Below are 60,948 nucleotides of genomic sequence, written 5' to 3' on the forward strand. Positions count from 1 at the left end.
TAAATAAGTCATTTGAGATGTCATCAGTGATGTCACTGACCATGTCATGAATGATGTAATATATCACATCATCAGCAGTGGATTGCGGGCGCGTGAGATGTAGTTAGTACAACTAACTATATCGGAGGAAGTTCAATGGTTTTGTTCGAGTGAAATGTCCAGCTAACTATAACACCCCTAAAACCTATTGTTTTTTCAGTGAATATCAAAGGTTTTTTAAATGCTAATTCCTAACTATATCAGGCCTGAAACCTACGTTTTTTTCAGTGAAATTCAAAGGATTTGTAAATGACAATTTTTAATGTATTAATTGTTATACTGATTTTTTTTATACTGATTTACTACATATTTTTAACTATTTATTTTTAGATATTTTTTTAACAACAGATTTTATTGTCACTCGCACAATAAGCGCAGGGCTCTGTACCCCAGAGACCACTGCATCATCAGGTTGTACAGTAGCATGAAGGCCAATGACAGTTTTGTTTTTGTTATTGTTAACATTATAAAAGAAAAACGAACACAATTTTGGGTATACAATACCATTCCGGATGCCCATTTCAAACACCCCCAACTCCCCCCCCCCGAGTTGCTCAATTCCCACTGAAGACTGCCCAGATATTTTTTTTATTACATTATAATTACATTATACATTACAATACAAAATATACTTTCTCAGAATGAATTACTATAGTTTAAATACTTTGCAAATAGGCAATACCCTTTTAAGTACAGTAGTTACAGTTGTTGCAATGGGCAACACAATTTCAAACACAATGCAATATTGAGCTCAATGTGAATTTCTAGTCAAATGCAATTAGTTACTTTATGGATTACTTTTCTAGCCATAGGACTGGATCCTAGATTCAGTCCTTGGACATCTCCTGTAAACAGTTGAGTAAAAGCGTTTTGGTTACAGTAGTTATTTTTAAGGAATATTATTGTATTTTAAAAGTTGACACTTAGAACATTTTTCACATAGAATCACCAATGTTATCCTATGGCAGAAAATTCACTTAGCAGGTAAGTAGTGTTATCGTTACTCTTTCTTACTCAGTGGTGGATCCTGGATCCAGCACTGGCCAACCTCCTGTAAACAGTTGAAAGAATGTGTTTAAGTCATACAGACGATTTTAGGAATATTTTTAGTTTGTGAAAATAGACACTTAGAAACTTTTCTGGTGAAAACTACACAATGGATTCCTATGGAAGGAAATACAAGTTACTGGTAAGTACGCTTAGAATTACTTTTCAGAGTCAGTGCTGGTCTAAAAGATTCAGCCCTGGGTTCTCTCCTGATAACAGGTGAGTAAATCGGAATTCGTAGTTCGGCTGATTTTAGAGGAATATTTGTACGTTTCAAAAATGGACACTTAGAAACTTTTCTTGTGAAAACCACACAATGGATTCCTATGGAAGGAAATACAAGTTGCTGGTAAGTACGCTTAGAATTACTTTTCTGGGTCAGTGCTGGGCTAAAAGATGCAGCATTAAATTCTCTCCTGATAACAGGTGAGTAAATCGGAATTTGTAGTTCAGCTGATTTTAGAGGAATATTTGTACGTTTCAAAAATGGACACAAACATTTCTGCTGAAAACCACACAATGGATTCCTATGGAAGGAAATACAAGTTACTGGTAAGTACGCTTAGAATTTTAGAATTACTTTTCAGGGTCAGTGCTGGGCTAAAAGATGCAGCACTGGGTTCTCTCCTGATAACAGGTGAGTAAATCATAATTCGTAGTTCGGCTGATTTTAGAGGAATATTTGTACGTTTCAAAAATGGACACTTAGAAACATTTCTGGTAAAAACCACACAATGGATATCTATGGAAGGAAATACAAGTTACTGATAAGTACGCTTAGAATTACTTTTCAGGGTCAGTGCTGGGCTAAAAGATGCAGCACTGAGTTCTCTCCTGATAACAGGTGAGCAAATCGGAATTCGTAGTTCGGCTGATTTTAGAGGAATATTTGTACGTTTCAAAAATGGACACTTCGAAACTTTTCTGGTGAAAACCACACAATGGATTCCTATGGAAGAAAATACAAGTTACTGGTAAGTACGCTTAGAATTACTTTTCAGAGTCAGTGCTGGGCTAAAAGATGCAGCCCTTGGTCCTCTCACGACAACTGGTGAGTAAATCGGAATTCGTAGTTCAGCTGATTTTAGAGGAATATTTGTACATTTAAAAATTGGACACTTAGAAACTTTTCTTGTGAAAACCACACAATGGATTACTATGGAAGGAAATACAAGTTACTGGTAAGTACGCTTAGAATTACTTTTCAGGGTCAGTGCTGGGCTAAAAGATGCAGCACTGGTTTCTCTCCTGATAACAGGTGAGTAAATGAGAATTTGTAGTTCGGCTGATTTTAGAGGAATATTTGTACGTTTCAAAAATGGACACAAACATTTCTGCTGAAAACCACACAATGGATTCCTATGGAAGGAAATACAAGTTACTGGTAAGTACGCTTAGAATTTTAGAATTACTTTTCAGGGTCAGTGCTGGGCTATAAGATGCAGCACTGGGTTCTCTCCTGATAACAGTTGAGTAAATCATAATTCGTAGTTCGGCTGATTTTAGAGGAATATTTGTATGTTTCAAAAATGGACACTTAGAAACTTTTCTGGTGAAAACCACACAATGGATTCCTATGGAAGAAAATACAAGTTACTGGTAAGTACGCTTAGAATTACTTTTCAGAGTCAGTGCTGGGCTAAAAGATGCAGCCCTTGGTCCTCTCACGACAACAGGTGAGTAAATCGGAATTCGTAGTTCAGCTGATTTTAGAGGAATATTTGTACATTTCAAAATTAGACACTTAGAAACTTTTCTTGTGAAAACCACACAATGGATTCCTATGGAAGGAAATACAAGTTACTGGTAAGTACGCTTAGAATTACTTTTCAGGGTCAGTGCTGGGCTAAAAGATGCAGCACTGGTTTCTCTCCTGATAACAGGTGAGTAAATGAGAATTTGTAGTTCGGCTGATTTTAGAGGAATATTTGTACGTTTCAAAAATGGACACAAACATTTCTGCTCAAAACCACACAATGGATTCCTATGGAAGGAAATACAAGTTACTGGTAAGTACGCTTAGAATTTTAGAATTACTTTTCAGGGTCAGTGCTGGGCTATAAGATGCAGCACTGGGTTCTCTCCTGATAACAGTTGAGTAAATCATAATTCGTAGTTCGGCTGATTTTAGAGGAATATTTGTACGTTTCAAAAATGGACACTTAGAAACATTTCTGGTGAAAACCACACAATGGATATCTATGGAAGGAAATACAAGTTACTGATAAGTAGGCTTAGAATTACTTTTCAGGGTCAGTGCTGGGCTAAAAGATGCAGCCCTGGGTTCTCTCATGATAACAGGTGAGTAAATCGGAATTCGTAGTTCGGCTGATTTTAGAGGAATAATTGTACGTTTCAAAAATGGACACTTCGAAACTTTTCTGCTGAAAACGACACAATGGATTCCTATCAAAGGAAATGCAAGTTACTGGTAAGTACGCTTAGAAGTACTTTTCAGGGTCAGTGCTGAGCTAAAAGATGCAGCACTGGGTTCTCTCCTGATAACAGATGAGTAAATCATAATTCGTAGTTCGGCTGATTTTAGAGGAATATTTGTACGTTTCAAAAATGGACACTTAGAAACATTTCTGGTGAAAACCAAACAATGAATTCCTATGGAAGGAAATACAAGTTACTGATAAGTACGCTTAGAATTACTTTTCAGGGCCAGTGCTGGGCTAAAAGATGCAGCACTGGGTTCTCTCCTGATAACAGGTGAGTAAATCGGAATTCGTAGTTCGGCTGATTTTAGAGGAATATTTGTACGTTTCAAAAATGGACACAAACATTTCTGGTGAAAACCACACAATGGATTCCTATGGAAGGAAATACAAGTTACTGGTAAGTACGCTTAGAATTACTTTTCAGGGTCAATGCTGGGCTAAAAGATGCAGCACTGGGTTCTCTCCTGATAACAGGTGAGTAAATCATAATTCGTAGTTCGGCTGATTTTAGAGGAATATTTGTACGCTTCAAAAATGGACACTTAAAAACTTTTCTGGTGAAAACCACACAATGGATTCCTATGGAAGGAAATACAAGTTACTGGTAAGTACGCTTAGACTTACTTTTCAGGGTCAGTGCTGGGCTAAAAGATGCAGCACTGGGTTCTCTCCCGATAACAGGTGAGTAAATCGGAATTCATAGTTCGGCTGATTTTAGAGGAAAATTTGTGCGTTTCAAAAATGGACACAAACATTTCTGCTGAAAACCACACAATGGATTCCTATGGAAGGAAATACAAGTTACTGGTAAGTACGCTTAGAATTTTAGAATTACTTTTCAGGGTCAGTGCTGGGCTAAAAGATGCAGCACTGGGTTCTCTCCTGATAACAGGTGAGTAAATCATAATTCGTAGTTATGCAGATTTTAGAGGAATATTTGTACGTTTCAAAAATGGACACTTAGAAACATTTCTGGTGAAAACCACACAATGGATATCTATGGACGGAAATACAAGTTACTGATAGGTACGCTTAGAATTACTTTTCAGGGTCAGTGCTGGGCTAAAAGATGCAGCACTGAGTTCTCTCCTGATAACAGGTGAGTAAATCGGAATTCGTAGTCCAGCTGATTTTAGAGGAATATTTGTACGTTTCAAAAATGGACACTTCGAAACTTTTCTGGTGAAAACCACACAATGGATTCCTATCAAAGGAAATGCAAGTTACTGATAAGTACGCTTAGAAATACTTTTCAGGGTCAGTGCTCGGCTAAAAGATGCAGCCCTGGGTTCTCTCATGATAACAGGTGAGTAAATCGGAATTCGTAGTTCGGCTGATTTTAGAGGAATATTTGTACGTTTCAAAAATGGACACTTAGAAACATTTCTGGTGAAAACCACACAATGAATTCCTATGGAAGGAAATACAAGTTACTGATAAGTACGCTTAGAATTACTTTTCAGGGCCAATGCTGGGCTAAAAGATGCAGCACTGGGTTCTCTCCTGATAACAGGTGAGTAAATCGGAATTCGTAGTTCGGCTGATTTTAGAGGAATATTTGTACGTTTCAAAAATGGACACAAACATTTCTGGTGAAAACAACACAATGGATTCCTATGGAAGGAAATACAAGTTACTGGTAAGTACGCTTAGAATTACTTTTCAGGGTCAATGCTGGGCTAAAAGATGCAGCACTGGGTTCTCTCCTGATAACAGGTGAGTAAATCATAATTCGTAGTTCGGCTGTTTTTAGAGGAATATTTGTACGTTTCAAAAATGGACACTTCGAAACTTTTCTGCTGAAAACGACACAATGGATTCCTATCAAAGGAAATGCAAGTTACTGGTAAGTACGCTTAGAAGTACTTTTCAGGGTCAGTGCTGAGCTAAAAGATGCAGCACTGGGTTCTCTCCTGATAACAGATGAGTAAATCATAATTCGTAGTTCGGCTGATTTTAGAGGAATATTTGTACGTTTCAAAAATGGACACTTAGAAACATTTCTGGTGAAAACCAAACAATGAATTCCTATGGAAGGAAATACAAGTTACTGATAAGTACGCTTAGAATTACTTTTCAGGGCCAGTGCTGGGCTAAAAGATGCAGCACTGGGTTCTCTCCTGATAACAGGTGAGTAAATCGGAATTCGTAGTTCGGCTGATTTTAGAGGAATATTTGTACGTTTCAAAAATGGACACAAACATTTCTGGTGAAAACCACACAATGGATTCCTATGGAAGGAAATACAAGTTACTGGTAAGTACGCTTAGAATTACTTTTCAGGGTCAATGCTGGGCTAAAAGATGCAGCACTGGGTTCTCTCCTGATAACAGGTGAGTAAATCATAATTCGTAGTTCGGCTGATTTTAGAGGAATATTTGTACGCTTCAAAAATGGACACTTAAAAACTTTTCTGGTGAAAACCACACAATGGATTCCTATGGAAGGAAATACAAGTTACTGGTAAGTACGCTTAGACTTACTTTTCAGGGTCAGTGCTGGGCTAAAAGATGCAGCACTGGGTTCTCTCCCGATAACAGGTGAGTAAATCGGAATTCATAGTTCGGCTGATTTTAGAGGAAAATTTGTGCGTTTCAAAAATGGACACAAACATTTCTGCTGAAAACCACACAATGGATTCCTATGGAAGGAAATACAAGTTACTGGTAAGTACGCTTAGAATTTTAGAATTACTTTTCAGGGTCAGTGCTGGGCTAAAAGATGCAGCACTGGGTTCTCTCCTGATAACAGGTGAGTAAATCATAATTCGTAGTTATGCAGATTTTAGAGGAATATTTGTACGTTTCAAAAATGGACACTTAGAAACATTTCTGGTGAAAACCACACAATGGATATCTATGGACGGAAATACAAGTTACTGATAGGTACGCTTAGAATTACTTTTCAGGGTCAGTGCTGGGCTAAAAGATGCAGCACTGAGTTCTCTCCTGATAACAGGTGAGTAAATCGGAATTCGTAGTCCAGCTGATTTTAGAGGAATATTTGTACGTTTCAAAAATGGACACTTCGAAACTTTTCTGGTGAAAACCACACAATGGATTCCTATCAAAGGAAATGCAAGTTACTGATAAGTACGCTTAGAAATACTTTTCAGGGTCAGTGCTCGGCTAAAAGATGCAGCCCTGGGTTCTCTCATGATAACAGGTGAGTAAATCGGAATTCGTAGTTCGGCTGATTTTAGAGGAATATTTGTACGTTTCAAAAATGGACACTTAGAAACATTTCTGGTGAAAACCACACAATGAATTCCTATGGAAGGAAATACAAGTTACTGATAAGTACGCTTAGAATTACTTTTCAGGGCCAATGCTGGGCTAAAAGATGCAGCACTGGGTTCTCTCCTGATAACAGGTGAGTAAATCGGAATTCGTAGTTCGGCTGATTTTAGAGGAATATTTGTACGTTTCAAAAATGGACACAAACATTTCTGGTGAAAACAACACAATGGATTCCTATGGAAGGAAATACAAGTTACTGGTAAGTACGCTTAGAATTACTTTTCAGGGTCAATGCTGGGCTAAAAGATGCAGCACTGGGTTCTCTCCTGATAACAGGTGAGTAAATCATAATTCGTAGTTCGGCTGTTTTTAGAGGAATATTTGTACGTTTCAAAAATGTACACTTAGAAACTTTTCTGGTGAAAACCACACAATGGAAAGTACGCTTAGACTTACTTTTCAGTGTCAGTGCTGGGCTAAAAGATGCAGCACTGGGTTCTCTCCCGATAACAGGTGAGTAAATCGGAATTCATAGTTCGGCTGATTTTAGAGGAATATTTGTGCGTTTCAAAAATGGACACAAACATTTCTGCTGAAAACCACACAATGGATTCCTATGGAAGGAAATACAAGTTACTGGTAAGTACGCTTAGAATTTTAGAATTACTTTTCAGGGTCAGTGCTGGGCTAAAAGATGCAGCACTGGGTTCTCTCCTGATAACAGGTGAGTAAATCATAATTCGTAGTTCGGCTGATTTTAGAGGAATATTTGTATGTTTCAAAAATGGACACTTCGAAACTTTTCTGCTGAAAACGACACAATGGATTCCTATCAAAGGAAATGCAAGTTACTGGTAAGTACGCTTAGAAGTACTTTTCAGGGTCAGTGCTGAGCTAAAAGATGCAGCACTGGGTTCTCTCCTGATAACAGGTGAGTAAATCATAATTCGTAGTTCGGCTGATTTTAGAGGAATATTTGTACGTTTCAAAAATGGACACTTAGAAACTTTTCTGGTGAAAACCACACAATGGATTCCTATGGAAGGAAATACAAGTTACTGGTAAGTACGCTTAGACTTACTTTTCAGGGTCAGTGCTGGGCTAAAAGATGCAGCACTGGGTTCTCTCCCGATAACAGGTGAGTAAATCGGAATTCATAGTTCGGCTGATTTTAGAGGAATATTTGTACGTTTCAAAAATGGACAAAAACATTTCTGCTGAAAACCACACAATGGATTCCTATGGAAGGAAATACAAGTTACTGGTAAGTACGCTTAGAATTTTAGAATTACTTTTCAGGGTCAGTGCTGGGCTAAAAGATGCAGCACTGGGTTCTCTCCTGATAACAGGTGAGTAAATCATAATTCGTAGTTCGGCAGATTTTAGAGGAATATTTGTACGTTTCAAAAATGGACACAAACATTTCTGGTGAAAACAACACAATGGATTCCTATGGAAGGAAATACAAGTTACTGGTAAGTACGCTTAGAATTACTTTTCAGGGTCAATGCTGGGCTAAAAGATGCAGCACTGGGTTCTCTCCTGATAACAGGTGAGTAAATCATAATTCGTAGTTCGGCTGTTTTTAGAGGAATATTTGTACGTTTCAAAAATGGACACTTCGAAACTTTTCTGCTGAAAACGACACAATGGATTCCTATCAAAGGAAATGCAAGTTACTGGTAAGTACGCTTAGAAGTACTTTTCAGGGTCAGTGCTGAGCTAAAAGATGCAGCACTGGGTTCTCTCCTGATAACAGATGAGTAAATCATAATTCGTAGTTCGGCTGATTTTAGAGGAATATTTGTACGTTTCAAAAATGGACACTTAGAAACATTTCTGGTGAAAACCAAACAATGAATTCCTATGGAAGGAAATACAAGTTACTGATAAGTACGCTTAGAATTACTTTTCAGGGCCAGTGCTGGGCTAAAAGATGCAGCACTGGGTTCTCTCCTGATAACAGGTGAGTAAATCGGAATTCGTAGTTCGGCTGATTTTAGAGGAATATTTGTACGTTTCAAAAATGGACACAAACATTTCTGGTGAAAACCACACAATGGATTCCTATGGAAGGAAATACAAGTTACTGGTAAGTACGCTTAGAATTACTTTTCAGGGTCAATGCTGGGCTAAAAGATGCAGCACTGGGTTCTCTCCTGATAACAGGTGAGTAAATCATAATTCGTAGTTCGGCTGATTTTAGAGGAATATTTGTACGCTTCAAAAATGGACACTTAAAAACTTTTCTGGTGAAAACCACACAATGGATTCCTATGGAAGGAAATACAAGTTACTGGTAAGTACGCTTAGACTTACTTTTCAGGGTCAGTGCTGGGCTAAAAGATGCAGCACTGGGTTCTCTCCCGATAACAGGTGAGTAAATCGGAATTCATAGTTCGGCTGATTTTAGAGGAAAATTTGTGCGTTTCAAAAATGGACACAAACATTTCTGCTGAAAACCACACAATGGATTCCTATGGAAGGAAATACAAGTTACTGGTAAGTACGCTTAGAATTTTAGAATTACTTTTCAGGGTCAGTGCTGGGCTAAAAGATGCAGCACTGGGTTCTCTCCTGATAACAGGTGAGTAAATCATAATTCGTAGTTATGCAGATTTTAGAGGAATATTTGTACGTTTCAAAAATGGACACTTAGAAACATTTCTGGTGAAAACCACACAATGGATATCTATGGACGGAAATACAAGTTACTGATAGGTACGCTTAGAATTACTTTTCAGGGTCAGTGCTGGGCTAAAAGATGCAGCACTGAGTTCTCTCCTGATAACAGGTGAGTAAATCGGAATTCGTAGTCCAGCTGATTTTAGAGGAATATTTGTACGTTTCAAAAATGGACACTTCGAAACTTTTCTGGTGAAAACCACACAATGGATTCCTATCAAAGGAAATGCAAGTTACTGATAAGTACGCTTAGAAATACTTTTCAGGGTCAGTGCTCGGCTAAAAGATGCAGCCCTGGGTTCTCTCATGATAACAGGTGAGTAAATCGGAATTCGTAGTTCGGCTGATTTTAGAGGAATATTTGTACGTTTCAAAAATGGACACTTAGAAACATTTCTGGTGAAAACCACACAATGAATTCCTATGGAAGGAAATACAAGTTACTGATAAGTACGCTTAGAATTACTTTTCAGGGCCAATGCTGGGCTAAAAGATGCAGCACTGGGTTCTCTCCTGATAACAGGTGAGTAAATCGGAATTCGTAGTTCGGCTGATTTTAGAGGAATATTTGTACGTTTCAAAAATGGACACAAACATTTCTGGTGAAAACAACACAATGGATTCCTATGGAAGGAAATACAAGTTACTGGTAAGTACGCTTAGAATTACTTTTCAGGGTCAATGCTGGGCTAAAAGATGCAGCACTGGGTTCTCTCCTGATAACAGGTGAGTAAATCATAATTCGTAGTTCGGCTGTTTTTAGAGGAATATTTGTACGTTTCAAAAATGTACACTTAGAAACTTTTCTGGTGAAAACCACACAATGGAAAGTACGCTTAGACTTACTTTTCAGTGTCAGTGCTGGGCTAAAAGATGCAGCACTGGGTTCTCTCCCGATAACAGGTGAGTAAATCGGAATTCATAGTTCGGCTGATTTTAGAGGAATATTTGTGCGTTTCAAAAATGGACACAAACATTTCTGCTGAAAACCACACAATGGATTCCTATGGAAGGAAATACAAGTTACTGGTAAGTACGCTTAGAATTTTAGAATTACTTTTCAGGGTCAGTGCTGGGCTAAAAGATGCAGCACTGGGTTCTCTCCTGATAACAGGTGAGTAAATCATAATTCGTAGTTCGGCTGATTTTAGAGGAATATTTGTATGTTTCAAAAATGGACACTTCGAAACTTTTCTGCTGAAAACGACACAATGGATTCCTATCAAAGGAAATGCAAGTTACTGGTAAGTACGCTTAGAAGTACTTTTCAGGGTCAGTGCTGAGCTAAAAGATGCAGCACTGGGTTCTCTCCTGATAACAGGTGAGTAAATCATAATTCGTAGTTCGGCTGATTTTAGAGGAATATTTGTACGTTTCAAAAATGGACACTTAGAAACTTTTCTGGTGAAAACCACACAATGGATTCCTATGGAAGGAAATACAAGTTACTGGTAAGTACGCTTAGACTTACTTTTCAGGGTCAGTGCTGGGCTAAAAGATGCAGCACTGGGTTCTCTCCCGATAACAGGTGAGTAAATCGGAATTCATAGTTCGGCTGATTTTAGAGGAATATTTGTACGTTTCAAAAATGGACAAAAACATTTCTGCTGAAAACCACACAATGGATTCCTATGGAAGGAAATACAAGTTACTGGTAAGTACGCTTAGAATTTTAGAATTACTTTTCAGGGTCAGTGCTGGGCTAAAAGATGCAGCACTGGGTTCTCTCCTGATAACAGGTGAGTAAATCATAATTCGTAGTTCGGCAGATTTTAGAGGAATATTTGTACGTTTCAAAAATGGACACTTGGAAACATTTCTGGTGAAAACCACACAATGGATATCTATGGAAGGAAATACAAGTTACTGATAAGTATGCTTAGAATTACTTTTCAGGGTCAGTGCTGGGCTTAAAGATGAAGCACTGAGTTCTCTCCTGATAACAGGTGAGTAAATCAGAATTCGTAGTTCGGCTGATTTTAGAGGAATATTTGTACGTTTCAAAAATGGACACTTCGAAACTTTTCTGGTGAAAACCACACAATGGATTCCTATGGAAGGAAATACAAGTTACTGATAAGTACGCTTAGAATTACTTTTCAGGGTCAGTGCTGGGCTAAACGATGCAGCCCTGGGTTCTCTCATGATAACAGGTGAGTAAATCGGAATTCGTAGTTCGGCTGATTTTAGAGGAATATTTGTACGTTTCAAAAATAGACACTTCGAAACTTTTCTGCTGAAAACGACACAATGGATTCCTATCAAAGGAAATGCAAGTTACTGGTAAGTACGCTTAGAAGTACTTTTCAGGGTCAGTGCTGAGCTAAAAGATGCAGCACTGGGTTCTCTCCTGATACAGGTGAGTAAATCATAATTCGTAGTTCAGCTGATTTTAGAGGAATATTTGTACGTTTCAAAAATGGACACTTAGAAACATTTCTGGTGAAAACCAAACAATGAATTCCTATGGAACGACATACAAGTTACTGATAAGTACGCTTAGAATTACTTTTCAGGGCCAGTGCTGGGCTAAAAGATGCAGCACTGGGTTCTCTCCTGATAACAGGTGAGTAAATCGGAATTCGTAGTTCGGTTGATTTTAGAGGAATATTTGTACGTTTCAAAAATGGACACAAACATTTCTCGTGAAAACCACACAATGGATTCCTATGGAAGGAAATACAAGTTACTGGTAAGTACGCTTAGACTTACTTTTCAGGGTCAGTGCTGGGCTAAAAGATGCAGCACTGGGTTCTCTCCCGATAACAGGTGAGTAAATCGGAATTCATAGATCGGCTGATTTTAGAGGAATATTTATGCGTTTCAAAAATGGACACAAACATTTCTGCTGAAAACCACACAATGGATTCCTATGGAAGGAAATTTAAGTTACTGGTAAGTACGCTTAGAATTTTAGAATTACTTTTCAGGGTCACTGCTGGGCTAAAAGATGCAGCACTGGGTTCTCTCCTGATAACAGGTGAGTAAATCATAATTCGTAGTTTGGCAGATTTTAGAGGAATATTTGTACGTTTCAAAAATGGACACTGAAACATTTCTGGTGAAAACCACACAATGGATATCTATGGAAGGAAATACAAGTTACTGATAGGTACGCTTAGAATTACTTTTCAGGTTCAGTGCTGGGCTAAAAGATGCAGCACTGAGTTCTCTCCTGATAACAGGTGAGTAAATCGGAATTCGTAGTTCAGCTGATTTTAGAGGAATATTTGTACGTTTCAAAAATGGACACTTCAAAACTTTTCTGGTGAAAACCACACAATGGATTCCTATCAAAGGAAATGCAAGTTACTGATAAGTACACTTAGAATTACTTTTCAGGGTCAGTGCTGGGCTAAAAGATGCAGCCCTGGGTTCTCTCATGATAACAGGTGAGTAAATCGGAATTCGTAGTTCGGCTGATTTTAGAGGAATATTTGTACGTTTCAAAAATGGACACTTAGAAACAGTTCTGGTGAAAACCACGCAATGAATTCCTATGGAAGGAAATACAAGTTACTGATAAGTACGCTTAGAATTACTTTTCAGGGCCAATGCTGGGCTAAAAGATGCAGCACTGGGTTCTCTCCTGATAACAGGTGAGTAAATCGGAATTCGTAGTTCGGCTGATTTTAGAGGAATATTTGTACGTTTCAAAAATGGACACAAACATTTTTGGTGAAAACCACACAATGGATTCCTATGGAAGGAAATACAAGTTACTGGTAAGTACGCTTAGAATTACTTTTCAGGGTCAATGCTGGGCTAAAAGATGCAGCACTGGGTTCTCTCCTGATAACAGGTGAGTAAATCATAATTCGTAGTTCGGCTGATTTTAGAGGAATATTTGTACGTTTCAAAAATGGACACTTCGAAACTTTTCTGCTGAAAATGACACAATGGATTCCTATAAAAGGAAATGCAAGTTACTGGTAAGTACGCTTAGAAGTACTTTTCAGGGTCAGTGCTGAGCTAAAAGATGCAGCACTGGGTTCTCTCCTGATAACAGGTGAGTAAATCATAATTCGTAGTTCGGCTGATTTTAGAGGAATATTTGTACGTTTCAAAAATGGACACAAACATTTCTGGTGAAAACCACACAATGGATACCTATGGAAGGAAATACAAGTTACTGGTAAGTACGCTTAGAATTACTTTTCAGGGTCAATGCTGGGCTAAAAGATGCAGCACTGGGTTCTCTCCTGATAACAGGTGAGTAAATCATAATTCGTAGTTCGGCTGATTTTAGAGGAATATTTGTACGTTTCAAAAATGGACACTTCGAAACTTTTCTGCTGAAAATGACACAATGGATTCCTATAAAAGGAAATGCAAGTTACTGGTAAGTACGCTTAGAAGTACTTTTCAGGGTCAGTGCTGAGCTAAAAGATGCAGCACTGGGTTCTCTCCTGATAACAGGTGAGTAAATCATAATTCGTAGTTCGGCTGATTTTAGAGGAATATTTGTACGTTTCAAAAATGGACACAAACATTTCTGGTGAAAACCACACAATGGATTCCTATGGAAGGAAATACAAGTTACTGGTAAGTACGCTTAGAATTACTTTTCAGGGTCAATGCTGGGCTAAAAGATGCAGCACTGGGTTCTCTCCTGATAACAGGTGAGTAAATCATAATTCGTAGTTCGGCTGTTTTTAGAGGAATATTTGTACGTTTCAAAAATGTACACTTAGAAACTTTTCTGGTGAAAACCACACAATGGAAAGTACGCTTAGACTTACTTTTCAGTGTCAGTGCTGGGCTAAAAGATGCAGCACTGGGTTCTCTCCCGATAACAGGTGAGTAAATCGGAATTCATAGTTCGGCTGATTTTAGAGGAATATTTGTGCGTTTCAAAAATGGACACAAACATTTCTGCTGAAAACCACACAATGGATTCCTATGGAAGGAAATACAAGTTACTGGTAAGTACGCTTAGAATTTTAGAATTACTTTTCAGGGTCAGTGCTGGGCTAAAAGATGCAGCACTGGGTTCTCTCCTGATAACAGGTGAGTAAATCATAATTCATAGTTCGGCTGATTTTAGAGGAATATTTGTGCGTTTCAAAAATGGACACAAACATTTCTGCTGAAAACCACACAATGGATTCCTATGGAAGGAAATACAAGTTACTGGTAAGTACGCTTAGAATTTTAGAATTACTTTTCAGGGTCAGTGCTGGGCTAAAAGATGCAGCACTGGGTTCTCTCCTGATAACAGGTGAGTAAATCATAATTCGTAGTTTGGCAGATCTTAGAGGAATATTTGTACGTTTCAAAAATGGACACTTAGAAACATTTCTGGTGAAAACCACACAATGGATATCTATGGAAGGAAATACAAGTTACTGATAGGTACGCTTAGAATTACTTTTCAGGGTCAGTGCTTGGCTAAAAGATGCAGCACTGAGTTCTCTCCTGATAACAGGTGAGTAAATCGGAATTCGTAGTTCAGCTGATTTTAGAGGAATATTTGTACATTTAAAAAATGGACACTTCAAAACTTTTCTGGTGAAAACCACACAATGGATTCCTATCAAAGGAAATGCAAGTTTATTTATTTAGAAAGTTTTATGGAGCGCGAACAAGATTCTTGCGGATATCAGAGCGCTTTACATAACAGCTGGATGTAAGTAGAACAATACAAAATATGCAGGTAAACAATCATGAAAAAAAAGAAAGAAAAAAAAAAGCATAGTTGGTGCACATAAAGTAGGAGGATTAAAGATTGGTGCTGTCTATTATAACAGGAAACAGGAGAACTCAGGTCTGAGGAGAAAGAGCTCATGTAAATTTAGCCATGAGAAAAGCTTTGACTTCTTTTTTGAAAGCGGCGTAGGAGGCGTTCCGTCTGGTTGCGGGGGGCAGAGCGTTCCAAATTCTGGGCGCCATCCCCGAGAAGGATCGATTATAAGTTTTCTTTTTGTTGAACCTTTGGGGTTTCAGTAAAAGATTTTCAGCGCGCCTGGAGGACCTTAAACCCCCAGAGATTGTCAGTTTCTGCGCGAGGTAGCTGCGAGAGCTGTGGTGTAAGGCTTTATGGGTCATGCACGCCACTTTTAGATGGATTCTAGCTTCAAAAGGAAGCCAGTTCAGGGATTTTAAGTCCGGGGTAATGTGTGCAGTTCTTTTCGAGCTAGTGATGAGTCTAGCTGCAGCGTTGATCGACGCTCTTAAGGGTGCTGTTGCAGCTTTTGGGAGGCCACACAGGGAGACACTTCCGTAATCAACACAAGGGATAACTAGCGCTTGTACTGCTAACTTGAGGTCCTCTACTGGCAGGAAGGGTTTCAGTTTCCTTAGGATAATTATCTGGAAGTTAGCTCTCTTAGTGGCGTTACTGATGTGTTTTTGCATCATGAGGTTGTTGTCGAGGGTGATCCCCAAGGATTTTGCTGAGTCCACGATAGTTGGTTGTATGTTGAATGCAGTGAGCTGTTTGATCAAGTCATGCATTAAAGGGATCTTGGCCGGTGGTGCTATGAGGAGGAATTCTGTTTTTGATGCGTTCAGTTTGAGATGGTTTTCTGATAACCAAGACTGGGTGATCGTGAGTGTGGAGTTGAGCATATTAATGTCTTCGATGGAATTGATCTTGAGGTATAGTTGTGTGTCATCTGCATACATATGAAATTGCACATTGGATGATTGCAGGATTTCAGTGAGAGGTTCCATTAACAAGTTGAATAGGGATGGTGAAAGTGCGGACCCTTGCGGCACCCCCAGAGATACAGGAGAGGAATTGGAGAGCGCGTTGTTAACCTTGAATTTTTGTGTACGGTTATGCAGGAAGGATGCCAACCATTCTAGCACTGTGCCAGACATACCCATCCTATGCTCCAGTAGGTCTAATAGTTTCTGGTGTTTGACCGTATCAAAGGCTGATGAGAGGTCTAGTAGGATGAGTAAGCACGAACCATTCTGGTCAAGGATTTGTAGCGCATCATCAAGAATGTGTGTCATGACCGATTCAGTGCTGTGACCCGCTCTGAAGCCTGATTGGTATTTATTTAGTAGGTTGAAGTGATCTATGTGAGTGGTCAGTTGTCGGAGATCACATTTTTCCAACAATTTGGCCAAGGTGGGGATATTGGAAATGGGGCGGTAGTTGTTAAGGTTGGTAGGGTCAGCAGTGGGTTTCTTTAGAATAGGTGAGACTTGGCCTACTTTGAGGGAGTCCGGGATACAGCCTTGTTGGAGTGAGCTGTTAATGATTTTGGTCCAGAGTGGAAGAAGCCAAGGGGAGAGGGCTTTGACTGCATTGTCCGGAAGAGGGTCAGTGAAGTGATTGGCCGGTTTAAGGTTGTTGAGAATCTTGCCTAGGGTGTCTTCAGTGTACGTCTCAAAGGAAGACCAGACTGCCTCATTTTTAAGGCAGGCCTTGGGGGTGAATGACATGTGATGGGTGTAGGTAAGGGGGTGGTTACCGTATGAGGGGCAGTGTGTAGTGCTCTGTCATTAAGGAGATCCTTTATGATGTTGTCAGTCTTCAGATTGAAGAAGGTGGAGAATTCTTGACAATTAGGATGTGGGCGAGCTAGGTCTCGAGCCCGTTGGGGAGCTTCCTTGGATTGATTTTTGACCAGCTCGAAGAGTTTTTTGGGCCGGTTCTTAGCTTGGTCTAATTGGTGGCTGAAGAAGTCAGCTTTAGTGTGCTTAATTTTTTTGTAGTAAGAATTTCTCTTTTTCCTAAGGAGATTGAGGTGGAGAGCCGATGGGACTGCTCTCCAATTGCGCTCAGCGGACCTGAGGGCTCGTCTGTCCTCATTAAGTGGAGCGTTGAACCAGGGCTTGGAATCTTTAATGGGAGCTCTCTTAAGTTGCAGGGGGGCTGCCTCATTAATTATCGAGGTCATGGCGTTGAGATAGTGATTTGTGAGAACATGGACGTCTGAGGTGTTTACAGGGGGCTGGAGCAGGTGATAACTGGAGGCGGGTAGTGAGTTGGGGTTGATTTTTTTCAAGTCTCTTTTCCAGATCTTAGGTTTCGTGGGTTGCGATGAGTTGAGTTTAAAGGTTTCTTTGATGTGAAAGGCAATAATGTGATGGTCCGACCAGTCGCATGGTTGGATCGAATCCACCTGGATGACGTCAGCTTTGGAGATAATGAGATCAAGGGTTGATCCTTTGTTGTGAGTCGGGCTACTACAAGATTGGATGAGGGCTAGATCATCCAGGAAGTTTTTGAAGCTGTTGACCCGAGTCATTAATGTCATTCCAATGGAGGTTGAAGTCACCTAGGAATATTTGGGAGTTTTGACGCCCGTTGTTAGCGGAGATCAACTCCATGAGGTGTTCGATGAAGAGGAGGTTTTCACCTGGGGGATGGTAGATGATGTGGAGTGAGCATACCGGTTTGCCCTTGCAGCATAAGTTACTGATAAGTACGCTTAGAATTACTTTTCAGGGTCAGTGCTGGGCTAAAAGATGCAGCCCTGGGTTCTCTCATGATAACAGGTGAGTAAATCGGAATTCATAGTTCGGCTGATTTAGAGGAATATTTGTACGTTTCAAAAATGGACACAAACATTTCTGCTGAAAACCACACAATGGATTCCTATTGAAGGAAATACAAGTTACTGGTAAGTGTTGCTTAGAATTACTTTTCAGAGTCAGTGCTGGTCTAAAAGATGCAGCACTGGGTCCTCTCCTGATAACAGGTGAGTAAATCGGAATTCGTAGTTCGGCTGATTTTAGAGGAATATTTGTAAGTTTCAAAAATGGACACAAACATTTCTGGTGAAAACCACACAATGAATTCCTATGGAAGGAAATACAAGTTACTGGTAAGTACACTTAGAATTACTTTTCAGGGTCAGTGCTGGGCTAAAAGATGCAGCACTGGGTTCTCTCCTGATAACAGGTGAGTAAATCGGAATTCGTAGTTCGGCTGATTTTAGAGGAATATTTGTACAATGGTTATGGTAATGGTTAAGGAAGGGGGCAGGGCCTGAGGTGATGTGTGCAAACACGCCCTGTGGCGCATTTTTGTTTGGGGAATTAATTTCTCTTCAATCCTGAGGTGCCCTGGGAACCAACTAGCCCACCCGGTACCTCCAGTATGCACCAGGGAACTGCATTGCAGAGAGGTGTTTAGAGTAAGCCTGGGCAAAGCACTACGCTACGCTCGCGTAGCTTGCGAAGTTCGCGCTACTTCGCACTACGCGAACTGCACGTAGCACAGTGCGAACACGCGTAGCGTAGTGTTGTGTAGTGCTGCGGTAATTTTTCGCTTGCTCGCGGTCCTCAACGTCAAGTTGGTGACCGCGAGCAAGCAAAATGACATCCCGGCGAGATTTTTTCCTTGTTCGCGATCAGCAACATCAAGTTGGCGATCGCGACCATGGAAAATAAACCTCCCGGCGAGATGCGAGATTCCCAACGCGAGGAGGTCAGGTTTCTCATTGCGAGTGGTCGCGTATGCTCGTGACCGCTCGCGATGAGAAACTATCAGTTCGCGTTGAGAAAGCTCCCGCTCGAGTAAAAATCTACTCGAGCAGCAGAAAACTACAGCTCGCACTGTGCAAGATGCCATTTTCAATGATTGCACAGTGCCGGTTGCTTGTCCGCACTGTGCAATCATTGAAAACGACATCTGGCACAGTGCGAACAAGGTACTACGCAGTTCGCGAAGTGCTACGCGTAGCTCGCGTAGTGCGAAGTGCACTTTGCATAGCTTCGCGAAGTGCTACTTCGCGAACTACGCCCAGGGTTAGTTCAGAGGCCACGCCCCTTTTTACAACACTCTGCAACACAGCTCCGTGGCGCTTACTGGAGGTACCTGGTGGGCTAGTTGGCCCCTAGGGGACCTCTGGATTGAAGAGGAATTAATTCCCCAACTTAAAATGCGCCACAGGGCGTGTTTGCACACATATCACCTCAGGCCCCACCCCCTACCTTCACCAATGTGCAAACGCGCCCCGTGGGGTGTTTTAATTTGGAGGATTAAGTCCCCTTGAATCCTGAGGTCCCCTGGCGGCCAACTAGCTCACCAGGTACCTCCAGTAAGCGCCATGGAGCTGCATTGCAGAGAGGTGTAAAAAGGGGTGTGGCCTCATTACACCTCTCTGCAACGCAGCCCCCTGGTGCATACTGGAGTTTCCTGGTGGGCTAGTTGGCTCCCAGGGACCCCCAGTATTCAAGTGGAATTAGATCGCCCTCTGCAAACGTGCCAGGGGGCGCGTTTGCAGAGTGGTGCAAGGAGGGGGCGTGGCCTCCGGCCCGATCCCTTCTTTTTTTTTTCTTTTCTTGTTTTTAGAAGGGGGGCTGTGTAGCCCCCCTTCTTTTTCTAATTTATTGGCCCTGGGGACCCCATCCCCCAGGGCCTGCCCCCAATTTTTTTTTATAAAAAAAAAAACAAAAATCAGGAAAGGGCCCCCCGAGGCCCCCCGAGGCCATAATGTACCGGGGCATGGCCCTTTTTTTTTTTCTTTTTTTTTGGAGGGGGGCTGCCTTTTGGCCCCGGGGACCCCATCCCCTGGGGCTGTTTTTTTTAATTTTTAGAAGGGGGGCCTGTTGCCCCCCCCAGGGCCACTACTGGCCCCGGGGACACCATCCCCCGGGGCCTGGCCACCTCGTTGGGGACCATGGGGGTCCCCATTCCCCCCACGGTCCCAGCCGGCTCCCCGCCTCCTGCGGGAGCCGGCATTGCTTTTCCACATGGGGAGCAGCTGACATGCTGCTCCCCATGTGGAAAAGCAATCTGCTTTGCTTCAGCGAGAGCGAAGCAAAGCAGTTTGCAATGGCAGGACGGGAGCTGCGAGGCTCCCGCCCTGCCATTGCAAACAGCAGTGTCCCGGGGTTGGGCACCCCGGGACACTGCAGGAGCCGGCCCTGGGGTGTGGCGGTCCCCAGGGCCATCATTGTCTCCAGGGGGGGGCCGCGCAAACCCCCCTCCCACTTAATTTAAAGCCCTGGGGGGTGGTGATCCCCAGGGTTTGGGGGTCCGTAACGGACCCCCTATGTTAAATAATTAGTGCTCCGGGGAGGTGGTGGTCCCCGGGGCGTGTGGGGGGGCTCGAGCCTCCCCCACACAGGGTTTTTTCTTTTTTTTTTTAAATAAACAAGGCCCTGGGGGTGGCGGTCCCCGGTACTGCGGGTTGACCATGAGCCCCCCCGCATACATTGACTTAAAGCCCCGGGGGTGGTGGTCCCCGTGGGCTTGGGGGGCCCTTGAGCCCCCCCACCCATCTATAATAAAGCCCCAGGGGTTGGCGGTCCCCGGGGGGCTGAGAGCCCCCCCAATTCAGATAAGCCCCAGGGGGTGGCGGTCCCCGGGGCCCCCCATTATAATATACATATTGCCCCCGGGAGCCCGCGCTTCGTTTTTTTTTCGGCAGCGGATCCCGCGATTTTTTTAAAAAAAATATATTTTTTTTTTGTCCTTGTGGGACCCCCTGAGCAGGCCTATCAGGGTGTTTCTACCCTGCCCCCTTGTTGCGTTTTGCGCCTTTTTTGGGGGGTTTTCTTGTGCCTTGGTTCAACCGAGGCACAAGATGGCTGCCAACACTTCCTGATTCAGAGTTTTGGCAGCTAATTAGCATTCAGCTCGTGCTTGGGAGGTGCGGGTGAGGGTGCGCAGATCCTCCGAGGCCATAGATATATCTATCTTTTTAACTCTAATTTTCTCAGGAACTACTGAACGGATTTACACCATTTAAGCAAAAGGCACAAGTCTGAACTGAGGACTACCTCTCTGCCAAATTTGGTGTAATTTCGTTCAGCAGTTCGGGCTGTAGCTGCGTCACCAGGTCCTATGGGAAAATGCATGGGGAAAACGTGTTTTGGGACCCCCCTTTTTCTTGGCCCCCGCTTGACGAATCACCGTGAAATTTTCAGGATAGGAGCGGACCGGAGCTGGCCAAAGTTTGTAAAATTTCGCGAAGATTTGTCAATCGGCGCCAACGTTATTCCAAATAGAATGTTGCGGATTTCCTATGGAAAACAGGTCCTAACTATATCTACCTACTGGCGACTGCCAGTAGGTAATATATATATATATATATATTCACTGAAAAAACCATAGGTTTCACACATGTTATAGTTAGTGGAAATTTTACTGATAAAAAACCAATGAAATTGCCCCGTTATAGTTAGCGCAGGCAACTATAACTCACGCGACCACAATCCTCTGCTGATGCTAATACTGTATTTAGACACTTATTTGCCCATGTCTTCTTCCATACATTTTTAGCTATACATATATTACAAATATTTTTTTTTCAGAAAGACACATATGTCATCAGCAGAGGATTGCGGTCGCGTGAGTTATAGTTGCCTGCGCTAACTATAACGGGGCAATTTCATTGGTTTTTTATCAGTAAAATTTCCACTAACTATAACATGTGTGAAACCTATGGTTTTTTCAGTGAATTTGCAAGGTTTTTTAAATGCTAATTCCTAACTATAACGTGTGTGAAACCTATGGTTTTTTCAGTGAATTAGTACGGTTTTTTAAATGCTAAGTTTTTTTCCCTTATAATAAGCCCTGTACATTTGGTGGCCTACGGCCACCAAAAGCACAGGGGGTGGGGTAAGTGTGGATAGTGTTTTTTCCCATTGTAATAAGCCCAGCACATTTGGTGGCCTTCGGCCACCAAAAGCACAGGGGGTGGGGTAAGTGTGGATAGTGTTTTTTTTATTTTTATTTTTTTACCGTACGCTTACCGTAAGCGTACGGTAAGCGTACCCCGCGAAATTGCCGAAAAAAAAATAAAACCGTTTTTGCACTTGGGGGATGTTTGGGGACTCCCTCCACATGACTATGTGGGAGGGAGTTGTCAAAACAGCCCCTTTACATGTTTTTGGGCTTCCGATTTTAAAAATCTCTCTCAGTGCGAGAGACAAAATGGCGGCCGCCGCTTCCTGGTTTCGGCCGATTCGAATGTTTACTAAGATCTAAGAGCCAATCAGAATCGCGCTCGCGCACGCCACCGTACGCTTACCGTAAGCGTACGGTAAGCGTACCGTAAGCTGGCTCAGATATATATATTGATTTAAAGGCTATTTTCTCAGAATCTACTGAACAGATTTACACCAAACCTACAAAAGGCACTTCCTTGACCTAGGGACTACCTCTCTGCCAAATTTTGAGTAATTCTGTTCAGCCATTCGGGCTGTAGCTCGTTCTAAAGGTCCTATGGAAAAATGCATGGGAAAAACGCGTTTTGGGACCCCCCTTTTATCTCAGCCCCCGCTTGACGAATCCCCCCGAGACTTTCAGGGTAGGAGCGGAGCGTAGCGCCCCACCTATTTTGAGAAATTCGCGAGGATTCGTCGACCGGCGCCAAAGTTATTCAAAATAGAATGTTGAGGTTTTCCTATGGAAACGTGGTCCTAACTATAACTACCTACTGGCTATCGCCAGTAGGTAATATATATATATATATATATATATATATATATATATATATATATATATATATATATTATATATATATACTAGGTTTATCCGTATTGGGCATTTTGTACCATATAAACTGTTATCAGCTGTATTGGCTTGAAGCTAAAAAGTGAAATATGTTACAAGCGGGAGATTAACTACATTGTGTAAGACGAAGACTTACCTTTCTCCTGGTTCTTTTGTGCAGCTTTGGTGTAGGTTCTTCTCACCTGATATGGTGGTTCGGAAAGCCCTGGAAAAATCCATGAGTGACCTTCAGTTGGACTACCTGGACCTTTTCATCATGCACTACCCCATTTCCATGAAGGTACATATTGTGGGCGCAATATCTTAGCAAGAAGGTATATGTTTGTGAGTTTTACTGATTGTATTTATCCAAGGGGTCACTTCAAAGCTGCTGACACCAGAGAGGGATCTCAGGAAGGTTAGTTGGCATAACCCACCAAGGAATTTGCTGGGCTGTCATTGGTGGTGGGAAAAAGGAAGTGAAATGGCTTCTACCCTATATGTAGGCAACATGTTGAAGTTGCAACATCGGCGTGTGGAGCCTAATTGCACAATAAGGTAGATGTGGTTGATGTTTCTCGCGATATTTGCGAAGAGGTGGTGGACAGTGTAGGGGAATGTGCACTGTGAGCAGTACATTTGCAGCGTGTGTAGGAAAGATGTGCAGAGACTAGGCATTGTGTGCATGACTGGGTCTTTTGGAGGAGTGATGCCTATATGCCCCCTCTTGCTTCTTCCCATAGGTGGCTTATGGTTGGCCATGTTGCTTCAGGAGAGAAGCATAGCCATCTGCCGAAATCAAAAGATGCTTCTTGTTTAATAGCATATAAACCCATTCCTTGTTCACATTGCAAACATTGGTATTTTTACAACCATTTGTGCTTGTTTTGATTTCTTGGCTTGGTAACAATGCTACTGAAGCCTGCTTCGTATCATAACTGAGAGCAGCCCTAGCTTTGGCGACAACCACTGCGCAGGTGGCGCCGGCTTTGCTCAGAGATGTGGAAGCGGTGGCCCCTCCGTGTCATCTATGGACAAAGATGAGAGGTGAGCATACCGTAATTTAGGATGAATGGGATGCTCTATTACAAATGTTGCAGATGCTACAAGTGCATTATAGCCAATGATACTTGAAATTCCATTCTGCAGGGGTGGCTCCTCCTCTATCATGGAGGAGCGTCGCCCCCACTGCTCTTAAGCAGTGTGAAACATAAAATGACAACAACTTAGAGTTATTGTTATTTTATGTTTCATGTTCAGACGCTTTGCGGTGGGTGGGTGCTTTTGGGGCTGCTCTGCTTTCCAAGCAGGGCAGTGGAGGAGTGGTTTGCCCACCCAAACCAGTCATGCACACTTTCGTGTTCTGCATGATGGCTGCATTTCAGCCTGCATGGAGAACATGCCCACCCCTCGAGCCCCTGGCTGGGCGCTGTGTCACGGCGTTCAGACCAATCAGAGGGCTGCAATGCAGCGTTGTGATTGGTCTAGGGGAGGGAGCCTAGCTGCCTGCTTCCTGCTCCTATTGGAGGCAGGAGAGCAGGAGCATAGAAGATGAGGGACCTGGCCCTGCATGAAACCCGCCCACATACTCCTGCCTGACACCCGTTCCCCCACCCCACCACCTGCTAGCCATGCTGGCCACGACTGCCATTATATCCTACGGCATTTTTAATAGAGAGCAGACAGGATATCTGTCATGATTGTCACAGAGTATCCTATCTGGTCAAATCTATTTAGGCCCCAAGAAGCTTATTTAGAGGTTGGCGGACAAGGTAGTCCATCAGTAACATGGCAAATGTCCCTCCCTCTGTATAAAAGTTCATTATAGTCCATGGAACTCTACGTATGGCAGACAGGACATTAAACATGTTGTGACAGAGGTCCTTATCTGCCAAACCCTAAATAAGGCGAAAAACTTGGTTTATGTTTCAGTGGCAATAGAAGATCCTCTAATTTCTAGAGAATGTGCTAAATACATAGGATAGTTCAATAGTTTAATTTTCTTCACCATACTAATTCTGTGGTGGTGAGAACATCTGAGTTGATGAGCCCACACCAGTCACCTGGACAGACTATGCCCTTGTCAAGATCAGCATCCCCGTCCCACTCAAACACACCACCCCCAGACCAACCTGCCAAAACTGCAACAGAATCATTGACATAGATGCTTGAAAACACCCAACGGTCCTCCCTTTGATGTAGAAACCCTCTGTTGACCCTAAAAAGCTCATCAACCTCAGACTGATATCCCTGCTACCATTCCCAGCTAAGATCTTACAGCAAATCAGTATCAAACAGAAAGGATCCCCCAGCAACATGATAGAGAAGCGGAACATGGGAATAAACAAGTAAACAAAAGAAACACCCACCTCCCACTTGCACTAAATCAAAATGTCTGCAGTCAAAAATATTGTTCAATATAGCAATACATTGTAAATTTATTGAAGTATAACACCATATTCAAATTCATAAGCTAATAATACTTGTAATCATATTGATATGACATAATATACATCACATAGTGCAGACCATTGTCCTTAATTGAATTATATACCCCCAACCATCCCTCATTTAAAACTCAAATACAATCATCCCACAGTCACTCCACTCAGACATCTCATAAAACCAAAGACATTTTACTCCATGTGTATAAAACAGTGTCCCAAAGACAAAAACCTGTAATTACTTCTTTTTACTTTTATAATTTTCCAAAGCATACCATCTTTGATAAAAATGTAAAACATTGATATGATATCCATATATACACATCCACATTATCCAATTGCTAAAAACCAAGAATATCTTCTAGTCCATATGTCCTCTTTTGGGCTTGAGTCCTCGTTATAAAGCAGTTGTGGCCATCGTTATTGTTCATGGGCACTCAATGATATGTACAGCGTGCCCACTGTTATAGTTTTCAACAATTGCATCTGCTTTCACAAACCCCCACAGCCTCCTCTGCTCATCTGGACACCTACTTGGACATGTACCAGGCAAACGGAAAATCAGATCTGGTGGTCAAGCCTTCTCCTATATTGCTCCTAAAGCATGGAACGACCGGCCACTACAAATTAGAGTCTCCTCCTTAGTTCTTGAATTCCACAGGAAGCGGAAGATCTGGCTTTTTGACTGGTCTCACTATGCCTTCAGTGTGGCGTGTATCACACCTGCTCAATGCCAGGACATCCTCCAGTGCGATAGTGCGATCTACAAATCTGCATAAAATAACCTAACATAACTCCGTCAATGTGGGGCGTGGTCTCGCACCACGACAAGATGGCGGCTGAGATTTGAGCTCCGCTCGTACGCGGAGAAACTTCGCAAATTACAGCCAGTTCTAGCGAGGTGCGCTGCACTTCGAGGATGGCGTACGGCTGTTGAAGGGTCGGGCGAGGAATGGCCCCATTCCGATCCTCGAATCTTCTTCTACGAGCCTGGTGGATGCGGCGGTGATGTCCTCTCAGTGCAGCGCCGATAACGGCCGCCATTTTGCGATGGCTGCCTATGAAGTTGCAGGTCATTCTGAGGTAATCCGGCGCTTTAATAATTAGCGCACGGCAACATTTTTTTTTACCTTTTTCATCCTCCTCCTCAACATTCATGATTATATTGCCGTAAGAACTGTCTGTCAGCACGCTATCATGCCCAGATGAAGGCACAACATATATTTCTGTCCTCCTCAGTCGCAGCAGGTTATTTTTAGCTTCAATTTTTTGAGAGCTATTTGGGGGATGGCGCCAGCTGCAATCTTCTATCCTATATATGGCTCTTAGCTTCCTACCAACTATGTGTTCACCTTAATTTTTTTTTTTTTGATTTTTTATTGGCATACTTCCTAGTCTCTTGTTCAACAACGACGCTGTGTTGCCCACTAGTGTCAACTAGTACTAGAGGGCTGACGGAAGGTGACTTTTTTATTTTTTATTTTTTTTCTCTGGCCCCTGGAGGCTCTTTGTGGAGTGAGGTGTCTCTTTTTGACGGATGGCCAGACGCAAATCTTTATTGAAGATCACGTCTCGACCGCCTTTCCGTTTCAAGATGGCTAGTGAGACCTCTACTTCGGCTAGAGCAGTTTCCTCTGGTACCAAGCCTAAAAGAGCCAAGAATGACCCTCCCTCACCCATTCTGTCCTCTCAACATCCTGTCCTGGATACTATTTTGGATGAGGTGAGGGGTCTTAAATCTTTTATGGCCACTACTAATGAGAAGCTTCAGCTAATTGAGGATCGGTGGATTACTATGGAAGCTAAGGTGTTTGATATGGAGTAACGTATTAGCGACGTGCAGGACATTTCTACTAAAATTCCAATTTTGGAACAGGAAATTCAGTGTCTTAAACTACACACAGAGGACCTTGAAAATCGTAATCGACGTAACAATTTACGCCTTTATGGCCTACCAGAAAATTTGGAGGGTCCTGATTTGCTCCTTTTTCTGAGGAAATTTCTGACTGAACTTTTAAACATTTCCCCGGAACCTGCTTTGAACATTCAACGTGCACATAGACTTGGTCGTCTTCAACCTAATGCTTCTAAGCCTAGAGGCATTATCATGTTGTTTTTGGAATTTACCGACTTAATGCGAGTCCTATCAGCTGCCAAGTTGAAGCGTCACCTTACTTGGTCTGGCCATAACATCTTTATTTCACAAGACGTATCCAATGCTACCAACATGCGAAGGAAGGAATTTCTGGCGCTTCGTCCGCAAATGAGACAGTTGAATGTTCGATATGGTATTCTACATCCATGTCTGTGTAAAATCACTCACGATGGCTCCACTCGGTCTTTTGATGACCCTCTCAAATTGAAGTCGTTTCTCCATAACCTGTCCTCCCGTGCTGCGGCTGGCTCTTTTCCTTCTACTTAATGTCCTTGTGTCTTTTTGTTTTCCCCTTTAATTCGGCTGTTTCTGGATTTTATATTTGTATCTTTTTCTCTGTCACGTCATCTCTTGCTGGTGCTGTTGTGCCCCATGCATTTGTTTGTATTGTTGTTTCTCTTTAGATCTGGATATTTTTCCTTGGTCTATCTTTTTTTACTTCTTTTTCTATCTTCTTTTCATCTCTTTGCTCTGTTACTTTTCCCGTCAGTTTGTCCTATTATGTATTTGATACTGTGTTGTTTATTGCATTTGTCTTTTGGAATTGTCCATTGTTCTATTGTATATTGTGGTTGTTATTCCTATTTTGATCAATCTTGATGTCTCTTTTTTTTTAGATGTTTCCTTGAAGTGTATCACCTTCTTCCGTATTGTTCCCCCCTGATCCCTCATTATGTGTAATTTTGTTACATGGAATGTTCGTGGTCTGGGCCACCCCGTCAAAAGGCAAAAGGTACTTTCTCATCTATCTAAATTAAACTCTCAGGTGTCTTTCATTCAAGAAGCACATTGTACTGAAGCAGAATCACTTAAGCTTAAAAGACAATGGGTAGGCCAAGTTGTGTATTCCCCTGCTTCTAGTAAAAAAGGGGGTGTAGCTATACTGTTTCATAAATCTTTATCTGTGCAAATTGTTTCTACGCAAAATGATGCTGATGGACGATGGGTGATGGCCAGGGTTGTTATACATGGTAAGGATTTGGTTTTATTGAATATATATGGCCCGGTCAAACCTGACCCCAAGTTCTGGCATGACATAAAGGTCCTACTCTCCTCCCTTGATTGTCCTAATGTTATTATTGCAGGTGATTTTATCCAATGGCTAGATCCATTTTCTGATAGACAATCTCAGTCCAAATTTCATCCTGACAAATCCCATAAAGCTTTTCAATCAGCCATCACCTCTCGTCCTCTATTTGATGTTTGGAAGACATGTAATCCAGATTCTCTTGAGTTTACGTTTTTTTCCAATGTACACCATACACGCTCTAGGATTGATTATATTCTGGTTAGTAAATCCCTGCTTCCATCGATCCAATCGTCGTAGATTGGGTCAATTTTCATTTCAGATCATGCACCAGTACTTTCTGTTTTGGATCTCTCGTTAACCTCCCAAAAATTTAGTCGTTGGAAACTCAATACTGTTTTATTATCGGATTCTACTTTCATACAAGAAACTACTTCCTTTGTCAATGAATTCTTCATGTTTAATAACCCCTCATCAACCTCTGTTCCCAATAATTGGGATGCTTTTAAGGCCGCATTTCGGGCATTTGCTATTTCTTATGTCTCTAGGAAAAAGAAAATTGCTCGAAATAAATACTTAGCTTTGTTACAACAGCTTAAACTACTGGAGCATAATTATTTCACGTCTAAATTGCCCTCGGCTTTACACGACCTCATTAAGGCCAAATCTGAGCTTAACAAACTTGCGACAGTTGAAGCTTGTAATATTCTCCTCAAAATTAAATCCAAATACCATGGCGGCCAAAACAAAGCTGGTAAGATGTTGGCTAATTATTTGAAAATGAAATCTGAACGTAAAAATATTGGTCCCATCTTAAATGAATCCACCAAATGCCTGGTGTCCTCTGATGATGATATTGCCAATATCTTTCATAATTACTATGAGGCCCTTTATTCTGATGACACAAACCCGTCTAGTCAAAACTTAGATATTTTCTTTTCTGGCCTCCCTTCCCCTCCATCCTTACCACAAGAATTTGAAGCCTTGGAGGGTGATATTACCGCCCAAGAAATTCTTAATGCCATAAAATCCCTAAAAAAATCAAAGGCTCCAGGACCGGATGGCTTTTCGGTCGAATTTTACTCTACCTTTGCATCAATTTTTGTTCCTAAACTTTTGACATTGTTTAATTCCTTTATTAGGGATGCCAAGGCCTCTGGATCCTTTATGGATGCTTTAATAATCATCATTCCCAAACCTGATAAGGATCACTCATTAAGTAAAAACGATCGCCCTATCTCATTGATTAATTATGATTGTAAAATATTTGCAAAGATTCTTGCTATCCGTCTTGAGCATCTTCTCCCTTTATTGGTTAGGACTGATCAGGTAAGTTTCATTAAGGGTAGATTGGCAGCAGATAATGCACGAATGTTTGCAAATATTATCGCGCATGCAAAGAAATTCAAATCCCCTCTTGCAGCGTTCTCTCTTGATGCTGAAAAGGCCTTTGACCGTATTAATTGGCAATTTATGTTTCGTACCCTTAGTTGGTTTGGTTTTGGTTCAACTTTTATTTCCTATATCAAATTATTATACTCCTGTCCCCGGGCTAGTATTTTTGTAAATAATCATTTTTCCAAGTTTTTTTCTTTATCTCGTGGGACTCGTCAGGGCTGTCCTCTTTCCCCTTTGTTATTTGTTCTGTGCCTTGAACCCTTCCTTGAGCGTATTCGAGTTAATGCTCATGTTTCTGGTTTCTCACATAACTCAGTAGAAATTAAATTATCAGCCTATGCTGATGATATATTGATTTATATGTCCAACCCTCTCACATCCCTTCCTCCCTTTTTGGATGAGGTTCGACTTTACTCTAGCATTTCTGGATATAAGTGAAATCTCTCTAAAACAGAGGTTCTGCCCCTGAACTCATTATGTTATCAATATATGTTTCAGGATACTAATTTTGCATGGTGCCCCACAAAAATCAAATAACTAGGGATTTGGTTCTCTACGTCCATACACGCCACAATCAAGTACACATTTGCGGCATTACTTACTAAAATTCAAGCATTGCTTCTTATATGGTCCCCGTTATTTCTTTCTTGGTGGGGCAGATTAGACACTATAAAAATGATGATTGTTCCCCATGTCCTTTATATATTGTCCATGTTACCCATTCGCATTCCCCTTTCATATTTTTCGCAAGTTAATTCTATTTGTGTAAAATTTTTATGGAACAAGAAACACTCACGTATTACCCTGTCTAAGCTCCAATGTCCGAAGTCGGAGGGTGGAGTTCGTTTTCCCGATTTTAAGGCTTACCACTCAGCCTTTCTCATTAACCCCTTCGCTGCCAGGCCTTTTCCCCCTCCTGTGCCAGGCCTTTTTTGGGCTATTTGGGGTAGTGCGCGCTTAGGCCCCTGTAACTTTTTGACCGCAGTAGGTATCCACGCCAAATTTGCGTCCTTTTCTTCCAACATCATGGGGATTCTAAAGGTACTCAGGGTTTGTGGATTCCCCTGGAGGGGTCACAGAAAAGAGTCAAAATACTGCAAAAGTTTGTTTTTTTTCGGAAAAATTGGAAAAACGGGCTGCAAATGAAAGCATCTGGGTTTTTCCCTGCAAATGTTATCAAAAAAGGGTTTGTGGGGTTGAAATCACAATTTTCCCAGCTTTTCGGGGATACCAGACTTTTGTCAGAAACCCAAAATTTTTTACACAGTTTTGGCATTTTTCAGGGACATAGCCTATTTTTGCTATTTTTTGTGCTTTTGACCTCCTTCCAGTTAATGGCAGAAATGGGTACAAAAGCAATAATGGATCCTGGAAAGCTATACATTTTCGAAAAGAAGACAACATTCTGAATTCAGCAAGGGGTCATTTGTGTAAATCCATCAAGGTTTTTTTATAGAAACAAACAGTTAAATATAGGATAAATTGAAAATTAGTTGAAAAAAACAGCCTTTTGTGTCAACGTTTTCACCTGTAACTTCTTCTAATTATGACAGCTCTTTGAAAGCAATATACCGTTGCCTCCGCTGGACATTACTGGCTGTGGGGATATATAGGACTTGTAGGTTCACCAAGAACCCGACGAACCCAGAGCCAAAAACTGAGTAGTAACTTGCAATGGTTTTTTATTATGTACCGGGTATATAGTAATTATTCCGTAAAAAAGTGTACATGGAAAAATTGGTATGAAAGACACCTATGTATTTCTGAAATGGGAACAAAATATAGAGTTTAGAAACAGTAGATATTTGCACATTTCTGAAATTGGGAATACTCATACTAGCATGAGAATTATCAGTCATTTTTTAGTATGAATTCTTTTTTACACAATATCTTTCATTTGGAAAGCAGAAATGCATCAAAAGTCAATAGATAATAACAGTTCCTTTACAAATCTGAATTACCCTAAGTCTCCTGATAAAAATGGTACCTCACTTGTGTGGGTAGGCATAGTGCCCACGACAGGAAACGGCGCAAAATGCAACGTGGTCACACCTCAATATCGCAGTGAAAATGTACCCTTTTTTTGCAAACTGCCTAGCTCTAGTTTTTGAACCCTAGCTCTGTAGGCACCTTGGGAAACCTAGCAAACCTATACATTTTTGAAAACTAGACACCCTGGGGAATCCAGGATGGGGTGACTTGACTGCCTCCCACCAGGGTCTGTTACCCAGAATCCCTTGCAAACCTAAAAAATTGTCAAAAAAACACATTTTCCCCACATTTCTGTCGTGGAAAGTTCCGGAATCTGCGTGGATCCACAAATTTCCACCCACACCGCGTTCCCCAAAGTCTTACAAGAAAAACGGTACCTCACTTGTGTGGGTCCGCCGAGTGCTCACGACAGGAAACGGCGCAAAACGCAACCTGGTCACACCTCAATTTCGAAGTGAAAAATTACCCTTTTTTGGAAAAATGACTGGCTGTAGTTTTTGAACCCTAGCTCCTCGGGCACCTTGGGAAACCTAGCAAACCTATACATTTTCGAAAACTAGACACCCAGGGGAATCCAGGATGGGGTGACTTGACTGTCTCCCACCAGGGTCTGTTACCCAGAATCCCTTGCAAACCTAACACTTGGTAAAAAAAACACATTTTCCCCACATTTCTGTCGTGGAAAGTTTCGGAATCTGCGTGGATCCACAAATTTCCAACCACCCCGCGTTCCCCAAAGTCGTACGAGAAAAATGGTACCTCACTTGTGTGGGTCAGCCTAGTGCCCGCGACAGGAAACGGCGCAAAACGCAACCTGGTCACACCTCAATTTCGCAGTGAAAAATGACCCTTTTTTGGAAAAATGACTAGCTGTAGTTTTTGAACCCTACCTCTGCGGGCACCTTGGGAAACCTAGCAAACCTATACATTTTTGAAAACTAGACACCCAGGGGAATCCAGGATGGGGTGACTTGACTGCCTCCCAACAGGGTCTATTACCCAGAATCCCTTGCAAACCTAAAAGATTGTAAAAAAAAACACATTTTCCCCACATTTCTGTCGTGGAAAGTTCCGGAATCTGCGTGGATCCACAAATTTCCACCCACCCCGCGTTCCCCTACGTCTTACGAGAAAAATGGTAACTCACTTGTGTGGGTCGGCCTAGTGCCCACGACAGGAAACGGCGCAAAACGCAACCTGGTCACACCTCAATTTCGCAGTGAAAAATGACCCTTTTTTGGCAAAATGACTAGCTGTAGTTTTTGAACCCTAGCTCTGCGGGCACCTTGGGAAACCTAGCAAACCTATACATTTTTGAAAACTAGACACCCAGGGGAATCCAGGATGGGGTGACTTGACTGCCTCCCAACAGGGTCTGTTACCCAGAATCCCTTGCAAACCTAAAAAATGGTCAAAAAAAAGACATTTTCCCCACATTTCTGTTGTGGAAAGTTCCGGAATCTGCGTGGATCCACAAATTTCCACCCACCCCGCGTTTTCCAAAGTCTTACGAGAAAAACGGTACCTCACTTGTGTGGGTCGGCCTAGTGCCCGTGACAGGAAACGGCGCAAAACGCAACCTGGTCACACCTCAATTTCGCAGTGAAAAATGACCCTTTTTTGGCAAAATGACTAGCTGTAGTTTTTGAACCCTAGCTCTGCGGGCACCTTGGGAAACCTAGCAAACCTATACATTTTTGAAAACTAGACACCCAGGGGAATCCAGGATGGGGTGACTTGACTGCCTCCCACCAGGGTCTGTTACCCAGAATCCCATGCAAACCTAAAAAATTGTCAAAAAAACCTCATTTTCCCCACATTTCTGTCGTGGAAAGTTCCGGAATCTGTGTGGATCCACAAATTTCCACCCACCCCGCGTTTCCCAAAGTCTTACGAGAAAAACGGTACCTCACTTGTGTGGGTCGGCCTAGTGCCCGTGACAGGAAACGGTGCAAAACGCAACCTGTTCACACCTCAATTTCGCAGTGAAAAATGACCCTTTTTTGGCAAAATGACTAGCTGTAGTTTTTGAACCCTAGCTCTGCAGGCACCTTGGCAAACCTAGCAAAGCTATACATTTTTGAAAACTAGACACCCAGGGGAATCCGGGATGGGGTGAATTGACTGCCTCCCACCAGGGTCTGTTACCCAGAATCCCTTGCAAACCTAAAAAATTGTCCAAAAAAACACATTTTCCCCACATTTCTGTCGTGGAAAGTTCCGGAATCTGCGTGGTTCCACAAATTTCCACCCACCCCGCGTTCCCCAAAGTCTTACGAGAAAAACGGTACCTCACTTGTGTGGGTCGACCTAGTGCCCGCAACAGGAAACGGTGAAAAACGCAACCTGGTCACACCTCAATTTCGCTGTGAAAAATGACCCTTTTTTGGAAAAATGACTAGCTGTAGTTTTTGAACCCTAGCTCTGCTGGCACCTTGGGAAACCTAGCAAACCTTTACATTTTTGAAAACTAGACACCCAGGGGAATCCAGGATGGGGTGATTTGGCTGCCTTCCACCAGGGTCTGTTACCCAGAATCCCTTGCAAACCTAAAAAATTGTCCAAAAAAACACATTTTCCCCACATTTCTGTCGTGGAAAGTTCCGGAATCTGCGTGGATCCACAGATTTCCACCCACCCCGCGTTCCCCAAAGTCTTACGAGAAAAACGGTACCTCACTTGTGTGGGTCGGCCTAGTGCTTGCGACAGGAAACGGCGCAAAACGCAACCTGGTCACACCTCAATTTCGCAGTGAAAAATGACCCTTTTTTGGCAAAATGACTAGCTGTAGTTTTTGAACCCTAGCTCTGCGGGCACCTTTGGAAACCTAGCAAACCTATACATTTTTGAAAACTAGACACCCAGGGGAATCCAGGATGGGGTGACTTGACTGCCTCCCACCAGGGTCTGTTACCCAGAATCCCTTGCAAACCTAAAACATTGTCAAAAAAAACACATTTTCCCGAAATTTCTGTTGTGGAAAGTTCCGGAATCTGCGTGGATCCACAAATTTCCACCCACCCCGCGTTCACCAAAGTCTTACGAGAAAAACGGTACCTCACTTGTGTGGGTTGGCCTAGAGCCCGCGACAGGAAACGGCGCAAAACATAGTGAGGTGACATCAAAATTGCCTATCTCAAAACCACCTGATTTTGCAAGGGGGGTCACTTGGGTTTTTGGCCCGGTGCACGGTGGCCATCTAGGAAAGCCTACCAAACCCATACATTTCTGAAAACTAGACACCCGGGGGCTTCCAGGGAGGTATGGCTTGGTTGGATCCCCTAACATTTCCTTACCCAGAATCCCCTGCAAACCTCAATTTTAGCTGAAAAAATCAATTTTTTCACACTTTTTGTGTGGGAAAGTTGTGGCATCACTGGGCTCACTCAAATTTCCCCCCCCAGCGTTCTCCTGGGTCTCCCGGTAAAAATGGTGCCTCACTTGTGTGGGAGGCCCAAGTACCCGCGACAGGCAAGGGCCCAAAACGTAGTGATTCGACATCAACATTGCCTATCTCAAAACCACCTGGTTTTGCAAGGGGGTCTCTTGGCTTTTTGGCCCGGTGCACGGTGGCCATCTTGGGAAACCTATCAAACCCATACATTTCTGAAAACTAGACACCCGGGGGCTTCCAGGGAGGTATGGCTTGCGTGGATCCCCTAATGTTTCCTTACCCAGAATCCCCAGCAAACCGCATTTTCAGCAGAAAAAATCCCTTTTTCACACTTTTTTGTGTGGGAAAGTTGTGGCATCACCGGGCTCACTCAAATTTCACACCTCCCAGCGTTCCCCTGGGTCTCCCGGTAAAAATGGTGCCTCACTTGTGTGGGAGGCCCAAGTGCCCGCGACAGGCAAGGGCCCAAAACGTAGTGATGCAACATCAACATTGCCTATCTCAAAACCACCTGGTTTTGCAAGGGGGGTCTCTTGGCTTTTTGGCCCGGTGCATGGTGGCCATCTTGGGAAACCTATCAAACCCGTACATTTCTGGAAACTAGACACCCGGGGGCTTCCAGGGAGGTATGGCTTGCGTGGATCCCCCAAAGTTTCCTTACCCAGAATCCCCAGCAAACCGCATTTTTAGCAGAAAAAATCACTTTTTTCACACTTTTTTGTGTGGGAAAGTTGTGGCATCACCGGGCTCACTCAAATTTCACACCTCCCAGCGTTCCCCTGGGTCTCCCGGTAAAAATGGTGCCTCACTTGTGTGGGAGGCCTAAGTGCCCGCGACAGGCAAGGGCCCAAAACGTAGTGATGCAACATCAACATTGCCTATCTCAAAACCACCTGGTTTTGCAAGGGGGGTCTCTTGGGTTTTTGGCCCGGTGCACGGCGGCCATCTAGGGAAACCTACCAAACCCATACAATTCTGAAAACTAGACACCAGGGGGCTTCCAGGGAGGTATGGCTTGCGTGGATCCCCCAAAGTTTCCTTACCCAGAATCCCCTGCAAACCTCAAATATAGCTGAAAAAATCACTTTTTTCACACTTTTTTGTGTGGGAAAGTTGTGGCATCACTGGGCTCACTAAAATTTCCCACCTCCCAGCGTTCCCCTGGGTCTCCCGGTAAAAATGGTGCCTCACTTGTGTGGGAGGCCCAAGTACCCGTGACAGGCAAGGGCCCAAAACGTAGTGATGCGACATCAACATTGCCTATCTCAAAACCACCTGGTTTTGCAAGGGGGGTCTCTTGGGTTTTTTGCCCGGTGCATGGCGGCCATCTAGGGAAACCTACCAAACCCATACATTTCTGAAAACTAGACACCCGGGGGCTTCCAGGGAGGTATGGCTTGCGTGGATCCCCCAACGTTTCCTTACCCAGAATCCCCAGCAAACCGCATTTTCAGCAGAAAAAATCACTTTTTTCACACTTTTTTGTGTGGGAAAGTTGTGGCATCACCGGGCTCACTCAAATCTCACACCTCCTAGCGTTCCCCTGGGTCTCCCGGTAAAAATGGTGCCTCACTTGTGTGGGAGGCCCAAGTACCCGCGACAGGCAAGGGCCCAAAACGTAGTGATGTGACATCAACTTTGCCTATCTCAAAACCACCTGGTTTTGCAAGGGGGGTCTCTTGGGTTTTTGGCCCGGTGCACGGCGGCCATCTAGGGAAACCTACCAAACCCATACATTTCTGAAAACTAGACACCCGGGGGCTTCCAGGGAGGTATGGCTTGCGTGGATCCCCCAACGTTTCCTTACCCAGAATCCCCTGCAAACCTCAAATATAGCTGAAAAAATAACTTTTTAAAACGTTTTTCTGTGGGAAAGTTGTGGCATTACCGGGCTCACTCAAATTTCCCACCTCCTAGCATTCCCCTGGGTCTCCCGGTAAAAATGGTGCCTCACTTGAGTGGGAGGCCCAAGTACCCGCGACAGGCAAGGGCCCAAAACGTAGTGATGCGACATCAACATTGCCTATCTCAAAACCACCTGGTTTTGCAAGGGGTGTCTCTTGGGTTTTTGGCCCGGTGCACAGCGGCCATCTAGGGAAACCTACCAAACCCATACATTTCTGAAAACTAGACACCCAGGGGCTTCCAGGGAGGTATGGCTTGCGTGGATCCCCCAACGTTTCCTTACCCAGAATCCCCTGCAAACCTCAAATATAGCTGAAAAAATAACTTTTTAAAACTTTTTTGTGTGGGAAAGTTGCGGCATTACCGGGCTCACTCAAATTTCCCACCTCCCAGCGTTCCCCTGGGTCTCCCGGTAAAAATGGTGCCTCACTTGTGTGGGAGGCCCAAGTACCCGCGACAGGCAAGGGCCCAAAACGTAGTGATGCGACATCAACATTGCCTATCTCAAAACCACCTGGTTTTGCAAGGGGGGTCTCTTGGGTTTTTGGCCCGGTGCACGGCAGCCATCTAGGGAAACCTACCAAACCCATACATTTCTGAAACCTAGACACCCGGGGGCTTCCAGGGAGGTATAGCTTGCGTGGATCCCCCAACGTTTCCTTACCCAGAATCCCCTGCAAACCTCAATTTTAGCTGAAACAATCACTTTTTTCACACTTTTTTGTGTGGGAAAGTTGTGGCATCACCGGGCTCACTCAAATTTCACACCTCCCAGTGTTCCCCTGGGTCTCCCGGTAAAAATGGTGCCTCACTTGTGTGGGAGGCCCAAGTACCCGCGACAGGCAAGGGCCCAAAACGTAGTGATGCGACATCAACATTGCCTATCTCAAAACCACCTGGTTTTGCAAGGGGGGTCTCTTGGGTTTTTGGCCCGGTGCACGGCGGCCATCTAGGGAAACCTACCAAACCCATACAATTCTGAAAACTAGACACCAGGGGGCTTCCAGGGAGGTATGGCTTGCGTGGATCCCCCAACGTTTCCTTACCCAGAATCCCCTGCAAACCTCAAATATAGCTGAAAAAATCACTTTTTTCACACTTTTTTGTGTGGGAAAGTTGCGGCATCACCGGGCTCACTCAAATTTCACACCTCCCAGCGTTCCCCTGGGTCTCCCGGTAAAAATGGTGCCTCACTTGTGTTTGAGGCCCAAGTACCCGCGACAGGCAAAGGCCCAAAACATAGTGATGCGACATCAACATTGCCTATCTCAAAACCACCTGGTTTTGCAAGGGGGGTCTCTTGGGTTTTTGGCCCGGTGCACGGCAGCCATCTAGGGAAACCTACCAAAACCATACATTTCTGAAAACTAGACACCCGGGGGCTTCCAGGGAGGTATGGCTTGCGTGGATCCCCCAACGTTTCCTTACCCAGAATCCCCTGCAAACCTCAAATATAGCTGAAAAAATCACTTTTTTCACACTTTTTTGTGTGGGAAAGTTGTGGCATCACCGGGCTCACTCAAATTTCCCACCTCCCAGCGTTCCTCTGGGTCTCACGGTAAAAATGGGGCCTCACTTGTGTGGGAGGCCCAAGTACCCGTGACAGGCAAGGGCCCAAAACGTAGTGATGCGACATCAACATTGCCTATCTCAAAACCACCAGGTTTTGCAAGGGGGTCTCTTGGGTTTTTGGCCCGGTGCACGGCGGCCATCTAGGGAAACCTACCAAACCCATACATTTCTGAAAACTAGACACCCGGGGGCTTTCAGGGAGGTATGGTTTGCATGGATCCCCCAACGTTTCCTTACCCAGAATCCCCTGCAAACCTCAAATATAGCTGAAAAAATCACTTTTTTCACACTTTTTTGGGTGGGAAAGTTGTGGCATCACCGGGCTCACTCAAATTTCACACCTCCCAGCGTTCCCCTGGGTCTCCCGGTAAAAATGGTGCCTCACTTGTGTGGGAGGCCCAAGTACCCGTGACAGGCAAGGGCCCAAAACGTAGTGATGCAACATCAACATTGCCTATCAATTTCAATTACAAAGCTTTATTTCGACTTATATTGTCATAAAAGCAACATACATAAACACTACCAATAACATGTACAGATACACAATCCAAATTCCAGATAATACATACGAAGGTCAAACCACAATGAATTATATCCCAGCTATGCTAAAAACAAAACATTCATTATAAATTAATTAAAAAGCCAGATAATATTTTAAAACAATTCCCAAATACATATTAAAAAGGGGGAATAGATAAAGTTCATAGTGTCTAACCAGGCCAGGTAATGGTATAACCAGCCTGTGTGTGTTACAACTTGCAACCTATCTGATTCCTTATAAGGTACACGTTAAATAGGAATCTACTTATACTAAACACTATAGGTTGCGAAGTATTTGACTAAATGTGCGTTTTGCCTCTTTAATGAACCTAAACCCCATATTTTTACATAAGGGTTTAATCCATCGGTTCCTTGGTTTTTTATAAGCTGGGCAGAAAAACAGTAGATGGGCGTCATCTTCTTTTGCTTTTTGGGAACAAAGAGTGCACAATCCTGTAGCATCATTGCCCCTCCAGCTGCTAGTATTTACAGAAGTCTGCAAGACCCCATATCTAAATTGTAAATATAATGTTTTTGCTAAGGGGGGGTCTTATCTCGTCCATAAATTGTTCGAGTGCAGGAGTATCCTTAATAATCAAAAATCTCTGCGTCAATGGACCTAATAAGGAACTGGAGAAAACTTCATCCTTAATATATGTCCAAAAAGCAGATTTCAAAAGTTTTTTAGAAGATGGTGACATATTCTGGGGTTCTTCCCAAAAATGGGAGAACCCTAGCCTTATAAACCACTGGGAAATATGTTTTAACCATGTAATATTTTTGTACTCATCAATTTTAATTATTTCCATCAATCCATTCTTATAGTCACTCAGCTCAGGGGTTGTCCATAATCTAACCCAATAAAGTAATGGCCTTAGTGTGGCTTGATGATCAGTCCTTTTAAGGTTGATATCCATAAACACTGGAATTATCGGGGTTCTTGTTGGTATTTTAAGCAACCTGCGTATGAAGAGATTTTATTCCTTCTTAAAAGTATTGTTGCAGGAATGGCCCCATACCTCGGCGCCATATAATGCCGCCGATTGAGCCTTTGCTTTAAATAATTCTAGTGCCGGCGTAATCGCTTTAGATTGACTACTGCCGTGCACCTTCAGGATAGGCAATACATTTTGTTTCAAAGTTAATTTACTTTTTTCCAACTGTCCCTTCCAAAAAGGCATGCTATCCAGCGTAATGCCCAGATAATTAAAGCTCTCCACATACTCCAATTTTTGATTATTTAAGGCCAGATTCTTTCTAAAAGATTTCTGAGGGTTTATGGACATGTATTTTGTTTTGGATGAGTTTATTTCTAACCCCTTCTCCACACAGTAATTATTAAAAGTATTTACTAGGTTTTGAAGACCCTGTGGGGTTTGTGAGATGAGGATTGTATCATCAGCAAAAAGTAATGCGGTGATCGCCTCATCTCCTAATTTCGGGGAGTCATGTTTGCAATCTCTTAAGTAGGTGGGTATATCGTTAACATATAAAGAAAAGAGTGTGGGCGCCAACACACAACCTTGACGTACACCCCGACCCACAGGGATAGCTTTTGAAATTTCTCCTCCCTTACCCCATCTAACTCTAGCATAATTCCCTGTGTGTAGTCTAATTAATTCCTTTAGTAACTCACTAGGAACTGCCATATTTTCAAGAGTGGACCACAGTAGTTTGCGGGGTACAAGGTCAAAAGCGGCCCTCAGATCAATAAATGCTACATACAAACTTCCCTTCCTTATATTAATATATTTCCAGCAAATGCACATAAATCTAAATACCTGGTCAACCGTGCTGGTTTTTAACCTAAATCCTGCTTGGTATTTAGACAAAATCTGTGCCCCCTCTATCCATATTAAAAGTCTGTTTAAAATGTGTCTGGCAAAAGTTTTTTGTAAAAGATCTATTAAACTTATAGGGCGGTAATTGGCCGGATCATAACGATCCCCTTTCTTAAAAATTGTTACAAATTCAGCCCCTTTCCAGGATTCGGGAATTGATGTTCCGGCCACTATAGAATTACATAAAAAATTAATATAGGGTCCCCACACTTCTATATCATGCTTTAGCAAATCGCCAGGGATTTTATCAGGACCAGGGGCTTTGCCCATTTTTATAGCCTGTAGCGCCTCAACAGTTTCTTCTAGACTAAAGTGCAAAAGGGTGTTATCAGTTGATATATTAGTCTCCTGGTCCTCCATAGCCATCCCCTCATTAGTATTACAATATAATTTAGAAAAATGATCACACCAAGTTTTTTCATTAAGGTAGATATCCCTGGATGATCTGCCTTTTTTATTTCCTTTAGAGATTAGATTCCAAAATGTGCCCTGATCTTTCCGATTGGCCGCATTTAAAAGGTCATCCCAAAGCGCATCGTCCCATGATTTTTTTGCTTGGGCCAATATTTTATTATACGCTCGTCTACTATTTTGGATTCCCTGGAGATTCTTTGATTTAACAGCCTGAATCAGATCAGTCTTGGCTACACGACAATCCTTGTTATACCATTGGTTTGCTATCTCTAAGTGATTATCTTTCTGGTTCAAATCCTTTTTATAGATTTTGCTTAAATGAGGAGTGAGTGCATCTACTAATTTATAATGTAGATCTAAAACATCCTGGGTGCCTAAAGCAGGCATTTGGCATGCTTCAAATATATCAGCAAAAGTATTATAAATGTTTACCATCGTTTCTTCTTTGGCCAAGATATAGGGCCACTTTATAGCACGCCTATTGTTTGTAACCTGGAATTCTCCAGCGGGGCTATTTAGCATGGCTTCCATGTTTGTATTAGATATAAAAGGCTCTGGATGTAACCATAGTTGGAGGGGGAAATGATCACTCTCTATTCTATGGTCTATTTTAAAATCAATTATTATAAACCATAGGCTCATGGAAACCAATACAAAATCTATGTGTGACCTATAATTTCCCCTACCAAATGTTGGAGCCGCTGGTCTATCAGACTGAAAGCGGCCATTACACGCCCTTAATTCATGGTTCACTGACGTTTGTAAAATCTGCATAGCTGCTATAGAATTTTTAACTGTGCCAATGAACTCCAAAGGCAGGACATTATTGGCTATGTCCTGATCATCAAATAGAGTGTCCAAGCCCAGTACTGGTTCATATTGGCAGTTAAAATCACCTCCGACAATTATCTGTTTATTTGGACTTAGAGTATTTAAAAAAGAATCGAGAAGTTCTACCACCTTTGATTCTTTATTAAGAGGGTGCGGTCTGTTATATATATTTAGTAAGTATATGATTTCTTTTCCCCTTGTTACTATTTTTAGACCCATTAAATCAGGGGAAGAAATCGACAGTAGGGTAATATCTAACTCCAAGGTAACCCTTACCCATACCACCAAACCCCCAGACGCTCTTCCTCTTACTGACGGGATTGCGCCGCAACTGAATGTTCTATATCCCAGTCTATGCGGTGTTTCTATAGCCCAGGTCTCCTGAAGGAGAACAATATCATACTCCTCAATATAGGAGCACCAAGCTTCATCCTGCAGGTTCCTAGTTAGCCCTGCTATGTTCCATGATATTAGTCTAACAGATAGAGGTTCTACTACGCTATCCGCAGGGCTCCTTAAAGCGTTAGTTCCGTCAAATGACGGCTTTGCAGTATTTATCCCCACATTCTCGATATACCTAATGCCACATTGCCCAGCCTCACCCAAACTAGCATTGGTAGTTCCTAGGTTAATTTGGGGCTCAGCAATTGTCATAGGATTAGAAATCGAGATATCATGGGACAATATAGGGGTCTCCATCCTTGTTTGTTCGAACTCTGCGTAAGGTTCCACTGTAGTCAAAATCCTGTCCCCAACCTGAATGGCTATGTTAGTCTCAACATCTAGCTTATTGGCTGGCGTTAGTCAGTCATTCTGATCCAAGTTACTTAATGCCAAATACCTATTACTTGTGTTGATCTGAGATGGTAAGCATTGGTTAAGATTTTGGGACATATTTGGGATATTAGTCTGGGGAGCCCTAGCTAAATGACTATCGAAGTATCCTAGAGGATGTACACCCACACTATTCTCTCCCAATACCAATGATGCTGCTCTAAGTAATACAGTCGCAACATGCTGGGGATATTTAAAGTTTCACTTTTTTCACACTTTTTTGTGTGGGAAAGTTGTGGCATCACCGGGCTCACTCAAATTTCACACCTCCCAGCGTTCCCCTGGGTCTCCCGGTAAAAATGGTGCCTCACTTGTGTGGGAGGCCCAAGTACCCGTGGTGTGAAATTTGAGTGAGCCCGGTGATGCCACAACTTTCCCACACAAAAAAGTGTGAAAAAAGTGATTATTTCAGCTAAAATTGAGGTTTGCAGGGGATTCTGGGTAAGGAAACGTTGGGGGATCCACACAAGCCATACCTCCCTGGAAGCCCCCGGGTGTCTAGTTTTCAGAAATGTATGGGTTTGGTAGGTTTCCCTAGATGGCCGCCGTGCACCGGGCAAAAACCCAAGAGACCCCCCTTGCAAAGCCAGGTGGTTTTGAGATAGGCAATGTTGATGTCGCATCACTACGTTTTGGGCCCTTGCCTGTCGCGGGTACTTGGGCCTCCCACACAAGTGAGGCACCATTTTTACCGGGAGACCCAGGGGAACGCTGGGATGTGGGAAATTTGAGTGAGCCCGGTGATGCCACAACTTTCCCACACAAAAAAGTGTGAAAAGTAATTTTTTCAGCTATATTTGAGGATTGCAGGGGATTCTGGGTAAGGAAACGTTGGGGGATCCATGCAAACCATACCTCCCTGGAAGCCCCCGGGTGTCTAGTTTTCAGAAATGTATGGGTTTGGTAGGTTTCCCTAGATGGCCGCCGTGCACCGGGCCAAAAACCCAAGAGACTCCCCTTGCAAAACCAGGTGGTTTTGAGATAGGCAATGTTGATGTCGCATCACTACGTTTTCGGCCCTTGCCTGTCGCGGGTACTTAGGCCTCCCACACAAGTGAGGCACCATTTTTACTGGGAGACCCAGGGGAACGCTTGGAGGTGTGAAATTTGAGTGAGCCCGGTGATGCCACAACTTTCCCACACAAAAAAGTGTGAAAAAAGTGATTTTTTTCAGCTAACATTGAGGTTTGCAGGGGATTCTGGGTAAGGAAATGTTGGGGGATCCACGCAAGCCATACCTCCCTGGAAGCCCCCGGGTGTCTAGTTTTCAGAAATTTATGGATTTGGTAGGTTTCCCTAGATGGCCACCGTGCACCGGGCCAAAAACCCAAGAGACCCCCCTTGCAAAACCAGGTGGTTTTGAGATAGGCAATGTTGATGTCGCATCACTACGTTTTGGGCCCTTGCCTGTCGCGGGTACTTGAGCCTCCCACACAAGTGAGGCACCATTTTTACCGGGAGACCCAGGGGAACACTGGGAGGTGGGAAATTTGAGTGAGCCCGGTGATGCCACAACTTTCCCACACAATAATGTGTGAAAAAAGTGATTTTTTCAGCTATATTTGAGGTTTGCAGGGGATTCTGGGTAAGGAAACGTTGGGGGATCCACGCAAGCCATACCTCCCTGGAAGCCCCCGGGTGTCTAGTTTTCAGAAATGTATGGGTTTGGTAGGTTTCCTTAGATGGCCGCCGAGCACGGGCCAAAAAGACTGTTGACCCCCTTGCAAAACCAGAACGTTTTGACATTGTTTCTACAACGTGAGAATTTCGGCACAATATTGCATGGACAATGTGACAGATATTTTGAGGTTTGCAGAACATTGAGGGTAACAAACTTTTTGGAATTCACAAGAGAGACATCACCATGAACTCCCATGGGTTTACGACAATAACTACAGTTGGTGAGTTATTTTTACATGGAACATACACCTTGGCAGAGAAACTAAAAAGACCAAGAATCCTGCACAGCCACCTATTCCTCAAACGCACACACATACTGGTTGGATTTCGCACGAGGGCGAGTGATGGTTCAGTATAGTGCATTTTATTAACAAGAGATTTCACAAAAATGAAATGCACTGTCAATAATTAAATGGAGAAAAAACTGAACCAATGACTCGCAGCTCGTGAGCTGTAAAGCCACGGCTAGGCACCAACCGCTTTACAGGCCATTCACACACCTTTCATACCTGATACACACAAGACCATTCGCACCACCAGGCACAAAAACAACACATTACAAAATTCACAAAAGGGACAAGGTACACCCTGCTTCAGAAAGGCAAATATTACTGCACAGCCATCTAATCCTCAAGCACACACACATTCTGGTTGAATTTGGCACAAGGGTGAGTGATGGTTCAGAATATACAATTGTATTAGCAAGTGATTTCACAAAAATGAAATGCACTGTTAATAATTGAAAGGGCGAGAAACTGAACCATTGACTCACAGCTCGTGAGCTGTAAAGCCACGACAAGGCACCTCCCTCTTTACAGGCCATTCATACACCTTTCATACGTGTGAGACATCCAAAACAATTCACACCGCCAGCCGCGGGACCATCACATAACAAAACTCACACCAGCACACAGCGCCATTCAAGGGCCCATCACTTTCACACGCCCACATTCCTGACACAGCAACTACACAAGCTGATGGATTGCGTGGAGTGACACTCAGCTAGCAGTGTGTGAAGTGACCAGCAGCAAGTCACTACTCACACACAGCCAGCCGAGCGCCAGTCCACGCACACCGCTAGCTAAACACCAGTCCACGCACACCGCTAGCCAAGCGCCAGTCCAGGCACACCACCAGCCAATCGCCAGTCCACGCACACCGCCAGCCAAGCACCAGTCCACGCACAGCGCCAGCCAAGCACCAGTCCACGCACACCACCAGCCAAGCACCAGTCCATGCACACCGCCAGCCAAGCACCAGTCCACGCACACCGCCAGCCAAGCACCAGTCCACGCACACCACCAGCCAAGCACCAGCCCATGCACACCGCCAGCCAAGCACCATTCCACGTACACCGCCAAAGAAGTGCCAGTCCACACACACTGCCAACACATTTAGGATTTTTTTAGACAAAAATAAAAACACAAACAAATCACAAATAGATACAAATCTACAAACACAAAATCAGAAACTAAACACATTGCACTAACGCCAACCTTGAAACAGAATCAAATTTTTCAAAGAATACAAACCAATCAGTTAACTTTACCACTCATAAATGCTCCCAAAAATTCGTTTGCGTATGGTACGCTCTAAAACAAGCAGGGACACACAGCCCAGGTTTAGATGGACAGTCGGGGCAGTACAAACGAATCTCCTTCCGCGTACCTCTTCGCCAACAGACTCTGCATCTCCTAGTGGGAAAATCTTTTGCCGGTGTGGGAGGGATGAAATCAGGAAAGTGGCGATCTTTCAATCGAACCACATCCTCCACCACTCCAAATCTAGGAACACTTGCCTGTTCCACAACAACAAGGCTAGCTATCACAGAGTGCTGAAACTGAAGAAATGTCAACTTTGACGCAGGAGAACACTCCTTGAACACAATAAAAGCATTGAACATTGCTAATTCGAAGAAATGGATGGACAACTTCTTATACCAAACATAAGCATTCCGAATAGCAGAGTAAGGTTCCAACCTCTGATCTACTCTGTCAACACCACCCATGTGCTTATTGTAGTCTAGAATGCACACAGGTTTGCGCACTTCAGCAACCTGACCCCAAACAGCCACAGGTGAAGTACTCTCATCATGGATGGTAGTCAGCATGTACACATCCCTCCTGTCCACCAATTTTACAGCTAGTAGTTCATCACTACGCAAGGAACTGCACTGCCCCCTCTGAAGTTTTTTGCAAACAAGCTCTTTCGGATAACCTTTACGGTTAGAGCGGATTGTGCCACATGCAAAAGTGTCCACTTTATACAATTCCTTAACTAATTGCACAGCAGTATAGAAGTTATCAAGGTACAAATGGTGGCCTCTGTTAAACAGTCTTCTAGCAAGATCCCACACAATTTTCTCTGCAACTCCAAAAGTGGACGGACAACCTGGGGGGTCAATAGTAGAATCTCTACCAGTGTACACACGAAAATTAAAAACATATCCTGTCCTACTCTCAGACAACATATACAGCTTAATTCCATAGCGTGCCCTCTTGCTAGGGATGTACTGCCTAAAAACCAAACGGCCCTTGAATAAGACCAAAGACTCATCAATAGATATTTCTTTCCCTGGAGTATAGATCTCAGAAAATCGATCTACAAAGTGATCAAGAACGGGCCGAATCTTAAAAAGAAAGTCACAGTCAGGGTGATCTTGTGGCAACGCCATTGAATTATCAACAAAATGCAGCATACGTAGCAAAAGTAAATACCGATTACGAGTCATAACTGCAGGAAATATGGCAGTTGCCAACAAGGGGCTAGTAGACCAATATGAAGCCAAGGTTGGCTTCCTTATCACACCCATCAATAAAGTCAAACCCAGAAACTTCTTAATCTCTTCCAGATATGTGGGAGTCCACCGGGTAGCTCTAGACTGGGGCCTAAGTTTGTCGCTGTTGTTCCTCAAAAACTGTTCAGCATACAAATTCGTCTGCTCAACAATCTCACCCAAAAATACATCATCCATAAACAACTGAAAAAACTGTATAGGCAAAAAGTTTTCACAATTCACTGTACACCCTTCATCACCGCTAAAGGCAGGCAACACCGGCTGCACCATGTTTGGATCAACCCAAAGTCCAGCACTTCCAGTAGGAAGCCTAGCAGCCTCAGACTGCAATCCAGATGCCTCTTGCACCATCGGCACAGCAGTTTCCTCCTTTAAGACAGGCACTTCATCCGCACTGAGAGTTGCTTCATCCACACCAAGAGTACCTTCATATGCACTGAGAGTACCTTCATCATCCGATGACTCCATGTTGACTGAAAACTCACTGCCAGAATCTTCCCCTCCCTCCTCTCCCTCAGACGCACTGTCAGTCTCATAATCATGCTCAGAGGAAGATTCAAGAAGCATACCGACCACCTGTTGAGCAGTCATTCTACGGCTAGCCATATTGCTTACTAATAAAGGTAACTTGTCAAACAAGTCAACAACAACAAACACTTTGTAAAATAGGTAATAAACAAAAAGCACCTTTATCAAAAACTCAAATATACTCCAAAACAATACCACTCACTTGCCAGAGGCAGCTAAACTACTCACCACCACCAACTCTGTACAGACACAGTATGGATCAACAATATCCCACTAAAAAAGAAAGAGAAAAGCAATTACACATAAGACTATGCAAAACACATCGCAAAGAATTTCATGCTCAAACCACTAACTAAAAATGCCGCCATTATGACATCACAAAAATTCATTCAGACATTATATTATTACTCATTTGGTGTAAATACAACAACAAAAAAATTCTTACCTAAACAATGCAACAAAACAAAACTGCAGAACAGCCACTGTCGAAAAGCTTTAGACTAAATAAAAAGGAGAAAAAAAACTTTATTGTAACATATGCATATAATGCTGTAGACCATCACGTACTGCGCAAAATTTATTGCTTGAATCTCCCACTTTCAAGAAGGAAAGATCGATGGCCCAATCCTTTACAAGCAACGCGGCGAGAATCTGGAACTGAGCCTCAGCTCCGGACCACCCCCTCCCTCTTCCCAGTCCTTCAAAACTGACCTCAAGTTCTCCTCCTGCAAAGACATTTCCAAACTTAATTCACACCCTCTCTATTGTCTGAAGGAAGTCTTTACATTATAGGAAATTTTGTTCTCCATGCCCGTAGAAGTGCCTTCCCAGTGTGTTCCTGTGTTTTGCGTGTCTGCCATTTATTGCACTTTTTTTTACCTCTACTTGTACTTTGTACTCTTTTGTAAGTTGCACACATGTCACTTTTCCTCTTGTAACGTATAGTTTGCTACCTCTTGTATTTTATTTACTTATGATACATGCACAATTACCACCATTGCCTCATGTAACATAACGTTTGCTCTTGTTTTCAGAGTGTCTGCCATTTATTGCAGTATTTTACCTCATGTGACATCCATCAGAGAGCTGCGTGAATAATGACCTGGTAATCCCCTCATCACAGTGCAAACACCCACCCGAAATAGGTACCCAGTGAGGTCACACCGTTCGCATCGCCCTAACCTGCTCAAGGTTCATGTGACCTCAGTGACAGTCACAGCGACTGGATCACTGTTGCTCTAGGGTGTGCTGCTTCGTAGGCCTGTCACCAACACTGGAGATGAACTTCAGTATGGATTGTGGTGGACAGGCCTTCAAGGATAACCCACAATTGACACCACTACAGTACACCTGCTTGTGCTAAGACATCAAGCCTTCTAAGGTCTAGTGGGGCCTTCTACGGTCTAGCATGGGAATGTGCTCCCTCAGTACAGTGGTGTGGTGGACTGGTCATGAATGCTGAACCCGGTTCCCCATTTCCAAATTCAACAGCTCCGGCCATAGTGCCACATCCCCACTGAACACCATACTTGCCCACTGAGAGAAACTCGCACTGCCTTCAGCTATAACCTAATTGTGCCCGCAATAAACACTTGGATGTGGCTCAATTCAAATTATGCACTTGATAAGAGTAATACGCTGCCTAAAAAAAAAAAAAACACTCCTAGGCAATGTAAAGCATGTGTAATGTAAGCAGAAACAACATGGTTACCTAAACGATCTCTCACTAACTATTCAGAAATCAGCGAGTGGTTTCACCTGAAAAGTTATGGACATGACTAGAGGGCCCTGAAGGGAACCGTTTCATTGTCCATTGCTTACATCCTTACAAAACATAAGCAGTATGGTAGACCACATCCATAAACACAGAACCATGGTGCACATTGTGTTTTCCAATTCACCCATCAACCAGGTATTGCAGTACCTCCAGGAATGGTACACTCTCCCACCCTGGAAACAACAATGCTGTTCAAAGGAAGACGAGAAAACGAAAGTAGCACTACACTAGCAAACTCTGATGCTGGTGTGCTTGGATGCAAATAAAATCAATCTGGCCACTTTGCAACCCCTCTGTCTAACTTTATTTCGCCCCCCCTGGGAACAACAATGCTGTTCAAAGTTAGACAAGAAAACGAAAGTAGCACTTCACTGGCAAACTCTGTGATGCTGGTGTATTTGGATGTAAAATAAAAAATAACAATCTGGCCACTTTGCAACCCCTCTGTCTTACTTTATTTCGCCCCCCCCTGGGAACAACAATACTGTTCAAAGGAAGACGCGAAAACGAAAGTAGCACTACACTGGCAAACTCTGATGCTGGTGTACTTGGATGCAAATAAAATCAATCTGGCCACTTTGCAACCCCTCTGTCTAACTTTATTTCGCCCCCCCTGGGAACAACAATGCTGCTCAAAGTTAGACGAGAAAACGAAAGTAGCACTTCACTGGCAAACTCTGTGATGCTGGTGTATTTGGATGTAAAATAAAAAAAAACAATCTGGCCACTTTGCAACCCCTCTGTCTTACTTTATTTCGCCCCCCTGGGAACAACAATACTGTTCAAAGGAAGACGAGAAAACGAAAGTAGCACTTCACTGGCAAACTCTGATGCTGATGTACTTGGAAGCAAATAAAATCAATCTGGCCACTTTCAATCCCTCTGTCTAACTTTATTTCGCCCCCCCTGGGAACAACAATGCTGTTCAAAGTTAGACGAGAAAACGAAAGTAGCACTTCACTGGCAAACTCTGTGATGCTGGTGTATTTGGATGTAAAATAAAAAAAAACAATCTGGCCACTTTGCAACCCCTCTGTCTTACTTTATTTCGCCCCCCCCTGGGAACAACAATACTGTTCAAAGGAAGACGAGAAAACGAAAGTAGCACTTCACTGGCAAACTCTGATGCTGGTGTACTTGGATGCAAATAAAATCAATCTGGCCACTTTGCAACCCCTCTGTCTTACTTTATTTCGCCGCCCCCGGGAACAACAATGCTGTTCAAAGTTAGACGAGAAAACGAAAGTAGCACTTCACTGGCAAACTCTGTAATGCTGGTGTATTTGGATGTAAAATAAAAAAAAACAATCAGGCCACTTTGCAACCCCTCTGTCTTACTTTATTTCGCCCCCCCTGGGAACAACAATACTGTTCAAAGGAAGACGAGAAAACGAAAGTAGCACTTCACTGGCAAACTCTGATGCTGGTGTACTTGAATGAAAATAAAATCAATCTGGCCACTTTGCAACCCCTCTGTCTTACTTTATTTCGCCCCCCCAAGGAACAACAATGCTGTTCAAAGTTAGACGACAAAATGAAAGTAGCACTTCACTAGCAAACAATGTGATGCTGGTGTATTTAAATGCAAATCAAATCAATCTGGGCACTTTGCAAACCCTCTGTCTTACTTTATTTCGCCCCCCCTGGGAACAACAATGCTGTTCAAAGTTAGACGAGAAAACGAAAGTAGCACTTCACTGGCAAACTCTGATGCTGGTGTACTTGAATGCAACTAAAATCAATCTGGCCACTTTGCAACCCCTCTGTCTTACTTTATTTCGCCCCCCCAAGGAACAACAATGCTGTTCAAAGTTAGACGACAAAACGAAAGTAGCACTTCACTAGCAAACAATGTGATGCTGGTGTATTTGAATGCAAATCAAATCAATCTGGGCACTTTGCAAACCCTCTGTCTGACTTTATTTCACCCCCCACCCCCCTACGCTAGCAGCACCCACCGATCGCAATATAGCCCCCCTCCCCAGCCCCAAAACTGACCTTTACTCTCCGACGCGCAGGAAGCAAATGGCTTCCTGCGCCTCGGAGAGCAAAGGGGAAACCTCCGATGACGCGCTGACGTCATTGATGACGCGGGCGGGGGGCGGGGGGAGGCAGGGGAAGGTCTTCCCCTGCCTCCCCAGTAAAAAAAAAAAAATCGAGCAATCACGGGGGGAGCGCCAGAGCTTCCCCCATGGGTGGGTCTCATGACGAGATGGTCTCGTCATGGGCACAGCGCGACTGTGCTCCATGACGAGACCATCTCGTCATGGGCACAGAACGGGTTAAACAATCCTTTGCTTTATCTTTTGATTTTGTGACCACCCCTATCCCGAGATGGATTACTTTTGAACGTTCCTGTCTAAAGGATTTTTCTTTTCAGAATGTGATTTATATGTCCAATTGTACTTTCATTTCTAATAACCCGATTATAAAACATTCCCAAAGTGTGTTATATAATACGTTTACTAAGGGTTTAACTTCATTTCAATGCTTTCTCTCCTCCACTATCTGGTATAATAAATTTCTTAGATACAAGGGTAAATCATTCTATTACAAACACTGGAAGGAGAAGGGTATTATCTTCGTTCACCAATTAATCCTTCAACATTCTATTATCCCCTTCCTTGAGTTGCAAACACGATTTCAATTACCTGATACATTTCATGCTGAATACCTTTTAATATCAGCCGCCTTACACTCACAATTATCCTCCTTTGACTTACCTGTATCGATTCCCTCTCTTACTCCCCCTACACCTTTATATAGTATATTCCCTATCCATATACCTAAAGCAGCCCTTGTTTATAAATTATTGCCAGTACACTTAACAGAGAGACCTAAATCTGCCATTGAGCTTGCTTGGGAATCAGACTTATCCCTTTCATTTTCCGTTATTGTATGGGATAAACTATGGTCTAAGTTATTTAAGATTTCTGCCGCTGCTCGAATTACTCAATCCTTGTATTTTATTTACTGTTATTACTCCTGTTTGCATATCCAAGTTCTCCCCTTCCTCATCACCATTATGCTGGTCTTGTTCTAAATATACTGGCACCCTGAGACATCTCCTTTATGATTGTCCCAATGTTGTGCCTTTTTGGAAGTCGGTTTGGTCAAAGTGTATGAAAGTTTTTAATTGCGATTTGAGTTTATCATTTCATAATGTTTTCTTAGGTTCCTCATCACCTGATTTAGATGACTCCACTTCTATTTCATTATTGTTTGATCTTTTTATTGCAATGGCATTTAAAGTTATTTTATCTTCATGGAAAGATAATTAGAAAATTTCTTTATTAATGTGGTGGAATTTTATCTGTGATGAACATCGAATTGCCACTGTTTCCTCTTCTGTCCTCTCGCAAAAAATTAAATCTGATCTTCTTTGGTTACCATTCACGTCTTATCTTTCCTCACACACTTCTCTTCTCTAACTTGGAATTTCCTCCTTTTCTTTGGTAAGCATACATAGTCTTAGGGCAGTGCTATTCTTCTCAATTCCTTGATTTTTATTTTTATTTCTTCTCTATTCTCCTTCTTTTTTTTCTTTCCCATTTCCTCTTCCTTCTTTTTCTTTTCTTCTCTTTTCTCCTTCTTCGTTATTGTTTGTGCTATTGGACTTATTATTTGATTTTTTATACTTTGTAAGTATAATTTAGATTTCCTGATTGATTGTATTCTATATGTATTTCTATGCTTTGTTTATTTCTGAAAACTCAATAAAAACTCTTAAACACAAAAAATAACTCCATCAATGTATTCATCTCTGGATTTAGCACTTCCTCAAGAAATCAGGGGATCTTATATTTTCAGCCAGCTTGATGGCAGATCCTAAGGCAGATAGTCATAAAAGTAAGCTAAGGAATAAATAATTGAAATACTTATGTGGCATGGCTGTGTTAATTCAATTAGTACAAAACGTCTATGTTACTTTTATAAAAAACTGTGTTTCTAATAATTTTCTCAGCCTTCAGGACCTGAAATAACCAGAGAAAACGACGGCAAATTTGTTCAAGATAACGTTGACTTTTGCTCTACGTGGGAGGTAAAATATAAACATTTAAAAATTGTGTACCACAGAATATTTTTTAAATAAAATATGTTCTTTGGTGCTTTAATTTCAAACAACTGCAATGTTTAATTAGTGTACTGTCGCTGACAGTATTGGGCATGCTGGCAAAAAGCTTTAACATCCAATCATAAGTAAAATGGTTCTGGGAATTCTCTTATTTCCTATGGATTCCAGTTATGCATGACTACGTAGCCTCAGGTTGGTTACTGAATATGTATTTTATATATGTACATAAATATATGCATTGTTTGTTTACAGTCATGATTAAGTCCCTTCAGTTTGATGTTGTGAAGAATAAAGAAAATCTTTTTGGGAATATAATGTCATGGCTCCTGGTTTATATAGGAGCTATAAGAAGAATGTATATGTTTGAATAATCTGAATTAATATGTGATTAAGGGGCAGGTGTACGACCATGACAATTTGCAACTCGCAAATTGCGCTGGATTGCGAGTCACAATTTGCGAGTCGTGAAATGCCATGTACAACAATGTCTGAGACACTGTTCACGGTTCCCAATGGGGTTGCAAATTGCATGCCTCATGAATATTCATGAGGCACTCGCAATTTGCGACCCCATTGGGAATGGCTCGCCCTCCCATGGATGGTGGCCTGCTGGGCTCAGCAGAACTCCATGTCTGGGGCTGCTTTTAAATAAAGCAGGTTTTTAAAAAAAAAATTGCATCCTGTTTTCCTTTAAGGTAAATGGGATGCATTTAAAAAACATAAAATGAATCATTTTCGTTTCATTTTCTAAGGGCAGGTAGGGGTCAATGCCTGCTCCTAAAAAATATTTTCCCCTGTATTTGCAAAGGGGGAGAGGTCCCCTGCGGACCCCTTCCCATTTGCGAGTGCATTACCACCCTCTTGAAGAGTGCGGTAAATTGCGAGTGTTTTGCGACTGCAACAGCGGTCACAAAACATTCAAACATGGAGTAGAGAGTCGCTATTAGGAAGGGACGCCCTTCCTAATAGCTTGTCACAATTCCTATTTAGCTAGTTGCAACTGAATTGCGACTTGTTCAATAGGAATTGTACCTGGCCCTATTCGCTTTTGAATGCTCACCCGTTTGTGCATGCAATTTAGGATCGTACACCTGTTCCTAAGTGAAACTTTCAGTAAGAACATTGCACTTCCCAAGCACTCACCTTTGCATATTGTTTTTCACTTTGGTTTGTGGTTTCGTAAGTAGGACCATTAGAAGGTTGAGCTCTATTGAATCCATATTAAAAGTACAAGACGCCTGTGCGGTCAGTTAGAGCGAACACTGCTCTTTCTTGGGATTTCTGTGTAGCTTCAGTTCAGGTGTATCTGAAGTGGAAGTGGGAAGGGTATCTTCACTTTACTTACTTCCCTCTCACTGGTAGACACCAACATTGTAGCCCTGTGCACAGTGGTAAATGAGGGCAGATGCAGACTCTACCTTTCCACATTAAGCGCTGTAGATTTCACATAAGACAGTGTTAGGACTTGATTATGAGTGGGTCTGTTAATTCCAACCTGTGTGTAAACCCTGGATTACGCACAGGTCGGATTTACGAGTTTGGTTTCATTCATTGCATCTGATGACTCCATCTTCATTAGATTCCGGCAGGTCCAGCTGCCAAAATGTAATATTGAAAAGGCCTCCGGTATTAACCGCATTATGTGGATTTTGGGCCGGCAAACACAAACATCTGTATGTTATTCCCCAATAACTTGTAATAGGTGATATTGATTGCACCCTTGCCCCGTGAGATCGTCAGTTATCATTAGCGCCTGTACCCGCAATCAGGTCTAAAGTCTCTCAGCTCTAATCAAAGTTCAGTTGACCTACTGCTTTATCCAAATGGTGCTTAAATCTAAAGGTGCGTTGCTATAAAAGTTTCATTAGTTACTTTGTTGACTTAAACACAGTGGGGCAGATTTACGACGTCTGGCGCATCTCTGCTAATCAGCAGAGATGCGCCAGAAGAGTTGCGACGCATCTGCCCACCCGTGCGCCACCACTGATGCGCCACATTTACAATGCGGCGCAACGTGGCTCTCGGATGGGCAGATGCTTGATGCATCCGCCGTCGGAAAGGCGGTGCATTGCTGGAGTTGCGTCGCAAGTGCGACGCAGCTCCATTCAATCCTTATGCCTGCTTCAAGCAGGCGCAGGGTTTTGACGCAGCATGGCCTTAAAAGTGGCTGAGTGAAATCTTGTAGATTTCAGTCAGCCATTTTTAGGAGGCGTTCCTGCGCCGGAACGCCCCCACCTGCGCCAGAACGCCTACATGTGGTGCAGGGCTTTACAACGTGACGCATCTCCCAGATGCGTCACGTTGTAAATACCCTGCACCATGGCGCTGGCTTTACGCCGCCGCTGCTTCACAAAAGTGATGCAACGGCGGCGTAAAAAAGACGCAAGGGGCTTGTAAATCTGCCCCAGTGTCTTTTAAATATGTCGAACCAGAAATGTTATAAAGCTATCCCTATATATGGTGCTGTACTAGACTGCTAGAAGAAAGGTCCACACTATTCCATACAAAGCCAACACTGTTACACAAAGCTGCAGTCAACACAAGTACTCAGGGAGTGACGTTTGAAAGTTCATTGCACTTTTATTGGACACTGCAACTGCTCGAGCCGCAGCTCTCTTCTGGGTTCAACTCCAGTAATATATACACCCTCCTTTTGCGCTATTGTTCCATTTTGAGGAATCCGAAGTCACAGTTTGAAAGACCTCGCAGAACATCCTCCTACAGCTTATAAAAAACAGGCATCAATAGTTTATGAATACATGTGCTCAATGTTGTTATTTTCCCCTCAAAATTCTGCTATTCTTGTTTTTCTCGAACGCGCTGCTCAGGGCGGTTCTGTTTCCCCGAGTGTCAAGCCCCTCACCTCAGCTTCGCGGTAGAGGGGGCTTCACAGGTGTGATGAGAATGAGAAACAGCAGCAGAGGGTCTAATTCAATCTCCAGGTCCGGCGGATAAGATACATCTGTGAATCTGGAGGTCACACGCTGAGGCTGAGGTCATGGAACCTGTACGGTCAGGCCCTTTCCAGCCAAGCCTCAGGGACTCACGCACCGTTCACCATGGAAAGAGGCGCTGCCGCGCCCATCTATACAAGACGTAGAATCCATGGGGCAGATTTATTTCGGACTTGTGCCACTCTTACCCTGCGCCATGTTGCGCCCCATTTACATTCTGACGCATCTATGGAGATGCGTCACGGTGTAAAGCCCTGCACCACATGAAACCTGCGTCAGGTTTCATGTGGGCGTTTCAACTCAGGGGGGGCCTTCCGTCGCAGGAACGCCCCTGAAAAGTGACTCAGTGAAATCTATAAGATTTCACTGAGTCACTTTCCCAACGCTGATGCGTCAAAACCCTGCGCCTGCTTGAAGCAGGCGTAAGGCTTGACGCACCATGTTAGGGATAGGAAAGGTTGGAACATTGCTGGAGTTGCATCGCACTTGCGTCGCAACTTCAGCACTGCGCCAACCTTACGCAGGCAGATGCGTCACGTATCTGCTTGTCCTTGCGCCACGATGCGCCGCATTGTAAATGCGGCGCATCTGCGGTGGCGCAAGGGCAAACTTGCGTGACGCATCTTCCCTGGCGCATCCATGCTGATTTGCAGGGATGGGCCAGAGAACGTAAATCTGCCCCCATGTTCATATAGCCCGGTAGATTTGTATCTAAATTGAATTTCTACTGCTCCCATGCAGGTCCTAGAGGCATGCAAGGATAAAGCATTGGTAAGACCCATTGGGGTGTCAAACTTTAATCGCCGGCAACTGGAGCGGCTTTTAAGCAAACCAGGGGGCAGATTTACGGTAAATGGGGCGCAACATGGCGCAGGGTTTACGCCGCTGCTGTGTCACAAAAGTGACGCAACAGCGGCGTAAAAGTGGCGCAAGTCCGATATAAATCTGCCCCTAGATTGTCATATGAAAGCCGAGGGCTGGAAAGTATGCTCGTACACCCACTCCTCCCCACACGATGACGCTAATTGTAGCAGAATTCAGTAAGACTGCGGGTCACTCGACGTGTAAGGGGCATAGGAAATAGTAGTGGGTGTACTGGAGATGTACCTCCTGCACGCAGATCTCACTCCCAGACACACCCAAAATGAAAGGCCCACGCACTCACCCAGGTTACCGAAGCTCATGACCATGTCGGCATCGGTGAGGAAGTTGCCATCCTGCAGGCTGGCAGCAGGTGGGCTCTGGGTGGTGAAGATGGGCTTGTAGGGATAGGAGAAGCTGCCGTCCTCCTCCGCCTCCATGGCTCTGGCGTTGGCGTTAAAGAGGTCGAGCATGAACGTGAGCGCCGTCTTCTGCTTGCCGTGCAGGTGCGGCAAAGGCTGGTGTGGTGGGCACAGGATGGACAGGATCTCTCGCTGCATCTCCATACCTCTCCTGGCTGCGCAGTCGCTGGTGGATGAACGCTGAGTGCAATTCATTGTCCATGAAGATGTCAGCCAGGGCCCAACCCAGCAGAAGGGGGTCACACATGGAGAGCAGGGATGCCAGGCTTCCCCACCAGAGGACACCCATGGCAAATGAGAGGCTGCCCCTCAAAAGCTGGGCATCAGGCACACCCGCTATTGCAACTCAAGCAGGCAGTAAATCCACTATGAAATAATAAATAATGCACCATTAAATTAAAAAATACAAGGGTTAACTTTTGCTCATTTGGCCGGGAATCATGCTGAGTGTGCCATGTCCTCGGGACTCTGACTGCCTAAGGGTCGGCAAGTTTCCGCCTGCCCCCGGCTCTCCTTGGCGCAGGTTCCTTCTTCTCTTTGCCTCCGCTGGGAGCAGAGTTCACCGTGTCCTGTGGTCGGTGATCTCTACCTGTCCCTGGGGTGATGACCTCTCTTCTTCAGAGGGCTGTACTCTCCTTATTTTTGGGGGCAGATACCTTCCCTCCCAGGCAGGAGAGACTTGCCTGTGTGTCTGTCCTGCGGGGTGAGAAGCTCTCCCTTGCTCTCCAGGAAGCAGGGCTCCGTGCTAGTCCCTGAGGTGCCGATCTCTGCGCTGCTCTCCACACACTACAGCCTGAGCGGTGTGTGCAGGCAGAGGCAACAGGCTTGTATCTAGTTGGAGGAGCAGCGTGCAAGCACTACTCCCTCCCCTTGTAAGGGACAGAAAAAAACACACAAGAGTTCTTGCGCATCCCCTGATGCTCCGGGGGTGGTTTGGGAGGCAACCCCACAGTCCAAACAAAAAATTATTTGGAATGCAATAGGCCTCGCATTTAAATGCGAGGCCTACGGCATTGGAATTGAAGTGGCCGCCATTGTCCCGGCTGCTTTAAAAGTAACAGCGCGCACGGCATGCTGAATGCAAGCAAAGCACGTTGTCATGCCCGCAGTAGGAGAAACTCATTAAAGAAAACAGTACACTACCGTGTAACAACCAAGCATAGGGGCCAGTAGCCACGGGAGGTTACAAATAACGACACGGCAGTACTAAGGAGAGAGACTAACAAGCTTAATTACAAAATCAGAAGCCAGAATTTACGAAGGACAAAGACACAAACCAATGAAAAATATGGGTGGGGGAGTGGGCGGGGCTTCTCTCCCGTACTGAACTACAACAGATCATCACCAGAGCAGCGCCTGCACGCTGGCTCAGGCTCGACCTAAAAAGGCCATGTTAATGAAGGCCTGAAAAGTAGGCCCAGTACTTCTGTCTTGCACTCAAATTTAGTCAGTGCACAATTAATTTTAACATGTATGAAGGCCTGAGGCATTTCGCATCATCAGTTAAACACCATAAGTACTTAAGGCCATATGTAGGTAATTTCTATTTACCGATTCCTAAATACCGAATTTTACCAATTCGGTATTTAAGAATCGGTAAATAGAATGTAGGTAAAAAATCGGTAAATTTTACCGATTCGGTAATATTCGTTATTACCAATTCGGTATTTACCGAATCGGTAATAAGGCATACCTTCCTATTCATTCCTAGGGGCCTGGAGGCCCATAGGAATGAATGGGAAGCCATTCACTATTACTGATTCGGTAAATACCGAATCGGTAATAGAAGGAGCATATTCAAGGGTGGCAGGGTGTCACATGTAGCGCACACACATGCCCTAAGGGCATGTATGTCTGCCACATGGCACTTTTAAAAAAGCACAAAATTGCTTTTGAAAAGGTATTCGGTATTTACCATCAACTTGTAGTTGGTGGTAAATAACGAATCCTTAAACCAAAAATGCACTCACTTGAGTGCTCCCTACATAGGATTTAAGGATTCGGTAATTTACTGATTCGGTATTTTACCGATTTCTTAAAATACCGATTCGGTAAATTACCGAATCCTTAAAACCTGCCTCCTACATTAGAAAGGGCTAAATACCGGTCGGTAACGGGAAAATTACAGATTTTCGGCCGTTACCGACCAGTATTTAGCTATCTACATATGGCCCTTAGCTCCTAGATAGTAAGATCCTTCCTGTTAGGTTCTTCCAGCAATCCTGATATTTTGGAAGGAGACACCTCACCCGCTTTATTGTGACATGCTTCATCATGGGAATCCCTTTCCCGCGAGGTAGATTCATGCCACCACGAGGAACTCAACTTGCTGTGGGAGTTCTAGATAAAATGTTTTTGGGATAAAAGCTAGGATCCAGTGTCTAAAAATATCTCAAGGGTATTTCCCTGAGTGCTTTTCTTACTATTATTGGGTACCCGTGGAATGATTAGAAACAAGTATCTTGGAATGTCTTCTGAATATAGTGATTCGAACATCCACACAGCAACATGTATCAGCATATTCAAGAGCCCAATAGGGCCAAAGGTCTTTTTCAAGGTGATGTTTAGCTGCAGATCCTTAGCTATTTAATGTATGTGTAGGATGATTTGTGAACCAGCTCAAAAATGGGCATATAGTGAACTGC

The 60,948-nt window shown here is 43.2% G+C and overlaps 1 long non-coding RNA gene across 1 annotated transcript; it reads left to right on the forward strand.

The window, feature by feature from the left end:
* The first annotated feature begins 23,098 nt into the window (after nt 1-23,098).
* LOC146839327 (uncharacterized) lies at nt 23,099-57,782 on the forward strand. The gene is made up of 3 exons (XR_014980676.1): nt 23,099-23,163; nt 53,956-54,033; nt 57,762-57,782. It is a non-coding gene; the product is annotated as an uncharacterized LOC146839327 (long non-coding RNA).
* Nucleotides 57,783-60,948: the final 3,166 nt, after the last annotated feature.

Source organism: Triturus cristatus, chromosome 4_1 (assembly GCF_964204655.1).
Source record: "Triturus cristatus chromosome 4_1, aTriCri1.1, whole genome shotgun sequence".
In the NCBI taxonomy this organism is placed as follows: Eukaryota; Metazoa; Chordata; class Amphibia; order Caudata; family Salamandridae; genus Triturus; species Triturus cristatus.